We start from the raw sequence: 72089 nt of genomic DNA, 5'->3' as shown, positions 1-72089 counted from the left end.
TTTGCAGGTATCTTGATACGAAAGAGGAGGCAATTGCTGAGCCTTGCCTTGTTTGTTGTGGAAACTGCAATTGCAAAGCATGCTTACGTTTAGATGGATCTCTTAAAGTCAGTCAGCTTTCTTTGCTTCAGACATTTCACGATCTGTTCTATCAGTGCCTATTCTAGATCTCCTTCCTCCGAAGCACGGACACCTCTCCAGAGGTCATGTACTGATGTTGGACATGTGTTGGACACAAGCATGTGCTGGACATGCTCTGGATACATTTCAGACATGCTGGAGAGACTTGGACACACTGTGTCAGTTAGGACATGATGGGGACATGTTGTAGGCACGTGGGGACACACTGCAACCATTTTTTAATAATATATGTATATATTTCTAATACTGAAATAGCATATCCAAGGTCAATGAATTTAATGAAATTAAATATTTGATACAAGTAAATATATAATATTAAGAAATATGACATGATAAATATATAAAGTTTATATGTTTTGCATGTTACCAAAATGTTGGATTCTGCATTTTTTGAAAATTTACGAGTTGTCGTGTACGTGTCCGCGCTTCTTAGTGTCCTCAACTTATACAAAATATATATATTATATGCTCTTCGTGGCTCGCTGTAGGAACTGAACAATTTAAAATTGAAGATCAACGAAGATGAAAAGGTTCACCACTCCATGTATTTGCTACATGCACTTATTCCATTTCTGAAACATTTCAATCAAGAGCAATTGATGGAGAAGGAAATAGAGGTCAAGATTCAAGGTAGTAATTCTTTGGTTTTGTGTAACATAAAAACTCTATAATTATGTTTTCCTATTAAAGCGATGAAATGGAGGTCACTGCACTGAGTACAGAGATATTGAATAGAATAATAGACTTGTGATTTCGGCGATCAATGTTTAAAAGATGTTAGTAGTTTTGGTCCTGATGCGGTGGTGACCAAAACTTTTTTCTTATTTGAAACTAAGATAGTGATTTCATATGGATGTGAGAGTTGCACATGCACTTGCACTGTCTATAAGATGGATTTGCCATGCTATTTGATTGGCTTCACTGTAGAAGTGCTTTCTTTTTCATCCATTTCACTTCATTTAATTTGTTCATTTCAATGGTTGTAGATAGCTATCCTGATTTCACTGATAGTTACTTCAATTTGCCATGTTTATACTTCTTTTTTTTTCAATAAAAATTTCTGGGATTATATTCTAAAAGGCCTTTAGGAGAAAATGTTCAATTTACTAATGCTTCTTCATAGTTGCTTTAACACTTGTTCGTTCAATTAATATTCCAATCCAAAACCTATGAGATCAGGCAATTATTTGCTAGTTGTATGTTTGTTTGGCCAGGGTTATCATTAGCAGCATTAGAGCTACAAAAGGCAGCTTGTGAAAAGGATGAGCGTGTTTATTGGTAGGTTTCATGAAAATTTTCTTCTTTATGTTAAATATTTCTTAATTTTTGCGTAATGATATCACATATTTTGTGCAGCAACTACTGTAAAACTTCTGTTGTTGATTTCCACGTTTATGACCTTTGCCTTACTTGTTGCCGGGAGGTCCGTGATGGTCACTTGCAGGGAGGTGGGAAGGAAGTAATCTTATTATACAATATTTTCTTATTTGGTTAGTTAAACACATTTTCGATAGCTATACAAGAGCTGAAAAAGCATCAGCTGAGCACTGATACCTCAGGTGTGCTACTTGGTGCTTGTTTTTCTATTTTCTTATTTGGTTAGTTAAAGACATTTTCGATGACAAAAGATCTAAGTAGTGTTTGGAGCATATTAAACAAATTTTCAGATGTTTGCTTCACATATGTATGACAAAAGATCTAAGTAGTGTTTGACTTTATATTAAATTATGTTTGCTTCATACCCGTATGGCTCCAAGGGCATCAAATCTTATTATACAATGAGTTTAGTTAACCTAAAAATTTGTGGTCAATGGTTGTCTTTGGCATGTTGTCAATATGCCACAAAATTCGAACAAAAGTCAGTGTTCCTTTATGAAGTAGCTGCAAGTCATTTTTGTGATATCATTGGCTTTGTGTGAATTCTTGTTTTTTTTTTTTTTTTTTGAAAAGTGTTCCTTCCACAACCAGCTACATGGAATTCCATTGTCCACCCAACTATGATTTTTCCTGCATGCACGAGGGGAAATTTGACAATGTTAGAAGTTGTAGTTGTCTTCTTCTGAAACCTGCTTCTGCATTTTGCTCTTTCCTCTTGTTCATTAACATTGCAGTGTTCTCATTTCCTCTTAGAATTGAAGATATATTCTCATTAAGTGGGTATTGACTGCAGGAAGAGGCTTCTTCATTCTCTTGCACTGGTTTTTGGTTGTATAATTGCTTCATCTTTGGTATGTTTTACAATGAGCTATTTCCTCTTCTTTATTTTTATTTTTGTTAGTAATTATTATTATTTTTGGCCATGTTGGTGGATTCTGAACTGGTTTCCTCCTTGCCTTTATTTTGCTGCTTTGTCATCAGTTTGGATGGGTAGACTGTTTTAAAGAAATATTTGACTTCTAAAAAATGACTCAAACTTTTCATTATTTTTTTTGTTACTGTTTATTTATTTATGTTTTATATATAAAAAAAAAAAGATGAAACACAAAAACGACAAAATAAAATCAACATTTTCATTATTTTCCAACTTATTTTTTTATTTAACTACCATTAGAATCCGAAATACCAATGAGATATTATGTGTCCTAATGTTTTGCTTTTGTTTTATGTGGTGTGCCTTGGCAATACATCCTTGAATTTTTGTTTGTCAAAAGATAGATTTGAATCACATAGTCAAAAGTAGATATACATATTAGTGAAACTTCTTCAAGAATTTAGTTGTGTTTCTCCCTTAAGACCACATATAGAAAGTAACTAGATATTGGAATTTAAGGATAATGTCTTTGTGTACTACATAATAGGGATTTCGGGATGGATAGGAGTTGGATGCAACTTCATAATAGAAGGTTACATCAATACATTGATGGGGTAAAAGAATTTATTATGTTAGTATTGTTTCACACTTAAACATTTCAATTAGCTCTCTTGGTAGATAGTGTTACTTCTGTGAATCATTATCACTTGTTAGTAGATCTTGTGGGATTTGAAAATCTTGGTTTGTTCGTGTTAATTATTTGTAGTTTTTGCTGCTTTGAGGTGTATGAGGGATATTACCTATAGAATTAGCCAAATGAATCGACTAGATTTAGTGTTTCTTGGTTCTCTTTTATATACTTTTCTGCTATTGTAAACCTGCTATATAGAGAGATAAGTTTATAAAATATCAACTTTGAAAGGGTTGATTATGATAATATGCTTGGATTATGATAACCTTATTGTATTGATTCTAGGTGACTCATTTTCTTATTGTGTTGATTCTTATTATAGCTCACTACTACTACAAGTACACTGAGATAATTTGTTTTTTCATTATTTGTAATTTATTTGATTATGAATGACTATTGATTATTTAATGAGTTTATGTTGTGTTGATTCTTATTATTTGATTCTTCTTTTTGAATTTTGGGTTGCAGGGATGTCCAAAGGGTGTCACACCTAAGTACAACTTGAAGCCTCTTGTGCCAATGCTGTTTGATATAAAACATGACATTGATGTTGAGAAAATGCTTTTTTAGATATTCTCTTTGAAGAAACTGTTGCTATTTTTCATTTGAACGGTTACTACTTTGATTTGAATTTGGAAACTTTCAGTTTTAATTTTTGTAAAATTTTACTTTTTATATACTCATTGTGGTTTGGGAATAAAATGTTTTCGATGTGTGGATGTCAATTTTTTTTAATATGATTGGATGACATTTAATTTTGTACATTTTTAGCTATAAAATTAAATGATTACAACATTCTTAACTTTGATTTTTAGCGACGAAATATCATTGTCGTTAAAAATAGCATTATTTTGTTTTTCGCGACCAAATTGGGACATTTTACGACGAAGTATTAGCGACTAAATGTTTAGTCTTATAAAATTAAATATTTTGAGACAATATAAACTTGGTCGCTAATTGTCATTTTTAGTGACATTTTCAAAAATTCGTCGCTAAAGACTTTTCTAGACGCATTATTAGTGACTTTTTTGGTGACAAAATTAATTTTGTCAGGAAAATCATTTTAGAGACCAAAATAGTAGTTTTAGGGACCAAAATATTTGGTCGCCAAAAGGCTTATTTGTTGTAGTGAAAGCAATAGCCTTAAGACAGGATTCACCTCTACTCAGCGTGATCCACATGATATACAGCCTGCCAATGTCATCGGCGGTGCATACGATTCAGTCGAACTCCGACCCTCAAAACCAACTCACTCCGGCTAAACGGCCCCATGAAGCCGTGGGCATTACTTTTGATGATTCAGATTTGGCCGGAGTAACACCGCCCCATATTGATTCCTTGGTAATTGAGTTACGCGTAAACCGGTTCACAGTTGAGCGCGTACTCATTGATCCGGGGAGCACATTAGAGGTTATGTACTATAAGACATTTACCAAACTCGACTTCTCTGAATCGGATCTCTCTCCGTCCCTGTATCCACTATTCGACTTTAACGCCAATCCAGAGTACCTGTTGGGGAATATCACACTACCCGTTCGAGCAGGCTCCCGAACAGTGGATGTAGAATTCTTAGTCGTCAAGCTACCGTCGCCATATAATCTCATCATGGGGCGATCTTGGTTGCATACAATGCAGGCCGTGCCAAGTACCTATCATCAGCTGCTACACTTCCCGACAGAACGCGGTATTGAGCAAATCCGTGGCTCCCAGAAATCGGCACAAGCATGTTATCTCCTTGCTGAAAAAACATCGAAGGAGCTGTAGGTGAATTCTATTGAGGTGCCAGGTCGAGAGAGCCTCGACGATGTTGGGCGGCTCCCAAATGAAAAGGCCACGGAAGGCTTAGACCGAGTTGAAATCGATGGCAGCCCAGACAAATTCTTCATGGTCGGCGAATCCTTGAATCAGGCTGACAGACAGCAGCTAATCTCTTTCCTGCTCAGCAACCTCGATGCCTTTGCGTGGACTCCATATGAGATGCCGGGTATAGATCCGTCCATCTCACAGCACCGTTTGAATGTTGACCCTAAGTGCAAGCCGATCATTCAGAAAAGCCGGCGGTCAGCCGCAGAGCACACTGCCGTCGTCGTTAAAGAGGTTGACAGGCTGCTTGACGCCAGGGCAATCAGGGAAGTGACCTACCCGACATGGCTTACTAATACAGTGGTGGTGAAAAAGAAAAATGGGACTTGGCGAGTGTGCGTCGATTTCATGGACCTGAACGAAGCCTGCCCCAAGGATTGTTTTCCCCTACCCAGAATTGACCAACTAGTAGACACGACGGCACGCCATCAACATATGAGTTTCCTCGATGCTTACAGAGGCTACCATCAAATCGCCATACATCCAGAGGACCTGGTCAAAACTACATTCCTCATCCCAAGAGGAACCTACTGCTACAAGGTTATGCCTTTTGGGCTGAAGAATGCAAGGGCAACCTACCAAAGACTGGTCACCGCCATGTTCAATGAGCAACTCGGCCACACTATGGAAGTGTACATTGACGATATGGTGGTCAAGTCCAAGGAAGAGCAGAATCATATAGCCGATCTGAAAGAAACATTCGGCATTTTACGCAAATATGGAATGAAACTGAACGCTTCTAAATGTGCGTTTGAGATCGGCTCTGGCAAATTCTTAGGATACATTGTCAACCACCGAGGAATTGAAGCCAACCCAAGGCAAATCCCAGCAATCTTAGAACTAGGCTCCCCTCGATCGATCAAGGAAGTTCAAAAGTTAATAGGGATGGCCGTCGCACTCAACAGGTTCATCAGTCGGTCCACAGATCGCTGCCGGTAATTCTTTCACACACTACGGCAGGGCAAGGCTTTTGAATGGTCCGCCGAATGCGAAGCCGCTTTCAACGACCTCAAGACCTACCTCCGCTCAGTACCACTCTTGACAACACCTGCTGCTGGTGACCCGCTCATTTTGTATCTGGCAGTTTCCGATAGGGCCGTCAGCGCCGTACTAATAAAGGAAGAGCTCGGGGAGCAGCGGCCAGTGTATTATGTGAGCAAGGCAATGGTTGACACCGAAACACGCTACATTCCGCTGGGAAAACTCATCCTAGCCCTAGTCATGGAGGCAAGAAAACTGATGCATTACTTCCAGGGACACAGCATTGGGGTGCTAACAGATTATCCCCTCCGATTAGTACTACGAAGTGCAGAAGCATCAGGACGTGTTTCAAAGTGGGCTCTTGAACTCGACCAGTACGACATTCAGTTTTTACCTAGAACCCCAATCAAGGGACAGGTGCTTCCCGACTTTGTTGTCGAATTCATTGGGGGTCTAGTCTACTTCAAATCCGATGAGATTCGACCGGAGCTGAACTGGAGAATTTATGTTGGGGACATTTGGCAGTTGTACTGTGACGAATCATCCAATCAGCGGGGCAGTGGTGTCGGAGTTATAATTAAGGCCCCTGACGACGCAATAATTGAGCAGGCCGTTAAGCTCGACTTCGAAGCATCAAATAACGAAGCCAAATACGAAACCCTTCTAGCCAGTTTGCGGAATGCACATCTTCTGGGTGCTCGACGTTTGCTTGTGTTTTGCGATTCAAAACTGGTGATCAATCAGCTAAAGGGGGAGTACGCGGCAAGAAACGACCGTATGGCAGCTTACATGAAAACGACCAACTCCTTGCTGGCAAAATTTGACCATCATGAATTGAACCATATAACACGTGATCAGAACACACATGCAGATGCCCTTGCCTGCCTAGCCTCCGCCATTAACTCAGAGATTAAACGGACCATCGAAGTAGGTTTCATCCCAGAGCCGAGCATTGGCCCTTCAGAGGAAGTCCAGGTCAATGTTATAGAAGCTGGACCGAGTTGGATGGATCCCATTGCTGCATTCCTATCTTCTGAACAGCTCCTAGCGGACAAAAAAGAAATGCACAAGCTGCAAAACAAAGCCCTGCGATATTACTTGGATCCGCAATGAAAGCTTTATAAAAAATCCTTTTATAGTCCATACCTAGAATGTGTACACCTGGACAAAGTCGAAGAGCTTCTGACTGAAATACATGAGGGCAATTGTGGCGCCCATTCTGGCGGGCGCTCTCTGGCCCATCGAGCTATAACACAAGGGTATTACTGGTTGACAATGAGAGCTGATGCCGAATGCTATGTGAACAAGTGCGAACAGTGCCAAAAGTTCTCTCATTTGACCCACCTGCCTGCAGAAGAGCTAAGCTCCATAACTAGCCCTTGGCCGTTCGCCGAATGGGGGTTTGACATCGTCAGACCATTGCCTTGTGCCCCGAGTAACAAGCGATTTTTGATTCTCGCGACAGATTATTTTACAAAATGGGTAGAAGCGGAGGCACTAACGCACATCCAAGATTTCGACGTGAAGAGTTTTGTTTGGAGAAACAACATAACGCGATTCGGCATTCCAAGAGCATTTATCTCAGACAACGGCACCCAGTTCGATTGTGGCATCTACTGAGAATTGTGCAGCAAATATGGTATTCGGCCTTATTTCTCCACCCCGGCCTATCCTCAAAGCAACGGTAAAGCTGAAGCCTCTAACAAAACCATCTTACACGGCATCAAGAAAAGGCTGGAGAAAGCTAAAGGGAAATGGGTCGAAGAATTACCGAATGTGTTGTGGGCTCTTCGAACTATGCCCAGACGATCTAATAGGGAAATGCCATTTGCTCTATGCTTTGGAACGCAGGCAATCATACCCCTGGAGATCGGCCTCCGGACCTTAAAATCGAAAATTTTTGATATGGGCCAAAACGACATGATGCTGGCCCTGGATTTGATTTTGATTGAAGAACGCAAAGACCGTGCCCTTGCATCCATGGTGCGGTATCAGCAACAACTTGCTAATTCATATAATCAACGTGTTCAGTTGCGCCGTTACATACCAGGAGAGTTGGTCCTGAAGAAGGTACTCACAGCTGCTAAGAAACCGACGGATCAAAAATTGGGTCCAAATTGGGACAACCCCTATCAGATTGATTCGATCACAAGAGTGAGGGCATATCGGCTCAAAGACATGTTTGGAAGAAGTCTGCCACGGCCTTGGAATTCAACGTACTTACGCAAATTCAATCATTAGACCTGACCTGTGGGGAATGATATTGGTTCTGAATGGCTCACCATGTACATTTTTCACTTTTGTAATGCAAAGATCCCTGTTTACTCATTGTACAAACCAGTTCAAAAGTGTTCCGAATAAAGCCTTCGGATTCAGAGCGCCCTTCGTGGATATCACGATTGGCCAAAAAGTCTTCGGATTCGAAGTCCCATTGGCACATGACGTCTTTAGGCTGATAAAGCCTCCAGATTCGAAGTGCCCTTCGTGGATATCACGATTGGCCAAAAAGTCTTTGGATTCGGAGCCCCATCGGCGCATGACATCTTTGGGCCGATAAAGCTTCGGGATTCAGAGCGCCCTTCGTGGATATCACGATTGGCCAAAAAGTCTCTGGATTCGGAGCCCCATCGGTGCATGACGTCTTTGGGCCAATAAAGCCTCCGGATTCGGAGCGCTCTTCGTGGATATCATGATTGGCCAAAAAGTCTCCGGATTCAGAGCCCCATCAGCGCATGACGTCTTTGGGCCGATAAAGCCTCCGGATTTGGAGCGCCCTTCGTGGATACCACGATTGGCCAAAGTCTCCGGATTCGGAGCCCTATCGGCGCATGACGTCTTTTTGCCAATAAAGCCTCTGGATTCGGAGTGCCCTTCGTGGATACCATGATTGGCCAAAGTCTCCGAATTCGGAGCCCCATTGGCACATGACGTCTTTGCGCCGATAAAGCCTCTGGATTCGGAGCGCTTTCCGTGGATATCACGATTAGCCAAAAAGTCTCCGAATTCGGAGCCCCATCGGCGCATGACGTCTTTGGGCCAATAAAGCCTCCGGATTCAGAACGCCCTTTACGGATTCGGAACCTAGTCGGTGCATAACGCCTTTGGGCCAAATAAATATTTAAAGTCTATTCAAGTCTATCTAAGATTTAATATTTAATGTCTATTAAAGTCCCGGATTCGGAGTCAGGGCCGTGTGTAACACGTATGCTGAATAAAAATTTAATAAAGGGCGATCCGTTATGACGAGCCGGCAAAAATCATTTGCATTTAAGACATATATACATTTGAAATGAACTCCAGACGGCCAATGTCTGTCCAATCATCTAAAACACATTTATTCAAACATTCATGCAATAAAGCACAAAACATGCAAACATATGTATGCCGAACAAAAATTATTAAGAAAAGAACATTGAAAACAAAATATTTTATTCAATCAGCCAATGATTACATAGTTTGTAACGCAATCTGCATTTTCAGTAGCATAATGAGTGTTTTTATCCGACGCCTCCCTCATCGTCACCCTTTTCGACTTCAAAAACGGAAAAGGGAAAATGATCACGCTGGTACAGCGGCAACGCCGAATCAACACCTTTTGCATGAAGAGTCTCTGCAGCCTGAAGTGCATTGATCCAGCCGTGCCTAAATCCCCGGTTCTCGCATCGACAGACCTCTTCTGCAAGTTTCTCTTTGGTTTTGTCGATGCCGACCTTCCGGCCCGCATGGAAGCCTTGTTCGTAACCCATGGTCTTCGCATTCTCTACGGTGAACATGCTTGCCGTGTCTCGGTCGACGATGGCGTGACTCAACATCCTCCACGATCGGGTTGGACTGACCCATCGCACGCGGCTTAGTGGTTTGAGCCTTCCTTAGCTCCCTGAGCTGACGCTTGGCCTTCTCCACGCGAGCCTCCAAGCTACAGATTCTTTCCTCCTTCTTCTCTATTTCACGTCGCGCGGCGCGCACGCGCATGCCGACTTCATAGGCGGTATACAACCCTTTCACCACCCCGTGGATGTCCTCTCGAAATATGTCGAAATCCTGTCAACCGACCATCGACTGTTGGACCTCCGGTGGAAAAATCTGTCGAGGAAACTCGACCACCACACTTGGGTCCTTGATAATGGAGTCTGCCTCCGTCATCAGTTTATTCCCCACGAAAACTGCAAAACTCAATGGTCGCAGTGCCACGTCGGCCTCATTTCTAGGTTGTGGTCGCGGAGAACTTCCTCGTTGTTGTTTCTCCTTTCGAGGTGATCTGCTTCGACGACTTGGAGGCTGACGTTTTTCCCGTTCTTTGGACACCCTACCTCCCGTGCGAGTGGGTTCGCTGCTACGATTCATCGCAGTATCAAGCTTAGCCAAAGTTCGCGCTTCTCCTCTGCTGTTGAAGAACACTCTATTTGACATTCGCACTTATCTAACCCCATGCTACAAATTATTTTAAATCGAGTCTGAACACAGTAAGTGAAGTTACTGGCACGAAAAGTCCATCTCATTTATTTCTAATGCTTATAGCGACCCCGAGGCGATTTCATTAACGCTAAACTCCAAAAGACGGATGCCGATCGATATGTGCCACAGCCACTCCATGTACTAACTTTCGGCTTTTTGGAGTTAAAATGGCCTAATTATCTAAATGGAAATTATAGATGAATGCCTTGGAGTTCATGCACTGGCTGGGGCAAGGACAGATTTATTAATCTAACCGGCCAAGCATCCAGGCCCCATGTCGATCAATATGTGCCACAGCCACTCCATGTACTAATTTTTTGGCTTTTTGGAGTTAAAATGGCCTAATTATCTAAACGGCATTATAGATGAATGCCCTGGAGTTTATGCACTGGTTGGGGCAAGGCCCCATGCCGATCGACATGTGCCCCAACCATTTTTTGAAGTGGAAATTGCCTAGTCATCTAGTCGGCAAGTATACATGAACGTTTTATCCAAAATAGCAACAAAACAATACCATCCATTAATAACATAATTTAGCACAAATAATAGCAAAGTACAAAAGGAATTTTCATTAAGTAAATTGGGCACAAGTTGTAGCCATTTTACATATGAAAATTACTAAACAAAAAGCTGTAAATAGCTGAAAATTACCAAACAAAAAGCTGTAAAAATACATGAAAATCCTAAAACAAAAACAGGAGTCACCCAAATTATTCATCGGAGTCAGACTCCAGTGGCTCAACATCCACTTGCTCGTATGGAATTGGTGTAGCCAATGTCACATCAGCAGCAGCAAGGGCTTTGAGCCAACCATGTTTGAATTCCCGATTTTCTAATTTGGGGACTTCGTCTACGAATTCGGGGAAAACAACATTTTTCTCGGCATTGAATGCCCTGGAAACCTCCAGGTCGGCTACTTCCTTTGTCTTCTTTATTTCTTCCAACTCAGCCTCCAATTTAGAGATCGTTTCCTGGGCCAATTTAAGCGCGTCGTCACTCGCATCCGCCCTCTTCTCGGCGATCGATCTCAATTCTTCAGCGTTACGGGCTCTCTCCATCTCGGCCTCGGCCCGGGCGCCCTCCATCTTCGCTCTTAAAGCCTCGAACTCGGCCCTACTCCTTTGGCCCTCAACCTCCGTTTGTAAACAGCCAATCTGCTCGACAACATCATGATGGCGACGGCCCATCTCGACCATCCTTCCGACAGTCTGCAAAACAGAAAGTTAAGACCAAAACAATATTTGTGTAAAGTGAAAAGACAAAGTCAAGATATATACCAAAAGAGCCGATTGCACAGCCAACGCTATTACAACCAGATCTAGCTCCGTCCAAAAAGTCGCCTTGTCAGCAGGCAGTGAAATGGACGTAGCCATGCTGAGTGCGATCACTGGATCTTTGATTACCGAAGCATCAAAGGGGATCGGCGTGTTTTTTATCTTCAGTTGAATAACAAAAGGCACAATCACATCCGATTCCTCCAAACGAGGTCATTTGTCGACGCGGTCTTCTTCTGAGCCGGCCTCGATCTCTGCAGGGCGCTTCTCTACCCTTTGCTCAGCCTCCACACTAGCTTACCCAGTCGGCTCCGCCTCGGTACTTCGGTTTTTTGCCATTCCCTCCTCAATAGCAGGCAAGGAGGGCTGAGATCTGCTACAGTTAGGGAGGGCTGAGATTCGGCAACCCGAATGGCCTCCGTTCTTCGCCGCACGGCCAGCCTTTCCGCGTTCGCTTTCTTGGCATGTTTAGTGAGGCTTAACCCAACCATGTCTTCTGGGTACGCGCCGGGAAGGTCCTCCAAACCGTGAAAAATATCGTCAAGTGGAAGGTCCTCTCGGCCCGAAGTGGACGGAGGGTTGACTGAACTGAGGCCGGCTTCTTCAAATGCTAACTTCAAAGCCTCGTCAACTTCGGCTTCGGACTAGTCTAACTCGGCGGCTTCAGCTACTTCCGGTCGCTTTGAATCTGATCCCTCGAAACCGACTTGGCTCAAATTTTTGAAATCAGTCAAGATAAGGGCGATGAGAAACTCCTCACCCTTCAGAATTGGGATGTTTTCCACCGCCGAAAAGGTCGTATAAGCAGAACGTGGGCCATCCTCCCCTATTTCTGAAGACTCGGCCGGCCGAAATATTTGAGCGCAACCTTGATTTTCGAAAGAACAGCGTCGTCGGTTGAGGTCAGGACTTTCTTCAAATCGTTTCCTGCACAAGCAAAACCATGACGTCCCGAAAATGAAGCTTTTTAAACATAACAAAAAATAAATAAATAAAAGAAGCGATACAACCACCTGGTTCGCCCCTCCGTTTGGGAATAGGATCGAGGTGATCCTCGCCTTCGCCGAATTCCCAGTTTCCTTGAACGACGACCATAACATCATCAACTCGCTTCCCAGAGCTGGAAAGCATAGTCACTAGTTGATGGTCGGTATCTTTGGCCCTAAGGAAATAACGCTCGTGCCGACCAGAAGACTTGGCCAAGGCGTAACAATGTCAAATAGCGGGAATGCCGACGGTTTAGTGCGATAATCCCCATCACGATTCTAAAGAAGTTGACGTTGGGTTGGGAAGGGATTAAGCCCCAATGGCAGAGCACAGCCCTAAGAAGTGGGTGAAGGGGGAAACGGACTCCACCCTCTGCGACTGGTAGAAGAGGGAAAACGATCGTGGTTTCATCAACCCTCTCCATATCGAGGGTGCCATTTGTCACAAGCGACATACGGACGTCATCAAGAATGGAGAAATGGCGTCGGAAGCTAGAAATTTGATCCGACGAGAGGAGATCTTTTAAATGTTTTTCCATTTCCCCCAGCTAATAGGAATATGTTAAGCCAAAAACAAAGCAAGAAAAAAGATTCAAAGCAGAGAAGGAGAGAACTTACAAGAGGCGAAGAGGATAGAGAAGAAAAGGAAGTTGCAGAGGTAATTCGGAAGGCAGTCCACCAACGAGCGTCTAAAAGCGTGCGTATATTTGAAAAGATGTCAAAATTTTAAATCACAATAAATAGAAGTGTACGAAGAGGCGGGAAGTTGAAATGATAACCGAGAAGCGTGTGTTCAGACATTTGCATTGGAATACGGTCAGCCGCCGAATTTCGGCTCTAACTTTTCGAGTTCGAAGCCAAACACTCCAACCAACTGTCGTTAGTGGATGCTTGAGGGGCAATTGTGAAGGCCGAGTATTCGAAATCGTAGAGATTCCAGATAGTCGGACTTGGGAAAGTCGAAATATATGGCATTTGGCATCGGCTCGCATGCTCGAATCCAACCCTACTCGGCCAAATAGCCGGCTAAGCAAGGGGCCGAGTGAAGAGCGGTTTGCTACAAAATATGCCGAATAGCGAATCGAAAATGGACCTAATCCGAAGGCCCAAGACAGAAAAGATATAAATAGAAGAACATCAGCCAGAGAGAGGTATGTGAGAACCATTATATTTAACTTAGAATACAAGTAATCTTGAGTGTTGAGACTGACTAGCCTGTCAGAGTGCTAATTCTGGCACCCCCGGCTGGAGTGTTTTTTCATTTTCAGGTGACTAGCAGAGGATCACGAGCGTCCCCCAGGATCAGAAGAGTATTTCCAAACCACTTCTCCACAGAAGTTGATGTGTTGGGCAACAAGTTGGAATCTCTCTCTTATGATGTTAAGTTTAAACTTGAAGCTACTAGTGATAAATGAGGAAGCAAGGTGATAAGCAAAACCTACTACCATGTCATGGGTGACATTGAGCTCAATGAAGAGGAAATGATGGCAGGAAAGGACAAGGCTAGGGGGATGTTCAAGGTTGTCGAATAATACTTGATGGCAAACCCAAATGTCTATGGTTGAACCCAAATGCGACTTCTGGATTACTTCTATGTGTGTTTTTTTTGTATTTGAGTTACTTGAAAAGTCACTTTAACTTGAAAATAAGAATAGTCTACACTATATTTCTTTTAATTGTTTTTGGGGGAAAAATGGTTTCATTTGTCAATAAAACCCATGATGTTATCAAAGTGAATTATACATCAGCATTGTTGTTCTACTGTCATTGTTGATTGTTTGTGCTTTTGATATTTTTTCTATGGACTTTCTATAATCAATGGAAAAATTCTTTCAAAGTTGGTTAAAAGTTGATTTATATATATATATATATATATATATATATTTTAAAAGAAATGTATAAAAAAGTAAAGAGGTGATGTAACTCAAAATAGATTAAACGCTAAAATTTGGCTTTTAACCATCTTTTCGAAAGAGCCATTTATAACTGTCTAGTGTTTGTTAAAAACCCAGCAATATTAATTATAAGTACCATGTCATTTTGTTTGGAAACACCGAACTGACTAATATTACGTGAAGCAACCATGTTTTTATAAGAAATATTTTTTTTCCTTACACACTACTAGGAAAAGTGACTTTTTGTGACTGATTATTTGACTGTCGCAAAAACTAATATTTGCAATAACAACCTTGATAATTTTTTCTTCTATTTATTTTGTCATTTTCTTATACCTATGCCCTAATAGAGACTGATTTCCCCTAGACTCTCATTTCCCTCGAATCTGATTGCGCTCGATCTTATCTAAGTAAGTGAATTTGATTTTCCTCTCTCGATTTCGCTCTATAGATCACCACGGTCGTCTGAAGAAGAGACCTCCAACGATATGAACTCTCTCTCTCTCTCTCTCTCTCTCTCTCTCTCTCTCTCGTGTCTCAGTGAGTCTCTTCGAATCATTCATTTGTATTTCAACTTCTTCGTCTCTCTATAGATCACCTTTCGACGAAGATTTGGTTTGAATCAATCCTTCTTCATCTGCTACAGTTACAAGCTGAACCATTCAATTTTTAATTGTGTATTTTCTGTGCTGCGAAAATGATGAACTTGCTTTGAACTTGCTTGATTTAGTTCTGAATTCGAATTATTATTATTATTATTTTCTGTCATGTTAGATTGGAGCATGTGTGTGGATTTTAGCTTATAGTCGTATTTTGGTGAATTGCAAATGTGCTTTGTAGAAGACTATAGAATTTGATCTAAGCATTGGTTTTTTTGTGCTGCGAAAATGATGAATGTGTATTTTCTATGTCCAAATTTCTGTCATCTCTTAAGTAATTTGTGAAAGAACAATTTCTACTAATAGAAAACAAAGAAGCAGAGAAGAATAAGAAAGTTAGAAAAATGAAGAGCTAGATTTTATTATTAATTTCCTGAGATAGAAAACAATACAACTCAGGTTTTATATATTCTGACCTTATAGATTCGGACCTTATAGCCTTCGATAAATAACAAAATTGAATAGATTATATAGCTGTTCAAAACTTATCAACTTCGCCATTTAATTTCGATAGTCTTTCTCTAATCAAGAAAACCAAACCCTAGCTACTTCCATTATCCTAACCCCAATCTCTCTCTCTCTCTCTCTCATCCAAATTTTCAATCAACTCTGAAGTTGGGGATTTTGTAATTCAAGTTGCAATATATGGATTTTCAACTACTGAACAAGGGCTTGAATTTCTCTCGAAGAAAGAAGAAGTGACTTATTGCTTTTGCTTTGTTAAGTGTTTCGAGTTATGGTGGTTATAAGGTTTATCACTTGCCCTCTGTGGCAAGGAAGAGGAAGAGAATTTTCAAGCTCTTGGGAGCTTTGATTTCAGTTGCCGAAATGGTTTCCGATTCCGCGGATACTAGGTGTTGTCTCCAAGGACCTCAAGCATTTTTTGCAGTCTGATTCTGACCAAATTCCCAATAGTCTGAAACAATTGTCTAAAATTACAATGTCAGAGCAGCTTTCACAGTCACTGATTAGGGCTTCTGAGGCTATGACAGTTGGGATTTTGATAGGGTATCGTTCGGAGACCAGAAATGAGATTGAAGAAGGTTCGAATTCGAGTTTTTCCGACCGGGTTGTGGATAAACTCATGTCTACAGCTGGGACTGGATTTGTTTCTGTTGTTGTTGGTAGCTTTTCCCGAAACTTGGTTTTGGTTTTCTATTCGAATGGCCAATACGATGAATGTTCGAATGGCTGCATGCAATGGTTTTGGGTTGGACTCATCGGCTTTGCCTGAATGGTTAAATGTTGTGTCGAGTGATAAGTGTAAACTACTTATCAAGAAGAGGTCTTAAAGTGGAAATTGTTCAATGTGAAAGAGAATCAAGAAACAACTAGCCTCCCAGTGCTATCTTGGTGACATGTCCAAAATTTCTCCTAAGCCAACAGTGACTTATCTTTTTTCCCTTTTTTTTGGGGCGTGTGGGGGAGGATCGAGTTCTGTGTCTTAAATTGCAATAAGGGTTACAAGCAGGGCGATTTTGTCAATTACCTCTACTTAGATTAAGCTCATGAATGTTGCTTCTTCTTTTTTCAATGGTGTAAAAGTGCAACTGTATAAAACCATAATAGAATTTGAGATGTAGGTTTCATTTCTTTATTACAATATGCATGGGGATCACCTTGTGGCCTAAATAAAATAATATTCTGGAAGCTTTTGGTAAGTTGTTTTGATGTCTCAACTGTTAGAGCCTTATACCGCTTCACTTGGCTGGTTATTTTCTCCATTTATCTTGAATTTCTTGGATGTTTTTTTTTTTTAATAAAGGCTGCAAACTATAAAACTTTAAGTTTTTAAGATCTAACACATTCGTGCTGCATACAGCTCATTTAAGCAAGCCATGAAACTAAGACTGTTCACTTTTGGTCTTCTTTGAGGCTGTGGTTTCTATTGCTCTAGCTGACTGTAAAGTCTTTCTTTTATCCTCTTTATTCTTTTTTCTTATATGATTTCATGTGACTCAAATTTCTTTGTAACTGAAAGATTGCTAAGGAGAGAGAGAGAGAGAGAGAGAGAAAAGAGAGAGACTGGAATGAAAGATTGGTATATTCACTATCTGTTATTGTGTTTGTGTATTTACAAGAGAATAAGTTCTCTCTCTTTATAGAGAGGAGAAGGAGACAATGGGACAATGGAGCACCGAAAGCATTACGACAGTACATTAAACAATATAAAGGCTTCTATTAAAGCTGAAGGTTGAAGGTGTGTGGTAGTGGGTGAGCTCTCTTTACAACTACAAAGGTGAGCTCTCTTTACAGCTACGAATGTATAGTATATTATATGTTAACAGCCTCCCGCAAACTCAAGGAGGGTAGGCATCGACCAAGTTGAGTTTGAAAACAAGATCACGGAAGCGCCCAGGAGGATGAGCCTTGGTGAAAAGATCAGCAGGTTGATCGGCAGAAGCAATAGGGAGAAGATGAACAGTACCACGTGTAACATGCTGTCGAATGAAATGACAATCAATTTCAATATGCTTGGTGCGATCATGAAAAACATCATTGTGAGCAATCTGAATGGCACTCTGGTTGTCACAATAAAGAGAGGTAGCGCCAGAAGAGGAAACACCCATATCAGTGAGGAGCCAGCGAAGCCAGAGAAGTTCCTGAGTAGTATCAGCAAGAGCCCGGTATTCAGCTTCGATGCTAGAACGGGCAGTGAGGGATTGTTTCTTGCTACGCCAAGTAAGAAGAGAATCCCCTAAGAAGAAACAGAATCCCGTGGTAGAGCGTCGATCCGTAGGATCCCCAGCCCAATCAGCATAAGAAAAGGCACGCAGTTCAAGAGAGGAGGAAGCAGAGTAGTGAAGGCCATGGAACAGAGTACCTTTGAGGTATCGAAGGATGTGGAGTAGAGCAGTATAGTGGGGAGTGCGAGGAGCCGACATGTACTGACTAACAATGTGAACAGCATAGGCAATGTCAGGACGAGTCACTGTGAGATAGACAAGACTACCGACGAGCTGGCGATAAAGAGTAGCATCATGGAGGAGAGCCCCATCGAGAGGAGTGAGACAAATCTGAGGATCAACTGGAGTAGATGTAGTTTTGCAATCGGTAAGAACAGCACGAGCCAGAAGATCGGATGCATATTTGGCCTGAGATAAATAAGAGCCAGTAGAATCATGAGAGACTTCAAGGCCTAAAAAGTAGTTAAGAGTACCAAGGTCCTTCATCTCAAACTGACGGTGGAGAAAACGTTTAAGGCGGAGAATACCAGCTGCATCATTACCAGTGATAATCATATCATCCACATACAGAAGGAGAATAGTGGTACCATGAGGAGTAGTACGTATAAAAAGAGCAGAGTCATAGGAGCTAGAGGTGAACCCGAAGTCATGAATAGTAGAACTGAACTTAGCAAATCAAGCGCGGGGTGCTTGCTTGAGGCCATAGAGGGCACACTGTAGTTTGCAAACCTTATGAGGGGGAAAAGTAGACCCAGGTGGAGGTTGCATGTAGACCTCCTCAAGAAGATTACCATTGAGGAAAGCATTTTTGACATCCATTTGAAAGAGCTCCCAGTGGCGAGCAGTAGCAACAGCCAGTAAACTGCGAACAGAGGTAAGCCTAGCAACAGGGGAGAAGGTTTCCTCATAATCAATCCCATATTCCTGGTTAAAACCCTTGGCAATAAGACGAGCTTTGTAGCGTTCAATAGAGCCATCAGAATGAGTCTTGATTTTGTAAACCCATTTGTAGCCAATCGCAGTTTTGCTAGGAGGAAGATCAACAAGATCCCAAGTATGAGTTTTGTCCAAAGCTTGAAGTTCATCAGTCATAGCTTGCTGCCAAAGAGGATTAGTACAAGCCTCACGATAGGAGGTAGGTTCATAAGTAGAAAAGGCAGCAGACCCAACAATATAATCACGAAGGTGGATAGGAGGTTGAGTTACCCGGTGTGGTCGACCCGTAGGAGGATCGGTGGGAGGAAGAACCGGTGGAGAAGAAGGTAGTGCAGGGAGAGGTGGACCTTCAGGGAGAGCAGTCTGGTCGGGAGCAGGAGTGAGCAAGGGTGTCTCAATGAAGGAGGAACCTGTATCAAAATCATCAGAGAATAGATCTATGGAAGGATTAGTAAACAGTACATTAGTGGAAAGTGCAGGTAAGTGAAAGGAGGATAGGGAGGAAAACATTTGGTGCTTCCAAAAAACGACATGGCGGGAGATACAAAGACGTTTAGAGAGAGGGTCCCAACAGCGAAAACCTTTATGTTCAATTCCATACCCAAGAAAGCAACAAAGACGAGAACGAGGTTCAAGCATGGTGCGTTCATGAGATTGAAGGAGAACAAAGCACGCGGAGCCAAAAACCCGAAGATTAGTGTAGGGAGGGGGAGTGCCATGCAGACGTTCAAAGGGAGTTTGATTATGGATGACAGGGGTAGGAGCACAATTGATAGTGTAGACAGCAGTGAGGACACTTCCCCCCAAAAGCTTTCAGGGCAGGAAGAAGAGAGAAGGAGAGCGCGAGTAGTGTCAAGAATATGCCTATGTTTCCGTTCAGCACGGCCATTTTGCTGGGACGTGCCAGCACAGGAACGATGAGGCAGTGTACCATGACGCTGAAGAAAAGAAAGAAAATCGGAATCCCGATATTCCATAGCATTGTCAGAGCAAAAAAGTTTGATGGTTTTGGAAAATTGGGTGTGGATCATTTGGGCAAATCGATAATAAAGGGTTTTGAGTTCAGACCGAGTTTTCATGAGAAAAATCCAAGTAAACCGTGAAAAATCATCAATAAAAATAACAAAATAACGAGATCCCCCCATAGTAGTAGTAGGGGAAGGGCCCCAAATATCCGAATGTATAAGATCAAAAGGTGCACAGGAAACATAAGTACTTTTATTGAAGGATAAAGCAGGTTGTTTGGCAAGTTGACAGGGTATACAATCGAAAGTATCTAGAATTACATGACCCAATTGTCCACTAGAAACCAAAAACTTTAAGCGATTAATAGAAATATGCCCTAAGCGACAATGCCAAAGATGAAAAGGAGATAATGAGGAAGCAGATGCAGGAGCAGCGATCTGAGGAGAGTCAGGAACATGAAGGTGAATGAGCTCATAGAGACGTCCGTGCTTACGGCCGATCCCAATAGTCTGCCTCGTCTGAGGGTCCTGCACCAAACAATGAGTAACAGAAAAGGTGACAGTTAGACCAAGTTCACATAATTGACCAATGGAGATAAGGTTTAAAGTGAGAGCAGGGATATGATAAACTTGAGGTAAAGATAAAGAAGATGTGGAAACAGTACCAATATGACGGACAGTCATGAGAGAACCATCAGCAGTTTGAATTGAGGGAATATGAGGAGATGAAGAGATGGAAGAAAATATAGTTGAACTGGAGGTCATATGATTACAACAGGCAGAGTCAAAATACCAAGAAGAGTTACCTGGAATTACAGACAAAGCAGTATGAGGAGGTGTACCAGTTGGGGGGAGAAGGTGTTTGAACATGGCCTCGACATCCGTTGGAGAAAAGAGAGGGGTAGACGGAGTAGGAGACTTGGATAAACCCCCAGCGGCAGCAGCAGCAGTGTGATGAGACTGATTCCCAGAATGAGACTGATTCCGGGAACGATGAAAGCTCCCCCGAGGAGAACCACCGCGAGAAAAGTGGCTGTTGGAGGATGAGCGGGATGGATTGCGAAAACAATCCGGTTGCAGATGACCAGGACTAAGTTTGTTGCAGTATCGGCAGGTTCTGACGGGGCAATTGACCAAGAGATGTGTGGAAGGAAGGCTCCGATTCTGACAGTAGAGGCAGGTAGTGGTCCGCTGGGTGAATGATGACCGGTACGGAGGAGTGGCAAGAACAGAGTCCACATGATGAGTTTGGAGAGTACCAAGATGAGTCTCCTCTGATAGCAACTCGGAAATAGCTTGTTCCAGAGTGGGCAAGGGATGGCGATGAAGAAGAGAGGCACGTACGGGCTCAAAAGATGAAGTGAGAGCCATGAGAAAGTGCACCAACCTTTGCTGATTACGATAAGCAGTAAATAAAACAGCATCTTCTCAGTGAGGCCAAGTCGGTTCGGAAAGAGCAAGCTGGTCCCAAACGGAGTACATTTGAGAAAGGAAGTCATTGATGGACTGACTAGATTCTTGGCGCATCCGATGAAGTTGGCTCTGAAGTTGATATTGATGAGCAAGACCAGTGGTCTGGTATCGTTCTTTCAAAAAATCCCAGATGTCTTTTGCAGGAGTAGTGACAGAGTCAAGCTGAAAGCGACCAAACTGAAGACTGATAGACGTAACAGAAGTATTTCGAAACCAGGTAATGATTTGGTAATTCTTACTGTCCCATTCCTCAAGACGATCTTCATATGTAGGAGTAGCAGGAGAAACAGTGGTTTCAGAAGTGTCTTTCATCGGTTGGGTCATGTCCCCGGTGATAATTCGCCAGAGCTTCTTTCCTTTGAGGAAGGAAGACATGGCTTGGGCCCATAGAACATAGTTAGAACCATTCAAAATAATGGAAATGGGATGGGAGGCATCATGACGATCCATAATAATAGTTGAGTAGGGCTAAATTGATAGGAATAGACCTGTAGAAGCAAAATTAGGTAAAACAGAGTGTACCAGTGAGTCCGGAAGGCCGAAAATAGCTAGGAAAGGTGGGCTGTGTAGAGATGATGTCAGCAGGATGGAAAATGATGTCAGCGGCGCACGTTAGCAGAGAGGGCGTGCGGCGCACAGTAGCAGAGAGGGCGTGCGGCATACGGTAGCAAAACGGCGCACGCGGGTGCACAATAGCGGAACGGCACACGCGGGTGCACAATAGCGGAACGGCGCACGCGCGGCTCACGGTAGACGAATGGCGCACGCGGGTGTACGGTAGCAGGCGCGGCGCATGAAAGGGCAGAGTGGAAGATGCATGAAGGCGCGTGTGAGCGTGGCAACGGAAGCAGAGACGCGCCGAGCAAAGAGGCGGCGCGTGACAGCGTTTCTGGTGACAGGATTGGTGCCATTGGAATCGTAAAGAGATTCCGAGCTCTTTGGTGTAGTTTCACTGTGTACGGGACTAAACACCAAAATTGAAGAATGCCAGAATTGTATTACTGGGCTCTGATACCATGAAAGATTGCTAAGGAGAGAGAGAGAGAAAAGAGAGAGACTGGAATGAAAGATTGGTATATTCACTATCTGTTATTGTGTTTGTGTATTTACAAGAGAATAAGCTCTCTCTCTTTATAGAGAGGAGAAGGAGACAATGGGACAATGGAGCACCGAAAGCATTACGACAGTACATTAAACAATATAAAGGCTTCTGTTAAAGCTGAAGGTTGAAGGTGTGTGGTAGTGGGTGAGCTCTCTTTACAGCTACGAATGTATAGTATATTATATGTTAACAGTAACTTTGGATGATCACACTTCACATGTCTCTAGTGTCATCATCAAGAACTTGACTAAGCTGTGGAGTTTTAGTCCTGAAGATTTTGGATCAAAAGTATAGGGATATTTTTAGCACTGAGTTTGTGACTGGTTGCAAGGACGTAACGAGGTATGCTACATGGTTTTTGGCTCGTGCTCTTCGTTATACCATAGTTTGCTTTACAAATTTAATATCAATACCTCATTCATCATTGTATTTTAGTATCTTCAGTTGCATTTGGATTTTTTTGAACTACAATTTTTAAAAGCTTAAATACATTCCAAAGGGTAAGGAATACTTGGTTCTTTGTAGGAGGTTAGCAACTGAAAACAAAGGTTGGGTAGAGACTGTGTAAGAATATCCATAAAGTGGTCCATATGCCACATGTTTGTTTTGTTTTATTTATTTATTTATATTATATATATTTAATTAGTTTAATAGTTAATGGGTAGCTGACGTATGTCCGCTATTCCATATGGTGGTGTCATGGGAGTTACAACTTCTCTGATGGTGGGAAATTATAAGGAGTTACACTTGGATATGGATCCAAGCCTATCTATATATATGTCTGTGATAGCCATCAAACACAGACGTTGTTTTGTGAATAGAATAGGCTTAAAACTCTGTTCTTTTCACTTTTTCCATATGGTTCTGTAAAAGTATTCAGTGAGTGGGTTTTGTTTATACATTCAAGATTTGATCATTCAAGAATAAAGATTCAAAGGTTTGAACATCATGGAATGAGGTATTCTTCTTTCTGAATTAAAATTATTTTAATTCTCACAGACTATTGTCAATTACGTGAGAGGAGGATTTGGGAGACAGGAAATTTTACTAGATTGGAATGAAATTGCAGAATAATATGGTTAGTTTCTTTCTGACATTCTTATTTGCAAGAAGAATTATTTTTTATTTGTAGGTTTTGTATGTACATTGGCAATCTTGCTTCTTATGTATATTCTAGTATAGGAAGCTTAAATGTTATTTGCAAAAAGAATTATTTCTTGCTTGCAGGATGTAATAGCTTCAAGTTGTTTGCTTTGCATAACATTTAAGCTCGCTGGTGTAAATTGTTTGACAGTTTAAAATGAACCTCATAGGTGTTTATTGCTCAAGAAAAAATAATTTGAATGATGTCTAATATATTGATGTATATTTTTGCAGGTAGTGTTGAGGGAGTAGTTGATGTGATTGGGTGGGTGATATTGAGAGCTAAATTGAGATTTTTTTTTTTTTGAGTACTTGAATCTATTAGTATTTTGTATAAATATTTTGAAGGATGGTTGATGGATATTTGTTTTGCATGTATAGAAGTTTATATTTTGTATGCACATTTCTTTTTTTATTTTTTGAAGAAAGATAATTTTGTTGAGGAAAGTGATGGAAAATAATACATGAGTATCAAAATTTTTGCAAATATCACTTTACATTTATTGTATATAATATTTGAATATATATATATATATATATATATGAGAATAAAGATTGTTAAAACATTGTAGGGTTTTTTTAAAAAAAAAAGATTTTGCGACGGAAACAAGATGGTCGCTAATACATTGTAGGCATTTTTTAAATTTTTTTGCGACAGCAAAACATTGGTCGCCATAAGTAGATTAGGCAATTGTAAATAGTTTGCGACTGTTATTTTGCGGTCGCAAAAAGTATTTGTCACTTTCACATTTGCGACCCCCATTTGCCGTTGCATGGGCCATCGCAAAAGGTTTTTTGCGACTTTTTTTTTATTATTTGCGACGATTTGTAACGGTCGCAAAAAAATTTTTTTTTTAGTAGTGACATTTGACATAAACTCCATGAATACGAGTATATAAAAACAATTTAAACCAACAGTGTATAAGTTCTATTTATTCTTACGGCGCTGCTTGAGGGCCCGAATTTCGGGGCTCGAATGCCCCGAAATTTCCACTTTAGGTAAAAAAAAAAAAAAAAAAAAAGGAAAAAAGAAAGAAAAAAAGAAAACAGTTTCTAAAAATGGAAATTAGGGGCATTAGGGGCAAATTTTTTAGGGCCACCAATCATTTTCCTTATTCTTAATCAACGGGACTAGCTTGTTTAGACAGTAGGTCTATAATTCGAATTTTTCACTTGCATGTGAATTTTATTTTGTCATGTATTTGTTGGCATTTCTCTACACAATTGGCCTCTATCATAATTAAAATAATAATTTTAATAAATTATAATTAATATATCCATAAATCATAATAAAAAATCATTATTGAACATATGATATGCTCGTTATTTTTTGAGTATATATTATAAATTTTTTTTTAATTTAAATTTTAAGTATTTTAAATCTTTCGTCGTACACTACCCATTAATTTTACCGGGTATTATATAAAATGAGATAATTATTTAGTAATTTCAAAATATAAATACATGATATTTTATAATATTATCATTGGTGAAAAAAGTTAAGTGAAATATTGTATTAAATGATTAAGAAATATAAAAAATATATTAAATAATAATTAATTAAGAAATACATATACGTGATACCATAGAAATATTTAATAACTTTCCTATAAAATGGCAACAATTGACCATCATTTCTCGAAATTTTGTGAATGCTACCGATATTCCCGGCACCGACTTTTCCTAAGAAATATTATTAGATTTTACAAAGTAAAATATGTCATGTCTAATGTATTATAATAAAAGTTAGAAAAACTGTATGACGTCAGAAAAGTTATCAAAATTTTAATTAGAGTCTAGATTTGTGATACAGATTCAGTATTCTAAGACCCGTTTGTTTCACTGGATATAAAATGGAGGATATAATATAATGTGGGATTTAGTCAGGATATATAATGAATATGATATAAGTATTGGACAGTATATCCTCTAAGTTATGTTTATTGACTTGATATATAAGATTGGATATATGTTATGCATGTTTATTTTACAAAATATATTGTGGGATATAACAAGTAATTTTCAAGATTGCCTTCATAATATTATATTAAATTAAATTAAATTAAATAATATTATATTATATTAAATTCAAAATTTATATTAAATTATATTATATTAAATTAAATTCAATAATATTAAATTAAATTAAATTAAATTAAATAATATTATTCCTCTTTTCCTTTTCATTTTCTGTCTTTTTCTCGGGCCATCTTTTCTGCAATAATGCCTGTGAGTGAATCCCAAAAATCACCAAGATTGGGTTCTGTAGCTTCTTCGTCTGGATCCTGTGATTCACTTGCCAATGCATTGAATGTATTGGCGTCATCATAGGGGTCAGCATGACCTTCATCTTCTGGATCGCCATGACTGGTACTAGATTTCATACTGGTATCATCTCAAGAAAAGGACTGGATAAATTGCTCTTTCATAAAATCCATACTTTTGATAATTAATTCAGATTCTGAAAGGGCTGGATATTTCTGCCTTAATTCATTTTGAATTTGGACAAAAGGATTTTGAACTGGAGGGGCAGCTGGGATAGCTTTAGGAATAGCATCCCAACAGGCTTGAGTATGACCCTTAATCTTCTGGAGTAGATCTTGATGGGGTTTAGGGTCATCCATCTTATTCCACCATTTATAGAAAAATACTCTTTTCAAACGAGGAATTTTATTCTGGAAATCACATTGGAAATCCCATTTCCATATCCAAGGGATCCCAAAACGAATAACAAAATGGACTGTAGATTTGGACATAGAGATGTCATTGTATCCTGGAAGGTGACGGTATGTAACCTGCCATTCCTTGATAATATAATATTATTTAATTTAATACAAATTTTGAATTTAATATAATATAATATTATTTAATTTAAATTAAATTCAATAATATTTATATTAAATTAAATTCAATAATGATATTATATTAAATTAAATTAAATTAAATAATATTATATTATATTATATTATATTATATTCAATAATATTTATATTAAATTAAATTCAATAATATTTATATTAAATTAAATTCTATAATTATATTATATTAAATTCAAAATTTATATTAAATTATATTATATTAAATAAAATTAAATTAAATTAAATAATATTATATTATATTATATTATATTATATTATATTAAATTCAATAATATTAAATTCAATTCAATAATTATATTATATTAAATTCAAAAAAATATATTAAATTATATTATGTTAGATAGGCAAAAGGGTAAATTGGACTTTTTACATCATATCTCAACCAAGGGGATATGATATAATGGGGGGTGGTATTGTATATCCTCCACTTTTGGGGGATATACAATCCCATCGGATATTATATCCCCTTCAAAAAAAAATTGCAAACATGGGATATATAAACCCCACCGGATATAATATCCAATCCCAATTTTCATATCCCTCAATCAAACAGGGCCTAAATTTACATCACTAATACCAGCTTCGACAGTGCCAAAAAAAAAAAAAAAAAAAGTCAAACTATCACATCAGTGGTGGAGTCCATGTCCCACGTTATTAGTGGTCTATTAGTAATTTTCAATTATTGGTCAGAACCATTTTTGTTTATGATATAGATTGTGTGGTCACACTATATTGATTATTAATATTTTTATGATTTATTTATTTTTTATTTTTTTTGAGATTGTAGCATCGTTGTAAAAGTTAAATATTTTGTTGCTTTGGTGACAGTTTTATTTATATAACTAGCGTTTTCTACTCACACAAATACAAGAATTATATAAATATTTGTATATTATATAGAGGAATTGACTAGTAAATCTTATTTTGTCATTTTGTAGATCATGTGGTCCTAATTGTTTTCTTGTAAACCGTTTAGTCCTTAGGATTGTTTGTTTACTATTTTGCCATTGAGGTGTTAATTTGAGTTCATATGCCCGCGTGTATTTATGGGAAGGGGTGTGTGTGATTCACATCCCCAAAAAAAGGTGTATAGTACTATTTTTGGACAGTGTAAGTTATAGACGCGTGATGTGGGATGTGAAATAGATGGAGTGAGTGGGGTTATGTCACATTGGGGGGTGTGTTGTCATGTGACTCAACCCACCAACCTAGAAATCCAACTTGCCTTTTGTATTCATATTTACAGATGGGCAATCATCTCCCATTTGGAAAGATGAATCAGTGGTGAAGGGCGACATGAACCCTACGCTTTGTTACGATTATCCACTTTTGGTAACTTTGAACATCGAAGGTGAGTACTTCGATTTGTTTGGGAAGATGATCGGTAAGCTGCTGATTCCCATTGGGTTTCTTCCACTGGAAAAACCAAACAAAACCCGAATCGCCGCCACACACGACGGCCCGTGGTGTAAGATCTTCGAACGGCTGGATGAACAGAAACCCAAATCCTTGGTGTTCGTTGGATTCGAAAGTGAGTGTAAACTCAACAGAGACCAAACTTACGAGATAGCCTCCAAGATAGAGTCATCCGAATTGCCATTTTTATGGGCTTTGAGAAAACCTAGCTAGGCCTCCAACGATCTCGATGTTGTACTGCCAGAATTCAATCGCCGGACTTCTGGCAGAGGAAGAGTCTGCATCGGATGGGCACCGCAGATTGAGATTCTGGCTCACTCGTCAATCGGAGGCTCGTTGTTTCATGTTGTGTGGGGTTCGATGATTGAAACATTGCAATTTGGGCATTGTTCAAATTGAGGGAATATTTCACGATGTTGTTCATTGTTGGGGTCACTGTTGGGTTCACGATGTTGTTCATTGTTGGGCATTGTATAGATCGGAGGCTCGTTGTTTCATGTTGTGTGGGGTTCGACGATCTCGATATTGTTCATTGTTGGGTTCATGTTGTGCTTTCATTCAAATGTTATAATGTTTATGTTACAATCGACTGAAGCACTATTGAACTATTAGGTTCACGTTATGCTTTTATTCGAATATTGTAATGGTCATGTGAATATTGTGGTGTTCACGTTAACTGCAGCATTGTTGGATTGGGAAAACTTTATAAACGAATTTTCACCACTCCCACCCCACAAAACGTGGGATTATAAGTATCCAAAATAAAACAGAACATCTCCATAAATTATATGAGGGCATATTCGTCCAGCACACAATCATCTACATTCAAAAAAGGACTTATCAGTAAGCAATCCCGCCTCATATAGATTTGTCAATCAAACAAAAACTTAGTGGGATCAAACGGAACACAATTTAGCCATATAGGACTTTTTGATAAATTTCCCTATTATTATAAATAAATAAAAAAATATTTTTTTTGTAATATGTCAATAAATAAAAATTTAAAAGCGAAATAGCAATTATTAATAGATATTATTTTATGAATTAATTTCTATGTTGGTTATGAGATTATGAATGGAATTTTAAGAAATGGTGAAAGCTATCTTAGAAATACAAAATTTCACTAAGCATAAAGAAAAATAAAAATTTTAAGGCATCTGTTCCAATCTTTATTTTATATGATAGTATAGATGATTTGGAAAAAAATTATTTTACATAAAACAAAGAGAGATTCTTAGATTAAGAGTTCTACTGCTACTATGGTCTTCGTTTATAATAATAATATTTTTGTTAAAGATTTGGGGAACATGCTGACATACACAAACATTCTTAAATGGTATCCAAACTATAAAAACACTTCCAAAATAATCGAAACATACACTACAATATATTAGAATTTTAAAAATCAAATTATTTAATCTGTAAAAGTAGAAATTTTGTTATAAAAGACATTTACACTATGTTTGGATCGAGTAGGGCTAGGCATAGGGTTATTTGACCCGCACAACCCGTTCTACTCGACCCGACCCGTAAACGTATAGGCGGTTTCGCAAATACCATAGGGTAGAGTGCGGTTTGGAATATAGCAAATTTTTGGGTTACGGGAGTTGGACAATCTTCACTGTATTTAAGTAGATTAAATTTTGTTGTGTACTAAACAACAAATAGAATATAAAGAAATAAAGGAAAGCAGAAAAAAATGTTTGATTACAAAAATCAAACTAGAAATAGAATTAAATAAATAAAAACAGATTTTATTTTGTTACAAAAACAAAATTAAAATCTGATTTAAATAAATAATAAAAACAAAAAATAAATAAATAACTTACTTGATTAATATCTTGAATATTATTCTGATCAAGTCCAGTGTTCGACACTGTCTCCTTAAGACAGATTCGTTCTCTCCACGGTGCTTTCAGAATGTGGACGTCTATCTCCCAGGATGAAATGATCAACTACAAACAATAACAGTACTACAAATTGTTTGCCTAACGAACACACTAAATGTTTATACTCTTTCTCAAAAAAAATTAGATGCAGCAAAATGAAGAATAAATTTGCAGAGATGAAGTACGAAATTTTTTTAAATTAAACATCAAATGAGGGCTGTCCTATTTATAGATGAATTGGTGGCTGTAGGTTTTGAATTAAACAGGTGCAAACCTGCTTGAACAGGTATGAAACCTGTTTGGTTTTGAATTAAACAGATTTAAATCTGTTGGGTTCAAAATTCAAATAGATAAAAATGGGAAGGGACCTGTTTGGGTGTATAGAAAAAACCAAACCAGTTTATTTCCAGAATTAATTTGAATTCTGGATTTTATTGTTCAAAAAAAAAATTAATTCAAATGTTTTTGACCCAAAAAGATAAGTATTGGGCCGAACAAGCCCAACCCAACCTCACACCCGCGCCCAAGCCCAGTCGGACAGACGGTAGGGGCGGCGCGCGCGCGTGTGTGGTGATTTTTGTGTCCAATGGGGTTAACCTATTTTGCCCATAACCTCACTCTCTAAAACACTTGGGTACCCCATGGGGCACACCCCAAGTTCCAATCTCATGCCTTATAAACCCACTCAAAACTTCCCACAAAATCAATGTGGAACAAGCCTTATTCAAACCTTTAAAGATTTTTCACCAAAACTCCATTTCCATGGAGCATACTTTGGCTTCAATTTCCCATTCACTCGGTAATGGTTTTGAGCAACCAAATATACCACGTGAATCACAACGCGGCATAGAACGCGTTACCACTTTGACCCGCCAAATTTGACGCTCGGGTCCCACCTAAATAATAAACCAAAGTTAGGAAAAAAATTTGGTTTATCCAAAATTTTTCCAACCATTTCCAACAATCCTCCACATGAATGGAATTTGATTACAACGGAAATGTAACAATATGCAAACTTTATCGAAAGAGTATAAGTCGAAAATATCTTGCATCAGGATAGGTAGCTTTCGGCCTTGAACCTTCTTTAGTGATAACCTATCAGACTTACTGGCTAACCAATGGACGCGATGCCTTAAATTGTTCAGCCGTTTGTGTAAGCCAAGACAATAGATTTCACACAAAATATCTTCTAACACATCGTGGTTCTCACTGTTGTGTTCATTTTGGCCTTGAACGCTCCTGATTTTCACGAGTGTTACTAGAGAATTTAGCCTCTTCATTCTCATAAAACTGGCCCCAGTTCGACACTCATATAGGTGATGCTTATTGTAAGTATCTCCTTATACTCGTCTTGATTTTCATGCCTCAATCAAGATATAAATAATCATTAAAAGCAAAGTTTATCCTTATACCTCTGCATACAACATATGTTGCAGATATCACTCTCATCATAGGAATGGGTAGGGAATTTTAATCCATTGGTGATTTCTGGCGAGCCATACATAACTTAGTTGTCCCTTTGAACTTAGTTCTTGGGATCTCCAGTCATATAAGTAGGGTTACCATTATGATGACTCTTATGTAATAGGCTTGAATCCCATCTCCTTCGATGAACTATACACTAGCTCTTTTGTCAAACCTTTTGTTAACGGATCCGCAATATTCTCTTTAGATTTTATATAATCTATTGCGATTATTCCATTTGACAACAATTGCTCTACGGTATTATGTCGACGACGAATATGTCGTGACTTACCGTTATACATATGATTCTGTGCCCTGCTTATTGCAGATTGACTATCACAATGAATGCAAATAGCTGGCATAGGTTTTGACCACACTGGAATGTCTTTTAAGAAATGACGAAGCCATTCTGCTTCTTCTCCTGCTTTGTCTAAAGCAATGAACTCGGATTCCATTGTGAATCGTGCGATGCAAGTTTATTTTGTGAACTTCCAAGAAACAGCAGCGCCTCCCAGAGTAAAGACATATCCACTAGTGGATTTTGAATCTTTAGTATCCGATATCCAATTGGCATCACAATAACCTTCATGTAACGCCCTCAAAAAAAAAAACCCATAATATCATACATTCAAAGTACATAAAAGAGATATTATATTACAATCATCTGAGCATCCTTACAAAATGTATTGCACGTTAACAATAAAAGTAAATGCCCTATGGGCTTACAACTTTCCAAGTCAACACTTGGGTTACAAAAGAAGAGTACTAACTCAGACTACAAATTAAGCCCTTGGCTGGATATACATATAATACAACAAAGTTAACAAACAAGAAACTTCAACTCTCTCAACCTTCCAAACTAAGGTCTTGGAGACGGCATAACCCCTGAACCTGAAAATGATGTCCCAAATAGGGTGAGCCAACGCCGAGTAGAGATATGCTAAACATAGTATGAATGATAACTAAAATGTCAGCAATTGATAAATGTTTAATTTGTACACAACAACTTATAACACTATTCAATCCCATGTCTAATATATCCATGTTCTATTTCAGTTTCCATTTCCTATCAGATTCTCGATTTATAATTACGATTCAGAACTAGGCCAATCATTTTAAATGAGATCACATCTCATGGCTACTGTATTCCTATTTCAGGTGAGATAATAACTCATTTTAACATTTCATACTTCATAATAGATACACATTTTGGTGTTGTATCACAGTCAGACAAGACATTCTCATGCTTCTCAAATGATATTCATTTTAGTGCTATATCAAATAAAACATAGAAACACTTCTATACTTCACACCTGATACACATTGTAGTGATGTATCAATGTCAAACAATTTCCGGTTTAGAGGTCCATCCCCCATCTTCCAATAAACCGTGGAGTACATCCCCCATCCCCTCCCACACAAAGCAATGTATATAAGAAGTTATCATATACAAGTTCAATCAATCAATACAAATGATACACATTTTAGTGCTGTATCAATGCCAAGCAAAACACTTCTAGACTTCACAAATGATACACATTGTAGTGTTGTATCAATGTCAAACAACTTCCGGTTTAGAGGTCCATCCCCCATCTTCCAATAAACCGTGGAGTACATCCCCCATCTCCTTCCACACAAAGCAATATATATGAACAATTATCATATACAATTTCAATCAATACATAAATTAATGTATTCTTTCAACTGTCATATTCGATGATATATCCAATCGATTAGTTTTAGTTTGCCTAATCATCATGCATTGTCTATAACAATCAAAACTACCCTCTACCGGTAGTCCAAGGCAATTATTTCTAAACAGATAATAAAAGCACCAACAGATAAATTATCCGCATTTTCAAAAGTGAACGATTTATTAATCCGACTCCACTATTCCATCTCATAATGAACCACTATCATTATACTCAACTCAATTTCACAAATCCACAACTTTCCCAAATTAATTATACCAATTAATTTATACACAATTTAGGGCTTTCTCCCCATTTTCTCAATCCTGACACCCAAGGGTCCAAATATTACCAAAAACATCAACATACTCATTTTAAAACCCAAATACACAGTTAACGTTCAAAAGAAACAAAACCCTTTTTTTTTTCAAAATCACACATTTGAAACCCTAACTTCCAAAATCCAAAACCATTTATAGAAAAGCTCACAATCTAGGTCAAAGCCCATAAAGATGAGTAGGAATCCCTACCTCGAAGTTAGAACTCAAATGGAGAAGAAGACCAAAACCAAAATGCTCCAAACTCCAAGCCTTTTGGATCGAAACGAAGCCCTCGACAATCAACACACTTTTTACAAAGGCCGAAGAGTAGGAGAATGCTCTAACTAGATCAAACCCTAGAGAGAAGGGAGATTCTAGAGAAAGGAGCTCTCAAAATCAATTTTGGGAAAATAAGAGAGAGAGAGGAAGTGTAAAAAGTGATTCAAAAATGCCCAGTTGCCCTCTGATATTCGACAGGTCCGCTCGAGCGGAGAACATAGTGCTCGAGGGTCAAGAACAAAAAAAACTGGATCCGCTCGAGCGCGAGAAGGCCCGCTCGAGCGCCAAGACACAAAGAATAAAGTACATCCGCTCGAGCTCAAAAACCATTCCGCTCGAGCGTAGATTTTCCCCTCCTAGAACTTACACCAAAAATGTACTACCCGCTCGAACGCAAACAAGCCCGCTCGAGCGCGACCCGCTCGAGCGCAAAGAAGTCCGCTCGAGCGTGAATAACGCACCTGCAGAAGTTTTGCAGAGCACAAAATGCTAGAAGCATGAAATCTCCGCTCGAGCTCCCAAGGACCCGCTCGAGCGGGCCACTCAAAAACTGGGCAGCAACAATAACAAAAAAAAGAATCCAAAGCTCTACCAATCTGTAACAACCAAGCCCAATGCATCCTAAAACTCAAGCAAATGGAATTAAAGTACGACAACAAGATAAATACAACTATCAGCTCTACGGAACCGAGTCCGGAATACAATCGAACAGTAAAGGGACAACCGGGATCGCTATATTTCAAGTACTGCTGGATATCGAGTAAAATTCAAACCATGATCACGAGTAAATCTTAGATATCTAAGAACCCGAATGATCGCTTTTCAATGGTCTTCTCCGGGATTACTAGTGTACCTACTCAATTTACTGACTGCATAAGCTATGTTAGGACGAGTACAATTCATTAGGTATATTAGGCTTCCAATGATTTGGGAGTATTTTAACTGAGACACTGCATCACCTTTATTTTTTGATAAATAAAGATTGACGTCTACAGGTGTTCTAGCTAAATTCATATCATCCTTGATAAATTTACTAAGAATTTTCTCAATATAATGTGATTGAGATAATGTATATCCGTTAGATGTTTTAGTAATTTTCATTCCTAATATAACATCTGCGACCCCCATATCCTTCATATCAAATCTTTTGTTAAGAATTTGCTTAATTGATTTGATCATGTTTTGACTGGTTCCAATGATAAGCATGCCATCCACATAAAGACAAACTATGACATATCCTTGGTCAGTGTTTTTAATATAGAGGCATTTGTCACATTCGTTTATCTTAAACCCATTAGTAAGCATTGCATGATCAAATTTTTCATGCCATTGCTTAGGTGCTTGTTTTAATCCATGAAGAGATTTTACAAGCCGACAAACTTTCTTTTCTTGTCCCGACACTACAAACCCTTTGGGTTGATCCATACAGATCTCTTCATTTAGATCACCGTTTAAGAAAGCTGTCTTAACATCCATTTGATGTATTTCTAAATTAAACAACGTTACTATAGCAATAAGCATGCGAATGGATGTTATTCTTGTCACAGGGGAATATGTGTCAAAATAGTTCAGACCTTCCTTTTGTCTGTAATCTTTTACTACAAGTCTTACTTTATACTTGTCTATTGAACCATCTACTTTCATTTTTCTCTTGAATATCCACTTATATCCAAGAGGTTTAGAACTTGGTGGAAGATCCATCAATTCCCAAGTATGATTTTGCACAATGGATTCAATTTCATTATTAATAGCCTCTTTCCACAAAGGTACTTCAGGACCTGTCATTGCTGCCTTAAAGCTTTGAGGTTCATTTTCTAATAGGTATGTTAGGAAATCTTGACCAAAGGATTTTGATGTTCTCGCTCTCTTACTTCGTCTTGGTTCATAATCAGTTAAATCCTGTTGGTCGAAACCATTACTAGCCTCTTGTGTTTAATTGTCATTAGTCTCTTGACTTTGTGTACAATCATAATTTCTTTTCTGTGAACTTAACTCCTGTCATTTCTTGTAAGGAAAGTCATGTTCAAAAAACACAGCATTCCTTGACTCTATAATAGTGTTCACATTTATATCAGGTATTTCTGATTTATAAGTCAGAAACCGATATGCACTACTATTCTGAGCATAACCAATAAACACACAATCTACTATTTTTGGTCCAATCTTAGTTTTTTTAGGAACAGGAACTTCAACTTTTTCCAAACACTCCCCCACTTTTAAGTATTTGTAGGAAGGTGATCGACCTTTCCATAATTCATAAGGAGTGCTGTAGGTTTTCTTGTGGAGTATTCTGTTAAGAACATAATTAGAAGACAATATTGTTTCCCCCCACAAGTTCTGTGGTAAGCCTAAACTTAGTAACATGATATTCATCATTTCTTTAAAGATTCTATTCTTTCTTTCAGCTATTCCATTTTGCTGAGGAGAATAGGGTGTTGTAGCTTGGTGAATAATGCCATGTTGTGCACAAAATTCATTTAATGGTGCATCATATTCACCACTCCTATCATTTCTAACCATTTTAATGGTTTTACTAAGTTGATTTTCAACTTCTGTTTTGTAGAGTTTAAACATTTCTAAGGCTTCATCTTTACTTCTAAGTAAATAAACATAACAATATCTTGTACAATCATCAATAAATGTTATGAAATACTTTTTACCTCCTCTAGTTTGAACAAATTTAAGATCATATACATCAGTATGAATTAATTCTAGAGGTTCGATTTTCCTTTCAACCGATTTAAATGGAGCCTTAGTTAGTTTCGCTTCTACACAAATTTCGCATTTATGATTAGGATTAATTTCAAACTTTGGTACATAATCTAAACCAATTAATCTACACAAAGCATCAAAATTCACATGTCCTAATCTACCATGCCATAAATTCGACTCAAGAATATAAGCAAAGGATGTGGTATTCTTATTCATAACAACTTTCAGTACAACTATCATTACATTCAATTTAAAAAAACCATCACTCATGTATCCCTTACCAACATACATACTACTCTTTGTTAATACAAATTTATCAGACTCAAAAACAAGTCTAAAATCATTTTTACTTAACAAAGAACCAGAAACTAAATTCTTCCAGATGTCAGGCACATGCAGTATGTTGTTGAGGGTCAGTTCTTTCCCTAGTGTCATCTTCAAAATCACTTTCCTTTGTCCAGCCACAGTAAAAGTAGAAGAATTTCCCATGAAAAGTTGTTTACCATTTGCAACCTCATTGTAGGTAGTGAACATCTTCTTGTCCGCACAAATATGACGAGTTGCCCCAGTGTCAACCCACCACTCCTTGGGATTTCCAACCAGATTAGCCTAAGACACCACAGCAGAGAGGTTGATGCCATTCACCCCGTCAGAGATGTAATCTAATTCTGTCACATTGGCCTGATTGGTGGTCTTCTTGCTTGTACTTCCATGATCCTTCTTAGGGCGGTGACAGTCAAAAGCTTGATGTCCAGTCTTGCCACAATTATAGCATTTTCCTTTGAACTTCTTGTTGCTATCGCCTTGTTTAGGACCATCTCCAGTAAACTTCCTCTTTTTGTTATGTGGTTTATGAACTTGTTCAACCACATTAGCCTTGGACTCAATGGGATTTTTTTCATTCCTCTTTTTAGCCTTTCGGTTATCTTCCTCAATTCTCAGTCTTACAATAAGTTCATCCATGGTCATCTCTTTGCGTTTACGTTTTAAATAATTTTTGAAATCTTTCCAAGCCGGTGGTAACTTTTCTACTAAAGCAGCAACTTGGAAAGATTCGCTAAGAGACATACCTTCTGAATGAATATCATGTAAAATTAATTGAAAACTTTGAACTTGAGAAATTACCGCTTGGGAGTCTACCATAACAAAGTCCAGAAATTTACCAACAATAAATTTCTTCGTGCCGACATCCTCTGTCTTGTATTTCTTCTCTAAAGAATCCCATAATTCTTTTGCTGACTTCAAAGGACTGTAAACATTATACAGCATATTGTTAAGGCCATTGAGGATGTAGTTTCTGCACAGGACATCTGAATGTTTCCAAGCATCTACAGCAGCAACAACTTGCCGATCACTTTCACCCTCTTTAAGTGCTGGAGCCTCTTCATGGAGAAACCGGGCCAAATTAAGAGTTGTAAGATAGAACAGCATCTTCTGCTGCCATCTCTTAAACTCAGTACCGTTAAATTTTTCCAGTTTTTCTCCATGATTGATTGGTACTTGAACATGGTTCTGGATAGGGACCGGTGTTGGTGTAACAATTGGAGTACCACTTCCAGTTGCAGTAGCCATAATCTCTGATCACAAAAATCAAAAAAATTAAAACACAAATTTAATTTTTTAGTTACTAAAAGCAAAAAACAAATTATTACACAAAATAATTTTATTTTTCTTGTTACTAAAACTAGGAAAATAAAATACCACAATAATTTTCTGTAACACAAATTAATATTCCGTAATTGTTAATGACACCAGTATATTACTACCAGTTGTCAAAGAAAAGAGACAGTATATTACTATTATCTGTCAAATAGCATAAACCAATATTTGTTTTTCTAACCAGAATATGTCTTTAAGAAATTACAGAAAATTAAATACAATGAAGATCCCAAAAAATAAGCCTATCTTAAGATTATTGGACAATCTTCACTGTATTTAAATAGATTAAATTCTGTTGTGTACTAAACAACAACTAGAATATAAAGAAATAAAGGAAAGGAGAGAAAAATGTTGAATTACAAAAATCAAACTAGAAATAGAATTAAATAAATAAAAACATATTTTATTTTGTTACCAAAACAAAATTAAAATCTGATTTAAATAAATAATAAAAACAAAAAATAAATAAATAACTTATTTGATTAATAGCTTGAATATTATTCTGATCAAGTCCAGTGTTCGATATTGTCTCCTTAAGACAGATTCTTCCTCTCCACGGTGCTTTCAGAATGTGGACGTCTATCTTCCAGGATGAAATGATCAATTACAAACAATAGCAGCACTACAAATTGTTTGCCTAAAGAACACACTAAGTGTTTATACTTTTTCTCACACAAATTAAATGCAGCAAAATGAAGAATAAATTTGAAGAGGTGAAGTACGAAATTTTTCTGAATTAAACATCAAATGAGGGTTGTCCTATTTATAGATGGATTGGTGGCTGCAGGTTTTGAATTAAACGGGTGCAAACCTGTTTAAACAGGTATGAAACCTATTTGGTTTTGAATTAAACAGATTTAAATCTGTTGGGTTCAAAATTCAAATAGATAAAAACGGGAAGGGACCTGTTTGGGTGTACAGAAAAAACCGGACTTGTTTATTTCCAAAATTAATTTGAATTCTGGATTTTATTTTTCAAAAAATAAAATTTAACTCAAATATTTTTAACCCAAAAAGATAGGTATTGGGCCGAATAAGCCTAACCCAACCTCACACCACGCACTCGTGCCCAAGCCCAGCCGGACGGACGGACGGCGCGCGCGCATGTGGTGATTTTTGGGTCCAATGGGTCTAGTCCATTTTACCCATAACCTCCCTCTCTAAAATACTTGGGTATCCCTTGGGGCACACCCCAAGTTCCAATCCCATGCCTTATAAACCCCCTCAAAACTTCCCACCAAATCAATGTGGGACAAGCCTTATTCAAACCTTTAAGAATTTTTCACCAAAACTCCATTTCCATGGAGCATACTTTGGCTTCAATTTTCTATTCACTCGGTAATGGTTTTGAGCAACCAAATATACCACGTGAATCACAACGCGGCATAAAACGCGTTACCACTTTGACCCACTAAATTTGACTCTCGGGTCCCACCTAAATAATAAACTAAAGTTAGGAAAAAATTCTGGTTTATCCTGAATTTTTCCAACCATTTCCAACAACGGGTTTGAACCGCACCCGCCACAACCCGTCCGCACTTGGAATATATAATTTTTTTTTTTATAAAAAAAACCTAGACTATTCATTTAAGATCTATCCTAGATATTTTTGTTTTGACCAAACAAACCAAACCCTAATCCTAATCTGAGAAATCTACGCAACTCTCTTCTTCTCACTCATTTCATTTCCCATCTCTCTCGTTCTCTCTCTCTCTCTCTCTCTCTCTCTCTCTCTCTCTCTTTGTGGCGACCAGAACCAACAAAGTGAGCGACCGATCGACCTTTGCAAGATTCACTCTCTCTCTCCAGTAACTCTCAGATACATGTCTTTCTGTCTCTATCTCTGTCTCTGTCTCTTTCTCCCCGATCTTTGATGTTGTTTTTTAGGCAAACAGATATGTCTGTCTCTCTCTCTACGGTCTCTAAATTTTTTTGTTATGCAATCAGATCTGTAGCAACAAATCTTGAGTTTATTTGTTTATTTATTTTTTAAACTAGTTATTTTATTTCTTCATATAGTTGAATATGTTATTGAATCTGTTTAGATTCTGTTATTGAATTTTAGAAGTGGAAATTGAATCTATTTAGATTTTTTTAATTTTTTTTTTTTTAGAGTTTTCTATTATTGAATTTTATTTAGAGGGTGATGTGGTGGGTGAAATTGAATCTCTTAATTACTTACTCCGTTATTTAGTAATTTGTTATTTACTTACTCAAAAATAAATTTTTAAAGAAAAAAGTCCAAACCGCAAACTACCCGCACATCCGCAAACCCTACCTGCACAAACCGCAAACCGCATTGCGGGCAGTTGTTGGTTGACTTTTTCCCAAACTGTATAGATGCGGGCGGGTCAAAACCGAACCGCAAACCGCACAAATCCGATCCGCAACCACTCCTAGGATTGAGTGATTTGGTGAGAAAAGAAATGAAACGAAGAGATATGTATTTTTCTTACTTGTTTGGATAACCTAAGTGGAGAGAAACAGAGGGAAATCCATTTCTCTTATAACCCTCATTTTCAATCTTCCCAAATGTGGAGAGATTAGGAGAAAAAAGAAACCAAAAGATTCTTATATTTTCATAATACAAATTTTGTCACTGTAAAAATAAAAGAAATAAAATGATTGACATCCATGTCTTCAAGGGCTTTTCATATTATTTTGGTAATATAACATAAAACAGTTTCTTTTCTTTTTTCTTATGAAATCTAACCAAACAAGAATGAGAGAAATCACAATCATTTTTTTTTTCTTTTATTTCTTATTTATCTAAACAAGAATGAGAGAAATCACAATCAGTTCTTTTCTTTTCTTTTCTTTTCTTTTCTCTTATAACTTAAGTAATCATTTTTGTTTTCTTTTCTCTCCTAAGTTCCCAAATATAGTGTTAGGGACAAATTTCCATCAGCATGAGGATAGTCGCTAAAAGGTCGTCTCGAAAAGTCAAAACCAAGCCTTTTACCGACCAAAATTTGAAAATGTCACTAATAAATAGACTTTTAGTGACAAAATAATTTGATTTCAAAATGGTTTATTTTTTGAGACAAAAAATTTGGTCCCAAAAGGATAATAATTTATCACTAATGTTCAATTTTCATTGCTAAAAATAAAATGATGACATTTTTCACAACTAAAATATTTGATTCTTAAAAAATAATTTTATCTCTAAATTTTCACCACTAAAATCTTAGTTTTTTTTGCAGTGATATAAGGGACGGCTCATCCAGTCCTCCATAACTTGTTTCGTCAGAGGAATTGTTTGAGCCAGTCTACGGGGTAGATAAAAATATTGCCACCATTAAAGAAATCTAAATCGTTGGTCCAAATTTGAAAAGTTCAAACTCATTCTCTCCCTTTGGTTTTTCACAAGATTATGAGCCCACTTCCCCTATTTTTTATTGAATAAATTATATCGGCAGTCTCTATATTTTATTATTCTATCATTTTAATCCTTACAATTTTAATTGACTTAATTTTTACACATAATTTTAGATTTTGCATTAATTTAGCCTATTTGATAATGTCATTAGGATTTTTGAGGGAAAAAAAAAAAGTCATTAAATTGAATGAGATTATGCTTCATTTGGGATGTGTGTTGTTTTTTTTACCTATTTTAACCTAAGACTAAAATGTGTTATTTGGGATGAATTTTTTTATTTTTTTGACTTTTGTGAGAGAAAAAAATGAAATGATTAAAGTTTAGATGTGACATTTTATTTTATTAATGTTTTAGTTTGTTTTGTCTTTTTATGACTATTTTAGCTGCTAGCCCTCCAACTCACATGCCAAACAAGGGCTAAGTCGCTGAATTGATCAAATTTATCATTTTACTTCTAAAAATATGTCACACATCGCTCATATTCGTATTTGCTATAAAAATCAAACATTTGGAAGCAATTGGATTAATTTGAAACAAAATTAAAAAATTCAAAATCAAAATTGATCTAATTAAAATTATAAAGATCAAAATAATACAAGGGCCGAAGTAATTTGCCCTTTCTTATTCCTTGATGAATGTGGTTGAATTTTTTGAGTTTCACCTCCGAAACGGTTTTATGTCTGACCCAATGGTAGATCCAATTTGATAGCTTGCATCTTATGTTAAGAAAGTGACAGTAACGCCTAAAACTGATGATGATGACGAATAAGCTAATAGAACGGCAGGCCTTATTATCAGTATAAACTTGAGAAATTAAAAATAAGCACAAGAAGTAAACGGTCAATCATCTTAGAAGGCTACTTAATATATGAATAATGAAAAAGGCCACACCCCCCTCCCATAGAGACATCTAATATTATCATTCTACAATGGATGGCGTTCTTGAATATTATAATTAAAGGATTAGTAGAAGAATATTTGTATTATGCCCGACGATGCCTTAATCCTAGTCTATAAATACCCATTGTCTTAATGCACTTCTTCATCAGCCGCAACCAACTGATTATAGCTTTTGCTACAACAATTCCTTCCTTTCTTCAAATAGCCTAAAAGAGAAATGGGTGTCACCACTTATACCCAAGAGTTCACCACCTCAGTAGCACCCAATAGGATGTTCAAGGCATTGATTCTTGACTCCCACAATCTCATCCCTAAGCTTCTCCCCCAATCCATCAAGAGCATCGAGTACGTTCAAGGCAATGGCGGTCCTGGAAGCATCAAGCAAACCAACTTCCATGAAGGTAAATTCTCAATACTCTTTAAATTCTACACTTTTTCTATAAATCGGTCATTATAGTTGGGATGCTAAAAGAATTGTTTAGGCTTAAAAAACGAGTGCAATAACAATGCTTGTTTTTTTTGTTTGTGCTATGATAGGGAGCCACATGAAATGCTTGAAGCATAAGATTGATTCACTTGACATTGAGAACTATCAGTGCAAGTACACTATGATTGAAGGCGATGCGTTGGGTGGCAAGCTAGAATCTCTGTCTTATGAGGTTAAGTTTGAGGCTACTGCTGACGGAGGAAGCAAGGTGACAAGCACAACTTACTATCACGCCAAGGGTGACACTGAGCTCAAAGTAGAGGAACTGACTGCCGGAAAGGACAAGGCCATGGGGATGTTCAAGGTTATCGAAGAGTATCTGCTCGCAAACCCAAATGTCTACGCTTGAACCAAAATGTGTTCTTGTTTGAGTTAATTCTCTATTAGACTATTATGTATTTCTGTGTTGTGTTGAAGGTGTGAACACTAAGCTTCTTTTAAGTTGTTTGAAGAGTTATGTTCAGTTTGAGAATAAGAACCCCAAACTCTTGTAATATAATCATACATATTATCAAATATGTAATGCGTCTTTTGTTTCAATTTGCGTGTGTGCTTTTTAAAAGAAATAAAAAATAAAAAAAAAATCTTGTGGTACTATTTAGTTTTGAGTATTCTATTCAAGAACATTTTTTGAATTGTTAATTCATATATTTTTTTAATTTTTAGTTAATTTTTTTACTTTTTATTTTTTTAGATGCACTTAATCTAGATGTATTTTAAAAGTTTAAAAAAAGAAGAAAGTATTTGTGAAGACATGTATAAAAAAATTCATTAAATACAAAAAGTACTAGAATGCATCTTTTTTCAATTTTTTTACATTTAGTGAATTTTTAAAATATTTTTTTAATAATTTATATTTTTTTTAAGTGTATCTAAATTAATTGAATTTAAAAGTAAAAAAATTATTAAAATATTTAAAAAGTCACTAAAAAATTGAAAAATTAAAAATTCACAACAATATTTTTCAAAATTCCAAAATTAAATTCTTTTACTAAAATTGTTTTTTAATGACAAAAACAATAACATTATTTGGGAAGCCATCTCACCTAAATCATTTTTTAAGGAGGGACGCCTAAGATTTTCGAAAGTCCATAAATTCCTTGGAGATATATAAAAGTAACATTGACCATTCGTAGGATTTAAAAGTAACATTGACCTTCTTCTCAACCTCCTAGATAATTACTACTAGAGGAATTTTTTTCCACCAATAAATTATTCCAAAGAAAAATACATGGAAATTTTTTTTTTAAGATTCATGATATTAAGATTTAATAAGATAAAAGATATATAATATTTTCATAGTTGTTAAGGTCTTTTAACATTTCTACAGAGAAAATTTGACTCAGAAAAATTTTGTCCGACTCAGAAAAATTTTGTTCCAATTCAGAGAAATTTTAATTTTCACAAAAAAATTTCAAAAAATTTTAGTCAGCGCCGAAATTTCTCTGAATTGAGTGAAATTTCTCTGAATCGAATTTTTTCTATGAAAATGTCGAGGGTCCTTAGTTAATAAAAAAAAAAATTCTAGACCTCTCCTACTATACAAAGGTGGAGATAGATGTTTCACTAATTTTCTCAAAATACAAATGTTATGAACACAAATTTTTAGACAATTAAAAAAAAAACTCAACATTTTAGTTTAACAAAATAAGATTTTAATTTTAACAATTTAAAGTCTGATCTTATGATTTGTTTTCAATTTATACATTCACTTATTTTCTTTGAAATAATTTAAAATTTCAAACTTTATTTTATTATATGTGTCAAATCTTAGAGTTTTTTTTATAATTTTTTCCAATTTTTTTCAAATAAGTGCAAAACATTTATTTTAATAGCATTGATCTTAGATTGGATGGACTCACATTTTCAGCAAGGGGTTGGATACTTTCCGGTCTACAATCTGGATGGAAGGGAATTGTGAATGCTGCTGTGACAACAGCTTCTTGTGGTGTTCTAGTGGAAGTCTTTCCCGAGTGTTTTTTGATAATTCGAATCGTTCATTTTATAGGATTTCTTGCGTATATTATCTATGTAAAAAATTAAATTAATCAAAAATCTATAACCCATGATCAAATGCTAATTGTTTTTAAAAAATTATGAAGATAAAGTTAGCTGTTTATTTTTTAAAAATAAATGTACTCTCGTTATGGAGTTATAGATGTCCATCCAATTTAATTTTTTGCATAAATGATCTAATCAACAAATCCTATAATATGAACGGTCTCAATTATCAAAAAAGACTTGAGAAAGACCTCCACTAGAGCACTACAGGACGCTGCTGTGAGTTGCTCACAACACATCCCCAATTCTGAATTGAAGGGTGTTGTCGGATTCATGAGACCCGCCAAGAGTTTCGTTTCGATAATTTAAATAATTTATTTTGTAAAATCTTTCGTAAATATCAGCTACAAAAAATAATTTAGAATGATCCAATAATTGTATATTATTTAATTGATCTCAATTGTACCCAAAAAAATGAATGACAAATATTTTTAAAAATAGACAATCAATTCTTGGATGACATCCACAATAAATTAAATAGACTATAATTATTAGATTAATTTAATTTTTTTGTAGATAATATACACAAAAAATTCTACAAAATAAACTGTTTAAATATGAAATCAAGACTTATGGTAAATCTCACAAGCACAAACAACACCTTCCAATCAAAATTATAAATTAAAAAGAAGCCTACCTTTTTAGAAATTATTTAACAATTTGAAATCATCTAATCACCCTTAAAACCGGTAGAAGTCATATATATATAAAAAAAATTTAAAATCCAGGTGATAACATTAAAAAGAAAAATATTATCCTAATCTTGGAAGTTATCAAAATCGTCGACATTGCCACCTCAATCTTTGTTTAAAAATTGACTTATTAGAAAACGTTATCCTTTTTTAATTTTTATTTTCTCAAAGCTACAAAATTTTGTTAGAAAAATTAGTCCCAAACTATATGGAAAATATAATTTAAAATTATGCAAACGATTTTTGGGCAAACCCAAAACTGAAATAAATCGATACAATAACGTGATAAAACTAAATAGATAAAACCTGATCGAGTCGAGTGTGTGACACTCTCTCCTTAAGACAGATTCGTCCTCCCACCGGTGCTTAGGATTCAATGGACGTCTATCTCCCAGGATAAAACGATCAATGTCTTGCACTAGCAGCACTACTATTGCAAGCCTAGCGAACTTCGATGTGTATGTACTCTCTTTATAGAAAAATTAGACTCAGGAAATATGAACAATAAATTCAAAGTGAAGAAGAAAAATGACAATTCTCTTCTCAAAATGAAGTGAGGGAGATGGAATATAAAGACTTCTATGTGACTCTTCAGAACGGTTATGACCCTTCAAAAGGACACACATTTTCATCTCAAGAGATACAACTATTGGAGTAAATTTAAATTCAAATTTGTTAAATTCAAATTTTCCAACAAATTTCAGTAGGCCCCCATCTCTCTGATCAATTATCAATGTGTCAAGGGGCCATAAAGCTACTATACTACATTGGACGGCCATGACTATTCAAATGTGGAGTGCTAAAAGAATTATAATCTGCCAAAACGTGCCTCTAATCCCAGTCTGTGCAATACCCATGTCTTAAAAGTATTATATGATTTTTTTTTTTTAAAAAAAAAAATTGATAAAAGTTAAATCTAATTTTGTGTGTCAAATATTTATTAATTTAGAAAGCGAGTGAATGCTCTAATAATGTAGTTAAAGTGTATGTGAAGAAATTATAGAATTTACTTAAATATAAATGTGGAAAAGGAAAATTTACCTATAAATTTCATAGTGAGAAATGGTAATCTGTTTAGTCCTAAAGATTTTCTTATAAACCAATTAGTTCCATTGATTTTAGAAATGTAGATTTAATATATTATTTAGAAATTATATTTACGGTTATACCCTTATTTCTATTATGTTTCTTTCTTCATTTTTTCTTCTGTGTTAGAAATGTAAGATACATAACCTATGAGAATTAAATTTGAAATAAATTTTTATATGAGAATCTTTTTTTTAATTGGAATGGTTTGAAATATGAGATTCTTTAAACATTTCAAAAGAAGTACAAAAATGACTTGAAATATAGAATCCAACAAATATTTTAGGACATAGAATTCTTCAAACATTTCAAAAAAAGTACAAAAACTCCTTTGTAAGCTTTGGACAAATGTATAATTTGAAATTGTAACATTCCAATGTAATACTTCAAAACAACTCCTTAGTGTACTTTTTCTAAATGTAACACTTTAATATAACACTCCAAAAAAAACTTTTTAGTGTAATACTCTAAAAAAATTTCTTAGTATATTATTTTTTTCAAATGTAACATTTCAATATAACACTCTAAAAAAACTCTTTAGTGTAACGCTCCAATATAACACACGCAAAAACTTCTTAGTGCATTTTTTCCAAATGTAACACTCCAATATAATATTCTAAAAAAACTCCTTAACGTAACACTCAAATGTAATACACAAAAAAAATTCCTTAGGTAAAGTACACTAAAGAGTTTTTAGTGTTTTTGTGTGCGTTACATTGAAGTGTATTATATTTGAGTGTTACGTTTGGAAAAAGTATACTAAGGAATTTTTTTTTGTGTTACATTGGAGTGTTATGTTTAAAAAAAGTACGCTAAAAAGTTTTTTTATAGTTTTATGTTGTAACGTTTGAAAAAAGTACACTAATAAGTATTTTAGTGTGTTACATTAGAATGTTACGTTATTGTAGTGTTATATTGAAGTGTTATGTTATTCGAGTGTTATGTTGGATTGTAACATTATTGTTCGTAATATGGATTTTTAGTAATGTCATTAGGATTTTTGATAGAAAAAAATTCGTTAAATTGATTGAGTTTAGGTTTCATTTGGGATGTGAGTTATTTTTTTGACTTTTTGGCTAAAAATGTCTCATTTGGGATAAGTTTTTTGATTTTTTTTATTTTATTTTTTACTTTTGTGAGAGAAAAAGGTGAAATAATTATGATTTAAATGTGACATTTTGTCTTATTAGTTTTTAAGCCTATTTTGTCTTTTTGTAGCTATTTTAGCCTGGTAATCCCTCCAACTCACATGCCAAACGAGGGCTAAGTTATTGAATTGATCAAATTTATTATTTTACTTCTAAAAGTATGATACACGTTGCTCATATTCGTATTTGCCATAAAAATCTAACATTTAGAAACAATTGGATTAATTTAAAACAAAATTTAAAAATTCAGAATCAAAATTGATCCAATTAAAATTATAAAGACCAAAATAATATGATGGCCAAAGTAATTTGCCCTTTTTTATTCCTTGATGAATGGTTGAAATTTTTTGAATTTCACTTCTGAAACGGTTTTATGTCTGACCCAGTGTTAGATCCAATTTGATAGCTTCCATCTTATGTTAGGAAAGTGATAGTAAGGCTTAAACTGATGATGATGATGAATAAGCTAATTGAAAGGCAGGCCAGAATAAACTTGAGAAATTAAAAATAAGCACAAGTAAACGGTCAATCATCTTAGAAGGCTACTCAATATATGGATAATGAAATAATGCATCAAGGCCACACCCCCCTTCCATAGAAAGATCTAATATTATCATTCTACAATGGATGGCGTTGTTGAATATTATAACTAAAGGATTAGTAGAAGAATATTAAACGATGCCTTAATCCTAGTCTATAAATACCCATTATCTTAATGCACTTCTTCATCACCCGCAACCAACTGATTATAGCATTTGCTACAACAATTCCTTCATTTCTTCAAATAGTCTAAAAGAGAAATGGGTGTCACCACTTATACCCAAGAGTTCACCACCTCAGTAGCACCCAATAGGATGTTCAAGGCATTGATTCTTGACTCCCACAATCTCATCCCTAAGCTTCTCCCTCAATCCATCAAGAGCATCGAGTATGTTCAAGGCAATGGCGGTTCTGGAAGCATCAAGCAAACCAACTTCCATGAAGGTAGATTTCTCAATACTTTTCAAATTCTACATGATCATGCAATGTGGTCAATGGAAGATGGGTAGGACTAATCCAAGCGTTCCATGAGTCTATTGGCCTTCGTCTTCTTATTGCATGCCTACAAAAGGTCCGATGGGAAGACACCAAGATTTGAGTGGTTTCTCCCCGTAGACACTCCGACGACCAAGTTAGGTTGGGTGTGTAAGATGAAGTGGAAAGAGGGAGTTTGAGAAATAGTGAGTTACCTGTCCTTCTTCACAAGAATCAAGCGATACTTATTAGTTGTTATAATATGATGAAAATGTAAATGCATTTCTTACTGATTCAATAGTCCAAATACACACAGCTCAAGATATTGTATAGTGCAAGTGCTCTAACTAACTTAGTTAACAAACAGCTCTAACTACCTAACAAACTTTACAACTGTATCTATAACTGTTACAGGTATTATCTGGAGAACATCTATTGAAACATGACTGTGACAGATGAGATATCTGTTAGAAATTGGGCGCCCATGTGGCATGACCCATGACCCTTTTGAACCTTATCCATGTAAGTTTGAATTTGAATTCAAAACTCATTTGGATAACCCACTCATGATATCTATATCTATCATATCAACTGATATGGATAGATGATATACTTAGCCTATGTATTTGATACGTTATATGGGATATGAGATGAATCAAATAACGAATGATTTTTTCCATATTGACTCTCTTCCATTAAAATAACGATCAAGCTTTTTGCATTGTGACTTGTGTGGGTGATACTCATATTGTGGTATCACTCTACTGCTGGGTGTTCGTTGTTCGCACATTTTAAAGCACATGATTTACCCGCAAGACTCTTCGCTTCAGGTTCTATCACCTATGATATGATCTTAATAATTTTACCCACTGCGTTATACTTGCAATGTTGACTTCTCCTCTAGCTGTCGTGAGTTAGACTGCAGCTTTGGCTCTTGCTTTGACTGTGATTGTGGCAACTGAGTTTGAATCTTAGCAGCCCTTTTGCAAGCTGATGGGGCAAGGCTGCACAAGAAGCTTGTCTTTCAAATAATGAAAACAAGTGGTAGAAAGAGGTTTGGTGAAGATGTCTGCCACCGGGTCTGTGGTAGGAACATACTTCAAATCAATCAGTTTGGCAACAACTCTATCTCGAATAAAATGATAATCGATTTCAATGTGTTTAGAACGAGAGTGAAAAATAGGATTAGAAGCCATGGCCGTAGCAGAGAGGTTATCACACCAGAGCTCAGGAATGGAAGAGGAATTAATATGCATGTCTATCAGTAACTGCTGTAACCAAGTTAATTCAGTAGTGGCATTAGCCAAGGCCCTGTACTCAGCCTCTGTAGATGATGGAAAAACAATAGACTGTTTCTTAGCACTCTAAGAAATCAGATTAGGACCCAAATATACACAGTAACCTGAAGTGGATTTTCGATCAATACTATCTCCAACCTAGTTTGAATCAGAAAAAGTGTCACGACCCAAACCCGCCCTATGGGTTTAGTACTGTAACCGGCTAGTAATCCGAGATTACCGAAGGCCTGCTTAAAAGTAAAACAGTAATACAGAGTACAGGGGCTGGCGGAAGCCAAAACAGTAATTAAAAGATGTCTAATGAGCTATGACAGTCTGTATGCAAAAAGACTTTTCAGAATATATTCACATTCAAAACAAAAGCAGTATATACATACATCATTTACAGGCATTCAGGTTAGGGATCAAATCCCTGCCATAACAATACAGTAACAGTCTATGTAGTCTATACAAAACAGAGACAAAAAGGGGGAATCTAAAACACCCCGAAGCAGCCTTAGCTTGACAGCACTTGGAACCTCGCAGTGAGACACGTTGGTTGGCTTGACAAAAAAGGAGCTTAAACCCCACGCCCCTAGCTCCGATCCGGTGCCTGGACACCTACATATATATATATAAACAGTGAGCTAAAGCCCAGTAAATAACATATGCGTAAAGAGGTTAAGAATGAATGTCCTTTTAGTATTGAAAACAGTCATTTATCAGTATATCAGTCATTCAATTTGTGGCTCATAATGCATGCCATAACAGTCATTCAGAAACTATAATAGTCATATGTGGTAGATCCAATAGCAAAACAGTACAGTAGGTCTTAACAGACCGAACAGTCAGTTGATGGTCATCATATCAGTAAACAGTAGTAGTTCCAAACATGGGAACCGACAGAGATCTCTGTAACAGTAGCAGCAACAGTTCAGTAACAGTAAATTGCTATGGATGCCACGAATACAGTTCACAAATAGGACAAACATTCATTCAGTAAACAGTGTCATTTCATAAAGCAGTACAGTCATTTGTTCAGAAAATAATCTCAATTGAACATATCTTTACAACATTGTTACTCACAGAGCACTGGGCTATAAGTAGCTAGAGCGTCCTCGGATGCCAACCCTACAGTTACAAAATGAACACACACTAAGCTACACAGTTGGAAAATAATAACTTAATCCCTAATTTGCCTCGGTGTGGTTCTACATTAATATCCTCATTAAGATGCCTTAAACTAGGCCTAAGAATACCTAGGATGGAATGAGGATGCAAAGATGCACTTAAAAACACTTTTCAAAATTTTGCTGAAACAGGGTCCCGCTCGAGCGTGGGTTTCCCCGCTCGAGCGGACATGCAGACAAAAGGGCTCCGCTCGAGCGTGGATTCCCGCTCGAGCGGGCTGTAAAAGTACTGGATGCACGAAATTCACGCTCGACGGGCGCTCGACCCCCGCTCGAGTGTGAGACACAAGTCCTCGCTCGAGCGTGCATTCCCCCGCTTGAGCAGATTGTAAACACATGCAAAGTACTGGATACACGCATTTCCCGCTTGAGCGTCACTTTCCCCGCTCGAGCGGACTGCATGAACTCAGTGTGTATGCTCGAGCGTGGAGTTCCCCGCTCAAACGTGAGTCCAAAATTTGAAATTTTCAGATTTGAACCTCAAGCTCAAAACCAACTTTAAATGTACCAAATTCGATTCTCTTGGGCTAAATTTCTGGAAAACTCTTGTAAACTCATAATGTGACATGTTTCAAAGACCAATTTGAGAAATCAAAGCCCAAAGGTAGTTCAATTAAACACAATTTCAAAGAAGTTTTCATGAACATGAAGAACAATGCAAATTCAACACATGCATGGGTTCCTAGGAACACCAATGCTACAATACAAGATCAAATGCAATGTTTAACTTCAAAACATGGTGAGTTCATGGATCAAGACCAAAAATATGAACATACATGCAATAATTTCCATGAAAACAACTCTAAACTTCAAGATATGCACATGCATGCATAATTTAAGCCTCAATTCAACACATTAAGCCAATACTTGGCTGAACCAACCCAAAATATGAACAAGAAGGTAAATGTCCTACCTTAGGTCTCCAAGTTCAAATGTAGAAGCTCAATGATGCAAATTTTCTTCAATCTCCTAAGCCTCCAAGCCAAAACAAGATGAAAACAATTCTCTCCTAAGTCTCTCTCTCTCTAGTCGGTTTGGACTCAAATGGCTGAGGAAATGTGATAAAGCTAACATAAAGAAATCAAATAAATGACTCATGGAATAGTCCACTAAGTGGCATTCTTGTAAATAAGTCCAACTTTGATAATTTAGCTTATTTAATCTAATTAATCATACCAAATCAATTTTCAATTAAATATACCATAAAATCATATAAATTCTAATTAACATGAAACACTAATCAATTTCAGATTCGGCCGCCGATAAGGCTTTCAATTTGCAGTTTAAAACATAAAACATGAACAGATCATTTAGCAGTCAAACAGATAGACATGCATTTAAACTAATACACTCAATCAATCAGTTCAGAATTTCAGTCAATCAGTCAGTTAACATGCTTAATCATAGATTAGCACTAATTAGTAGTGAGGGTTGTCACAAAAAGCATGAAGAGAAAAGGGACCTAAAGTAAATTGCAGACCATGGTGAAGAGTGTCTTTCACATATCTCAACAATCTTTTTACAGCTTGAAAATCAATATTAGTAGGGAAATGCATATGCTAGCATGCCTGATTAACAGCTAAGGCTAAGGCAGGCCTGCCAATGGTGAGATACTACAAGCCACCAACAAGACTCCTATACAGAAAAGGGTTGGAAAATGGAAGACCATCTGAAGAAGAAGAATGAGAAGAAGCTTTGACAACTAAAGGGGTAGAGCAAGGTTTGCAATCAGTTAAACCAGCTTTGTGAAAAAGCTCAGTTACATATACTTAGCTTAAGATAAGAAGTAACCATGAGACAAGGTTTGAACTGAGATGCCCAAGAAATAGGACATAGTACCCAGTTCCTTCATAGAGAACACAATATGCATATGTTGAATAAACTGTGTAAGAAGAGGGATCACTGCCAGTGGCTAGGATATCATCAACATAGACTACACGAATGAAAAGACTTGTGGAAGTATGCTGAACAAAGAGAAAAGAATCTGAATGACTATTAGCAAAACCTTGAGAAAGAAGAAACTTAGAGAAAGTGGAATACCAAGCTCGAGGAGCTTGTTTAAGGCCATATAAGGCTTTCTTGTGCTTGCACACTTGGTGGGAAGATTGAACAAAACCTGGAGGTTGCTGCATATATACTTCCTCACCTAATGTGCCATGAAGAAAAGCATTAGAAATGTCTAACTGATGAATAGGCCAATGGAAATGTAGAGCCAAACAAAGAAAAATACGAATGGCAAGCTGCTTAGCCACAGGGCTAAAAGCTTCATGAAAGTCAACTCCTTCTTGTTGAAGATATCCTTTTGCCACCAATCTGGTTTTATACCTAGCCACAAAACCATCAGAATTACGCTTTATTTGGTACACCTATTTACAACCAATAGCAGTTTTATGATAAGGAATAGACACAAGGTCCTAAGTGCCCTGTTGTTGCAAGGCTTGAAATTTCTCCTGCATAGCAGTAAGCTACACAAGAGAAGCTAAGGCAGCCTGAACAGTAGGAGGTTCAGATTGAAGATAAGAAGAAAAGGAATAGGATGTGGCTGTAAGACACAAAGGAGGTTTGGTTTTAGACCAAGTGAGCATGGGATGAACATTAGAAGAAGGCATGGAAGGAACAGGAGAAGAAGGCAAACCAGCAGGTGAAGGAAGATCAATAGAAATAGAAGTAATATGAATAGCATGAGGAGGTGGAAAGAAACTTAGAAGAGAGGATGACGAAGATTGAATAATAGAGGAAGGAGGAGGAGAAGACGATGGGGAAGAAGAAGAAGAAATAGATAAACAAGAAACAATGGGAAACTCAGAGAAAAGAGAAGAAGGCCAGAGAAATTAATGAATATAAGGCAAAAAGAGGGGAGGAGATGAAGAGGAGAGATCAGAAGAAGCAAAAGGAAAGCATGATTCATTGAAGATGACACGTTGAAAGACAAATAACTTGCCATTGATATGATCTAAGCATCTATAGCCTTTTAACAGTAGGATGATAACCTAAAAAGACACAAGATAAGGACTTAGGTTAGAGTTTATGAGTAGTATAAGGTTTCAACCAAGGAAAACACTGGCAACCAAAGACCTTGAAGAAAGAAAAATCTGGAAGTGTTTTAAAAAGAACCTGAAATGGAGATTGATTGGAAAGAACAGAACTAGGCATTCTATTGATTAGGAAGACTGCTATAGCAATAGTATCAAACCAATATTTCAAGGGAAGAGAAGAATGATAAAGAAGAGTGATAGTAGTTTCAGTGATATGGCGATGCTTTCTCTCAGCAACACCTTTCTGAGCTTGTGTATAAGGACAACTGGTTTGGTGAATAATACCATGAGAAGAGAAAAGAGAAGCAACCTTCTTGTTAACAATTTAGTACCTCCATCAATTCTTAAAATTTTAAGAGAAGTATGAAACTGATTTTCGGCATAGACTTTAAACTCAAGCAATTTTTCATAGACCTCACTTTTAAAATACAAGGGATAGATCCAAGTGAATCTACTACAATCATCAACAAACAAAACATAACATTGAAATGGAGCATTATTAACAGTAAAAGGTCCCCATACATCAGCATGAACAAGAGAAAAGGGACTATCACTAGAAGAACAAGACAATTTGAAAAGAAGTCTATGACTCTTAGACACATAGCAGTCAGTGCAGTCTATGGTTTTATTAAAACTCTTTTGATTTGGAAGATGTGGTGCCAAATGTTGTAGCTTGAGAACAGAGGGATGACCCAATCTTTGATGCCACGACAAATCAGAGATTGGAGAGACTGAACCAGTGGAAACAGTGGAAGACTGAAAAGCCTGTGCTTGCTTGGAACATATAGAAGATGATGGAGACAACTGATAAAGGCCATTGATATTTGAGCCTTTATGCAGGACCTGTTTCGTATGTTTGTCTTGAATGACAAAAGAATCAGAATAAAAAATAACAAGACAGTTATGATCCTTGGTTAATTGATGAACAGATAAGAGATTGGACGATATAGAAGAAACATGCAAAATATTGGAAAAATGGAAAGAAAATTGAAGTGTTGGCAGGATATCATTCCCAATATGTTGAATAGGCAAAACTGAGCCATTTCCCACTGTAACTTGATCTGAACCTTGATAAGCTTGATATTGCTGAAAATTAGTCTAATCATGTGTGAGATAAGTTGTGGCTGCTGAATCGATGTACCAATGAGGAAAAGTGAAATCTGAAGAAGAAGAAGAAGAAGAAGAAGAAGATACAGCAGCAGCATAGGCCTTTGGAGGAGCAATGGAAGAACGCTGATAATGTGGATCAAGTCACTACCAACAATCCAAAGCAAGATGACCTGATTTGCCACAGATCTAACAAACAAATGGAGAAGTACTAGGATAAGCTGATCTAGATCGATTGTTAGAGAATCGATTATTAGATCTGTTGCCACGAAAATATCCACCACCTCTGCCTCCTTTGTGCTGGGATCTACCACTGAAATTACTACGATGATGTGATTCAAAGTTGGAGTGTTGTGTTTCAAATCCAGAACCAGAAACAGAACCTGAATCAAAACCAAAACCGGAAGTGGAACCTTTGGTTGTTGAATAAGCAACATGCATATCAGTTTTAAAAGAATGCTTGATCTTGTTTTCGATATGAATCTTTTCTGAGCCAAGTAAGGAACACAACTCTTCCATAGATACAACATTAGATCTAGTACGAATTAATGTTTTGAATGCATCATATTCATCTGGTAAGCCATTTAAGGTAAGAAGAATAAGATCTTCATCATCAACTTTTTCACCAAACAAAGCTAATTGATCTGAGACTTCTTTGATTTGTGAAAGATAACATTCAATTGAAGAAGATTGCTTTCGAATCATATGAAGTTTGTTCTTCAATTGATGAATGCGATACCTGGGGACAGAAGTAAATTTCCTTTCAAGTGTTTTCCAGACTTGCAAGCTACTTTGAAGATGAAGAACAGATGAATATACTAAAGAAGAAAGTGTTGCAGTGAAACAAATGAGAAGATTGGCATCAATTGCTTCCCATTGAATATATGCAGGATTGGAAACTGACTTTCTAGATGCATCAGTAATTTCGGATGGAGGACAAGGTATTGCACCAGTCACATATCCAAGAAGACTAGTGGCTCGAAGAATATTATGGAGTTGATTTCTCCGTATCAAAAAATTATTGGAATCAAGTTTGACAGTAATAAGAGAACCAAAATTTGACAGAAGAGATTGAAGACTTGAAGATAAAGAAGCATGATCTTCCATGGATGGATCTTGAATTATTCTCATGAGAGCTCAAACCTTTGATACCATGATGAAAATTGTAAATCTATTTCTTATTGATTCAATAGTCCAAATACACACAGCTCAAGATATTATATAGTGCAAGTGCTCCAACCCAGTTAACAAACAGCTCTAACTAACAAACGTTACAACTGTATATATAACTGTTACAGATATTATTTGGAGAGTATCGATTGAAACATGACTGTGACAGATAAGATATCAATGCTGACTTCTCCTCTAGCTGTCGTGAGTTAGACTGCAGCTTTGGCTCTTCCTTTGACTGTGATTGTGGCAACTGAGTTTGAATATTATGACACAAATCTTTTGTCCTTTACCTTCATTTTTTTTTATTCAATGAAAAAAAAATGCGAAGGGCCTCAGAAATTTATCAATTGATTATCAACTTTGAACCCCGGAAATCTTAGGGCCGGGCTATGAAGATGTTCAAGATTGTCGAATAATACCTGCTCACAAACCCAAATGTCTGTGCTTGAACCCAAATGGTACTTCTGGATTACTTCTACATGTGTTTTTCTGTATTTGAGTTACTTGAAAAGTCACTTTAACTTGAAAATAAGAATGGTCTACACTCAATTTCATTTAATTATTTTGGGGGAAAAAAATGCTTCCATTTGTCAATAAAATCCATGATGTTAAGGGTATATGATTTTGACAAGTTCAAAGTGAATTATACATCGGCATTGTTGTTCTATTGTCATTGTTGATTGTTTGTGCTTTTGATATTTTTTCTATGGACTTTCTATAATCAATGGAAAAATGTTTTTAAAGTTGGTAAAAAACTTATTTTTTGATTTTTTTTTTAGTTTTTTTTTTCAAAAAAAATGTGTAAAAATAAATAAATAAATAAGTGATATGACTCTAAATAAATTAAAATCCAAAATTTGACTTTTGGCCATCAATCCAAAATAGCTCTCTATAATTGTCTAGTGTTTATTAAAAAATGCAACAATATGAATTATAAGTACAATGTCGATTTATTTGAAAACACCATACTGACTATATTAAGCGAAACAGCGATGTTTTTATAAAAAAATATTTCCCCCCTACATTTGACATAAAAAATATTTCCCCCTACATTTGACATAAACTCCATGAATATGAGTATATAAAAACAATTTAAAACAACAGTGTATAAGCTCTATTTATTTTTAATCAACGGGATTACCTTGTTTAATAAGTAGGTCTATAGTAAATTAATTTTTTACTTGTAAACCCAAACTTCCACATTAATTTCTCTTAGCCTGCTACTTGAAAAATTCCTTGGTGCTGGGAGAGTACCCTACACAATTGGCCTCTATAATAATTAAAATAATAATCTTAATAAATTATAATTAATATATCCATAAATCATAATAAAAAATTATAAAAAAAATCAAAATTGAACATATGATATGCTCGTTATTTTTTGAGTATATATTATAATTTTTTTATTTTTTTATAAAATTTTAAGTACTTTCAGTCTTTCATCGTACACTACCCATCAATTTTATCGGATGGACTGTTTTGGCAACATGCCAAAAAAATTAAAAGTCAACTTTTAACCTATTTTAAATCATATCACCTCTCATATGAAACAGTGAAAAAGTTAAAAAAATTCAAAAATTCAATCTTTAATAATCTTCTCAAAACACCCCATTATATACCAATTGACCATCATTTTCTCGAAATTTTGTGCAAGCTACGATATTCCCGGCACCGACTTTTCATAAGAAATATTATTAGATTTTACAAAGTAAAATATGTCTATTATAATAAAAGTTAGAAAAACTGTATGATGTCAGAAAAGATATCAAAATTTTAATTAGAATTTTAGATTTATGATATAGATTAAAGTCTTTTTATGAGAAGTCACATTATATTGATTATTAATATTTTTATGGTTTATTTATTTATTTATTTGAGATTGTAGCATTGTTGTAAACGTTAAATATTTTATTGCTTTGGTGACAAAGTTCTATATTATATAACTAGCGTTTTCTACTCATGCAAATACGTGAAGGAATTTTTATTGATAAATCTTATTTAGAAGTTTTCTAATTTAAGAAATTTATGAAGAAATTTTTTAACCCACTTAATCTCATATATTTATATTTTTATTCGCTAAAGTTTTTTTTTTTTTTCTTGATTTACACTATTTTCTTAGACTCTTATACCCTTATATTTAATATTGATATTTTATGTTTGGGGGGGAGAGAAAAGGGAAAAGACCAAGGTATAGGAAATTTCATACACAAATTAAATAACATTGATGTCATTATTTTATATTATTATATAATGTGAATATATTTTTAACTGACAACACATTAAAAATAATGTGAATATTTTCTCTCATCTGATGTGAATATATTTTTAATTAACAACACATTAAAAATAATGTGAATATTCTCTCTCATCTGATGTGAATATATTTTTAATTAATAACACATTAAAAATAATGTGAATATTTTTCCTCATCTGATGTGAACGTTCACAACACCTTTCAGAAAAATTTTCTTTCATTTAATGCAGTGATATGAACGTTCACAATATGTGAACCTTCTTATTTTTAATTGACAACACATCAAAAATAACGTTCATTATATTTTTAATTGACAACATATTTTTATTCACGACATGTAATGATGTGAACGTTTACAACATGTGAACATTCTCTCCATCTAATATAGTGATGTGAACGTTCACATTCGTATGTTTTAATATGAATATTCACATCATGTAATTGACAACACAATGACAAAATTTTTTCCTTTTTTTTAACCCATAGAATTAATTAAGTGGTTTTTAAAATATCCATAGGATGGGTCCGGAATGGGTACCCGCCCATTTCCCCACAAGTTAGGGTTCTCTTTCTCAATCTCACTCTCACGGTTTCTCATTTCCATTCTCACATAGCAGTGAAGGCAACAATCTCCATAGGTTTTGCGAAGGCAACGATCTAGCGGCGGCGATCTCCGTCGGCGTTACCACGGTGGTTCTCCGGCGTGGTGAGTTTCTCTCTCTCGTTCTCTCATTCTCTCTTTCTCTCTTGTTCTGTGTGTGTTTACAAATTCATCTATTCGTCACTTTCTCAACTTCCAAACAGAGTTGTTGCTTCACAGAGTTTTTGGCACTCTTTTGCAATTGGTGAAACCTGTCTAAGAGACCTACGCATCAATCAGCAGAAAATACGGTTAGCTTCACAGAGTTATTGCTTTGATTCATGGAAATTTTAACTCAGTGTTGTTTAAAGCTATGGATTTAAATCAGTTGTGAATTCTGATGCATTTGGAAATTGTTAGGTTTGATTTCTCATGTGGAAGATGAAATTGATTTACTGTCTATTTATTTTCTTGGGACTTTGCAATGTTATGTTATGTTATGTTATGTTAAAAGGGTTTAGGGTCAAAATAGATTGCATAAAAGCTTGTTACAAAAATGGCAATTGCCTCTGCAAATGATCAAGATCAATATAGCTACTCCTTAAGTTTTTAGGCAAATAGGTTATCTCTGTTTTGATGATTGGTTGCCTTATATAGTCAAAATAAAATGAGTGTTTTAACATTTCCATTGAATAAGAAGAGAAAGAGAAGAGAATGTTGAGTGGAAAGTTGATCCCTTTTAGCTTGTAGAGACAGAAATAGGGGTTTTTAGAGAGAGAGAGAGAGAGAGAGAGAGAGAGAGAGAGAGAGAGAGAGAGTCTTGGGATTTTAGGGATTGTTTCAGGTACTAATCCAATCTTTCAATTTTACTTTCATCAATTATTGATCAATACTGTTGAATTTTCACTTTGTTGTGTTGATCAGCTATTGAATTGGCTAATGCTCCTCTGTTCATGTAAAACTAATAAAAGAATGGATCCATTCTCCTAAGATCTGAAAAAATAAAATAAAATAATGAAAGAAAAGAAATAATAAGCCCCATATTTTTAGTGTAATTACACCGACATCTCTTTTAGTAAGGTAAAGTAATTGGAATTAATGGACATAATGGTGTGAAGACACAAATAAACAAAGTAAAGAGGGAATTTGACATCACTACCTCAGAGAACATAGCTCATAATTGTAGAGTTAATGGAATTTCTCCCGTCCTTCCTCACATTAAGCGTGAGTTCTTTTTCTCTTTCATACGATAAGGAAGATAGATCCAAGAAAATATTGGTGAGGACTATCAATAAGATTTGATGCTTTTGACCTTCATTCTCATGATTGGTGGAATTTTTTTATTTATTTTTTTTCATTGTAAAATTAGACTTAGGGAATGAACAATATGACATGATAGGTATAGTAGATCCCTCGTTTGTATGTCTTTTAACTTTGCTCAATTGTTTGATGGATTGGGATCTGGTTATTGCTAGCGATATTTTATTGTGTAAGTTCTTAATCTGAAATTGGCTTCTAAACATTTGGAAATGTACTTTACTATGAATAGGCAATCTGACTTTGACTCAATACACCAGTATGTCAGACATATTTTCATCACTCTATTGTTAATGGAAAGACATTAAAGAATATAGGAAGTCTGGAGAAATGAGCTATAACTTTAGAAACAACATCGTGTATATATTTTTCTCTCAATCTTGCTGTCATTAGGAAGGTGGATTCTCCATCTCCATCTGAAATTGGCTTCTTAACATTTGTATATATTTTTCTCTCAATCCGTTCTTTTCTCTCAGGTACAGTGGTCCCAAAGAGTGCCAATTCTCAAGCCAAAGGAAGGTGGATTCTCCATTGCCAATTACTTTCTTAATTAGGGGTATAGCTTCTCTTCTTAAACTGAAAAGTTTCCTCACTGTCAAAGACACATTAGAAGGGACTTGCATAGTCCTGAAGCATCTAGATTTGATAATATATGTGTGAATCCACTTTACCCATAGGATATTTGACTTTTTGCATATAACCCAAAGAAGTTTCATAGTTGTAGCTTGATTCTAATGAATGATTGATTTAATTCACAGAACTCCTCCATTTTTTGGACAGAAAACTTGTTCCCAACTTACTTTAGCATATGTCAAGTGGTTTTCAACCCCTAACCAAAGGAAGTCTCTCATAATGGCTTCTATTTCTTTCAAGATTTGCTAAGGAAGGATAAAAACGAAGGACCAATAAACTTATATGCTGCTGAAAAGAACAGATTGATCAAGTTGGAGCCTACCACCATAAGACAGAAATTTAGTTGTCCAACTGTTGATTCTATTCATCATTCTTTTATTAAGTTGCTCATACTCTGCAGCTTTTAGTTTATAGGAAATCAGAGGAAACAGTAAATAATTAACCGTCAATTTCCCTTCTGGTATTGGCAAAATGGATAAAAGATCAGACTTAGTTAGATTCATTACTAACTCCACAGAGGAAGGGAAAAAGAAAACTTATGTTTCTGAAGATTAGGTTGTAGGCCAGATAGAAGATGGAACTGAGATAACATACTCTTAATGATTTGGAAAGAGCCCCTGTTAGCTTCACATAGAATGAACAGATCATCAACAAATGCCAATTGAACCTAACATTTCCAATGGAAAGTAAAACCACCTTCTCTCACTCTTTGCTGCAGCATTCTATAGAAACACTCCATCACAATTGAGAAACAAGTAGGGGGACATAGGATCACCTTGCCTTGGACCCCCTTTTTGCCGGAAAATAATCAACTAATTCTCCATTTATTACTACTGAGCACATAACAGTGGAAATGCACACCTTAATCCAGCCAACAAACTGAGCAGGGAATCCCATGTGTCATAGATACCAATAACAAATTCCAATCTATAGAGCCATAGGCCTTGATTAAATCAATTTTGAACACACACCTTGTTGGTCCTTCATTTCTGTGATAAACTCTAACAACCTCTTGCATCAATAAAATGTTATCAAGTGAGTAGAAAGCTTATCCAGAACATAACTTTGGATGCTGCTCTAATCTTACACCTCATCCAGGGTGGAATGGAAAAAAACACATATATAGACATGGGAGATTTTGTTTTTTGTTTTTCCTCAAAGTTATTTCTCCCCTTTTCCACAAACCTTGTCCCAGTTATTTATTTTGGTTGAGTCACAAAGTTGATTGTCTTTTAGCCAAACTAGAAATTAGACAAATTTGGGATGCAAGGAAGTGATACGTATGGCTGCATTTCTTTAAAATTATTGATATATTTTTAGCTCTTCTCCTTTCTGTCTAAATTGGAGAGGGGTTGTTGAAAATTGGATTGGCAACAAAATTGCAAGAGCCTCTATAGCTTGTAAATACCAATGTAATTCTTTTTCTAGTTTTCTTCTTTTTCTAAAAGTCAAAGTCAAGTCTCTAAAAGTATAGTTTTCATTTTGCATTTCAAGAAGGTGATTCTATTTCTTTCAGGTTTCTGTCTGGTGGGTTTTGTGCTTTTTTTTTCTTCTTCTTTTTGTTTATTTTTTTTTTTTTAAGTTACTACAGAAATCTATCTATAGATTCTGTAAGTGTTTGATGCCATGTCTTTATGTCTGTTTTATTTTATTTTATTTTTGTTTCTTTCAATATTATTTATTTTGTGGAGTACCAAAGACTCATGTGTGCTGATTTGGATGACTACTGAGCTTGTAGATCTGTGATTATTCTCCTGATCAACATAGAAGCTTTGATGGAACTAGTAACTCTTTGGTAAGTTACTATAAATATTTTCTTTCATATCAGTAATTTCAGTTAAAAAAAATAAATATAAATATATATTTGTAGTGCTGGTCATGGGTAGAGGATATTCTTGAGAGAGAGAGAGAGAGAGAGAGAGAGAGTAGCTGATGATGATGCATAAATTACTACATAAAGGTATTTTCTCTTACCCTTAATGTATGCACTTATTGCTATTGTGTGGTGAAAGATCCACCAATGAACTCTCACCTATCTTTATTTTTAAGAGCCAAAAAAATCATGAACATGTTTATAAATAAAAAATAAAAAAATTCCTTATCAAAGAGGATTTGATCAAGGTTTTTGTTGGGTACAAATTCATAAACAAGGCGGTCTGGACCTTCAATGGTACAACCCAAAAGTCTTACAAGGTTCTTGTGTTGAATTCTACTTATCAAATTTACTTCATTGAAGAAGTCATCGACCCATTGTCATGAATCAAATGTATCTCAATGCTATATTGTATTTTCAAGCTATTAAATATATTCTGGCATTAGTGATAGTGATATATGATATTCTTGCAATCTTTTGGCATCTTCTGTTATCCGTGTTGCTTTATCATCAAGGATCACATCAACACTTTAAAGTTTTGGATTGTTATATGCATTTCTACTAAATTGGTTTATAAAATAAAATTATTTATATGTGAGTTTAGATGTAATTCATAATATATTAATGTTTTCCTTGTTTAATTTTTTTGCAGATTGGTTTCTGATGACGTTTATTAGAAGCATACTTGCAAATCAAGATCAAGTGTTGAATTTTTTTTCTTGAACTGATTCTTAGTTCTAGTTTTAAACCTAGTTGACTGATATTTTTTTTGTTGGACTTCGCGTTAGTTCATTTTGGAATTTGTTATGATGGTTTTTTTTATTATACTTAATGGATTATTATTAAATTTGTTTGATGGATATATTTTCATTTATGATATAAATTGTTTAGTGAATTATTTTGTGGAGTGGTGTATAATAGTTAGTGGATTTTTTAGTACATTTAAAAGGCTATTGGGATATGAGTAGGGATATTTGTGAAATAATAATTTAAATTGAAATATAAAATATGAAACAAGTTCAGTGATGAATTTTTTTGTCATTTATACTTGTTATTATGACAAAGTGATTATTCGTCGCTAATAAACATTTTTTGTGACAAAATTTATTGTAGTTTATATATGAAATATTTCATTGATTTTGTTGTTTGGTGACTAAAAATTTCGTCACGTATATATATATTTGTGGCGAAATATATTTCGTCACCCATGTATGACTTTTGAAGACAAAAAATTTCGTCACCTTTACATCTTACTGTGGCGAAATTATTTCCTCATCAATGATCAACATGTGTGACAAATTTATTCGTCAACTAAAGTTAAAAATATGGTACTGAATAACTATTTAGTGACGAAAATGAGAATTTTATATGACAAAATGTTGTTTTATTGGTGATAAAAAATTTCGTCACTGAAGTAATTTCATTGGTGACGAAATTATTTTTTGTCACGGTGGTTTTTAGTGACAAACATTCAATGACGAAACCGGTGACGAAAATATTTCCTCACAAATATCTATAGTGACGAAATTAGCTCTTTGGAGACAAAAAAATTTCGTCATTTAAGACCCAACTTGTTGTAGTGTTGATTGATATTAGGCTTCATTTGGGATGTGAGTCGTCTTTTTAATTATTTTAGCCTTAGACTAAAATGTCTCGTTTGGAATAGACTTTTTGATTTTTTTTATTTTTGTAAAAGAAAATAGTGAAATGATTAAGGTTTGAATGTGACATTTTGTCTTATTAACTTTTTAGTTTATTTTGTCTTTTTGTAACTATTTTAGTCTAGTAACCCTTCAACTCACATGCCAAATGAGGACTAAGTCGCTAAATTAATCAAGTTTATCATTTTTACTTCTAAAAGTATGACACATATCGCTCATATTCGTATTTGCCATAAAAATCTAACATTTGGAAAAAATTAGATTAATTTGAAACAAAATAAAAAAAATTCAAAATCAAAATTGATCCAATTAAAATTAAAAGGACCAAAATAATAGAAATGGCCAAAGTAATTTGCCCTTTTTTATTCCTTGATGAATGGATGAAATTTTTTGAGTTTCACCACCGAAACGGTTTTATGTCTGATCCAATGTTAGATCCAATTTGATAGCTCCCATCTTATGTTAAGAAAGTGGCAGTAAGGCTTAAACTGATGATGATGATGAATAAGCTAATAGAAAGGCAGACCTTATTATCAATAAACTTGAGAAATTAAAAATAAGCACAAGAAGTAAACGGTCAATCATCTTAGAAGGCTACTCAATATATGGATAATGAAATAATGCATCAAGGCCACACCCCCCTCCCATAGAGAGCTGTAATATTATCATTCTACAATGGATGGCGTTGTTGAATATTATAATTAAAGGATTAGTATAAGAATATTTGTATTATGCCAAACGATGCCTTGATTCTAGTCTATAAATACCCATTCTCTCAATGCATTTATTCATCAGCCGCAACCAACTGATTATAGCATTTGCTACAACAATTCCTTCCTTCCTTCATTCCTTTCTTCAAATAGCCTAAAAGAGAAATGGGTGTCACCACTTATACCCAAGAGTTCACCACCTCAGTAGCACCCAATAGGATGTTCAAGGCATTGATTCTTGACTCCCACAATCTCATCCCTAAGCTTCTCCCTCAATCCATCAAGAGCATCGAGTACGTTCAAGGCAATGGCGGTCCTGGAAGCATCAAGCAAACCAACTTCCATGAAGGTAGATTTCTCAATACTTTTCAAATTTTACACTTTTTCTATAAATTGGTCATTATAGTTGGGATGCTAAAAGAAGTGTTTAGGCTTAAAAACGAGTGCAATAACAATGATTGTTTTTTTGTCTGTGCCATGATAGGGAGCCACATGAAATGCTTGAAGCATAAGATTGATTCACTTGACATCGAGAACTATCAGTGCAAGTACACAATGATTGAAGGCGATGTGTGTTGGGTTGGATTTCCATCCTATGTGGAGGAAGGCCCAAAACATTTAGTAAGCCCATGTGAATTTCAAAGCCCACATGGAGAGGTTATGCTTTTTGAAAAGATCTGCCCATAAGTTTAGGATTACAAACCCTTTCTCTGCACACAAAAAGAGACATAGATGCTGCCACCAAAATAGAGAGGAGAGGAAAAATTCTGTCCAGCAGTGATCAAGCTATCCGATCAACACGAATCTGTGGTCCGATTGAGCTGAAATTTGGTAGGCGAGTTCACAACTCAAGACTCTAAATTCTGGACGGTGGAGATCAGATTTGGAGTTTTCTACTGCTGGTTTTGGCCCATGAACAGTACCGTTTTTGGTGAGTTTTTCCTAAACTTTGTAGTTTGATCTTTGGTTGCCAAGGAAGCTTATTTGTAAGTTGTTCTTGATTGTTTGCCTCTAGTTCTATCTAGAGAGAACTCTTGTATACCCATTATTTGTTTATAGTGGAGATATTTGGTGGACTACGGTCCCGTGGTTTTTCCTTTCCACATCGGGAAGGTTTTCCACATTAAAAATTTGTTGTCGTCTTGTTGTGTGATTGTTGGATCATCGCTTTCAGATTATTTTCAGAATAAATTGTGCTCTATTAAATTACTTCCTAATAGGTTCACACAAAGAGGGAGAATAAACTACTTCCGCTATTTTTGTGCCGGATTCGGATATTTCGAATTGGTTTTTTGTTTTGTTTTCTCCCAACATAGTGGTATCAGAGCTTGGTTCATATTTTTGTGCATCTTGTGTTGAATAATGGAAGCAAATTTGAGTAGAATGGTTACCTTGAATGGTTCTAATTATCACACATGGAAAGGAAAAATGGAAGACCTCCTTTATGTGAAACAATTTCATCTACTGGTGTTTGCTACTGAAAAACCAGAAAATAAATCTGATGAAGAATGGACATTACTACATCGACAAGTGTGTGGGTACATTAGGCAATGGGTGGATGATAATGTTTTGAATCATATTAGTGGAGAGACACATGCCCGTACACTCTGGAACAAACTTGAACAATTGTATGCTCGGAAGACTGGAAACAATAAAATGTTTCTAATAAAGCAATTGATGACCTTGAGATACCAAGATGGAACCCCATTGACAGATCACTTGAACACTTTTCAAGAAGTAATTAATCAGTTGGCTGGAATGGGTATCAAGTTCGACAATGAGGTACAGGGGTTGTGCTTGCTTGGTACATTGCCGAACTCTTGGGAGACATTTAGAATGTCATTGTCTAACTCGGCTCCAGATGGTGTAATCAATATGGATCTAGCTAAGAGCAGTATTTTAAATGAAGAGATGAGGAGGAAATCACAGGGATCTTCTTCACAGTTAGAGGTTTTGGTTACAAAAAGGAGGGGGAGAAGCAAGAGCAGAGGTCCGAAGAACAGAGATAGAGGTAGAAGCAAGTCCAACAAGTTTGCTAATGTTGAGTATTATCATTGTGGCATGAAAGGGCACATCAAGAAACAGTGCAGAAAATTGAAGAAAGAGAACAAGGAGAAAGGGATTGAGCATGATGGAAAGGATAATGATCAAGTTGCCACCGCTACTTCCGAAGACTTTCTCATTGTTTATGATGAAGATGTTATTAACATAGCATGCCATGAGACCAACTGGGTGATTGATAGTGGTGCCTCTATTCATGCTACATCTCGAAAAGATTTCTTCACATCCTACATACCTGGTGACTTTGGTTCAGTAAAGATGGGTAATGATGGCTTGGCCAAAATTATTGGTGTTGGAGACGTGCACTTGGAGACGAATAATGGCACGAGGTTGGTTCTTAGAGATGTAAAGCATATTCCTGATATCCGTATGAATTTGATTTCTGCAGGTAAACTTGATGATGAAGGGTGTTGCAACACTTTCAGTAATGGTCAGTGGAAGCTCACTAGGGATGCTATGGTTGTGGCTCAAGGCAAGAAGCATTCTACTTTGTACGTAATGCAAGCAAGGCTCCCCAAAGAAGCTATTAATGCAATGGATGATGAGTCTACAGTGGAATTGTGGCATAAAAGGCTTGCTCACATGAGTGAGAAAGGCCTGGCAACATTGGCTAAAAAGAATCTTCTGTCTGGAATGAAGAATGCACTTTTGAAAAGGTGTACTCACTGTTTGGCAGGAAAGCAAAATAGAGTTTCCTTCAAGAGTTCCCCTCCTTCAAGAAAGCCAAATATACTTGATTTGGTATATTCAGATGTCTGTGGTCCTATGAAGACAAGAACACTTGGTGGCTCCCGTTACTTTGTGACCTTCATAGATGATTATTCAAGAAAGTTGTGGGTCTACACTTTAAAAAGCAAAGATCAAGTGTTGGAGACTTTTAAACAGTTCCAAGCCTCAGTTGAGAGACAGACTGGGAAGAAGCTCAGGTGCATCAGAACAGATAATGGGGGAGAGTATTGCGGTCCTTTTGATGATTATTGCAGACAACAGGGTATTCGACATCAAAAGACACCCCCGAAGACTCCTCAGTTGAATGGTTTAGCTGAAAGGATGAACAGGACACTAGTTAAAAGAGTTAGATGCTTACTTTCACAGACACGGTTGCCAAGATCCTTTTGGGGTGAGGCTTTGAGTACAGTTGTACATGTTCTTAATCTCACACCATGTGTTCCTCTTCAGTTCGATGTACCAGACAGAGTTTGGACTGGCAAGGATGTTTCCTATGATCACCTGCGTGTCTTTGGATGTAAAGCATTTGTTCATATTCCCAAAGATGAGAGGTCTAAGCTTGATATGAAGACCCGACAGTGTATTTTTCTAGGCTATGGCCTAGATGAGTTTGGCTACAGGTTATATGATCCAGTTGACAAGAAACTAGTGAGAAACCGATATGTTATATTTATTGAAGATCAAACTATACAAGATATTGAAAAAGCAGATAACACAATGTCCTGGCATAGTGATGGTTTAGTTGACTTGGATTCTGTTCCTCTGACAGATTTGCCTGCACAGGTTGAACATGATGTTCAGAATGACCAACAAGGTCTAGGTGATGCTGATGACCCCTTACAGATCGAGACAGGTGATGAGACTCTTAAGCAGTTGGCAACACCAGAGATACCACCAGATGTTCCAACCAGGAGGTCAGCTAGAGACCGACATCCTTCCACTTGGTATTCTACAGATGACTATATGTTAATGACTGATGGGGGAGAGCCCAAGGGTTATGCAGAAGCCATGGAAGATGATCATAAGCTGGAATGGGCTGATGCGATGCAAGATGAGATGCAATCATTGTATGACAATCACACTTTTGAGTTGGTGAAACTGCCTAAGGGCAAGAGAGCTTTAAAGAACAAGTGGGTGTACAGGGTGAAACATGATGAGCTCACTTCACAACTACGATACAAAGCTAGACTAGTTGTTAAAGGGTTCAGTCAGAGAAAAGGCATTGATTTTGATGAGATCTTCTCACCAGTTGTAAAAATGTCTTCTATTTGTGTGGTTCTTGGCTTAGCCGCTAGTCTAGACTTAGAGATTGAGCAAATGGATGTGAAAACTGCCTTCCTTCATGGTGACTTGGAGGAAGAGATTTATATGGAACAACCAGAGGGTTTCAGGGTGAAAGGAAAAGAGGATTATGTGTGTCAGCTAAAGAAAAGTCTTTATGGTCTGAAGCAAGCACCCAGGCAGTGGTATAAGAAGTTATGAAAACTACTTCTGACCATTGTGTATTTGTGCAGAAATTCTCTGATGATGATTTTATTATTTTACTGCTCTATGTTGATGACATGTTGATTGTTGGCAGGAATCCTTCGAGAATTGACAAATTGAAGAAGCAACTAAGCAAGTTCTTTGCCATGAAAGACTTGGGGCCAACAAAGCAAATTCTTGGTATTCGAATCTATCGAAACAGAAAAGAGAAGAAATTGTACATGTCACAAGAGCAATACATTGAAAAAGTGCTTGAATGATTCAATATGAACAATGCTAAAGTGGTTAGCTCACCTCTTGCTACTCATTTTAAGTTAAGCACTAATCAAAGCCCTTCTACAAATAAACAGAAGGAAGATATGGAAAGAGTTCCATATGCCTCAGCTGTGGGAAGCTTAATGTATGCAATGGTCTGCACAAGGCCAGATATAGCTCATTCAGTTGGTGTGGTTAGCCGATTTCTTTCAAATCTAGGAAGAGAACATTGGAATGTAGTAAAGTGGATAATGAGATATCTTAGAGGCACTTCCAGGTTGATACTCAGTTTTGGAAATGGACAACAAATTTTAGTTGGCTACACTGATGCAGATATGGCAAGAGATGTGGATACCCGTAAGTCTACTTCGGGTTATTTGATCACTTTCTCAGGTGGAGCTGTTTCTTGGCAGGCAAGGTTGCAAAAATGTGTTGCACTCTCTACAACAGAGGCAGAGTTTATTGCGGCAACAGAAGCTTGTAAAGAGTTGCTATGGATGAAAAAGTTCTTGACGGAGCTTGGTTTCAAACAACAACAATATGTGTTGTTTTGTGATAACCAAAGTGCTATTCACTTGGCTAAGAACTCTACATTCCATTCGAGGTCGAAGCACATCGACGTGAGGTACCATTGGATAAGAGAAATTCTTAATCATAAGTTGGTAGAACTTGGAAAAATTCATACTGATGATAATGGTGCTGATATGTTGACAAAAGCTTTGGTAAGGGAGAAGCTTGAGACATGTTGCTCAATTGCCGGGATGGAGAATCACTCCACCTAGCCGGAAAGGGGGAGATTTGTTGGGTTGGGTTTCCATCCTATGTGGAGGAAGGCCCAAAACATTTAGTAAGCCCATGTGAATTCCAAAGCCCACATGGAGAGGTTATGTTTTTTGAAAAGATCTGGCCCATAAGTTTAGGATTACAAACCCTTTCTCTGCACACAAAAAGAGACATAGAAGCTGCCACCAAAACAGAGAGGAGAGGAGAAATTCTGTCCAGCAGTGATCAAGCTATCCGATCAACAAGAATCTGTGGTCCGATTGAGCTGAAATTTGGTAGGCGAGTTCACAACTCAAGACTCTAAATTCCGGACGGTGGAGATCAGATTTGGAGTTTTCTACTGCTGGTTTTTGGCCCGTTAACAGTATCGTTTTTGGTGAGATTTTTCCTAAACTTTGTAGTTTGATCTTTGGTTGCCAAGGAAGCTTATTTGTAAGTTGTTCTTGATTGTTTGTCTCTAGTTCTATCTAAAGAGAACTTTTGTATACCCATTATTTGTTTATAGTGGAGATATTTGGTGGACTACGGTCCCGTGGTTTTTCCTTTCCACATCGGGAAGGTTTTCCACGTTAAAAATTTGCTGTCGTCTTGTTGTGTGATTGTTGGATCATCGCTTTCAGATTATTTTCAGAATATATTGTGCTTTATTAAATTACTTCCTAATAGGTTCACACAAAGAGGGAGAATAAACTACTTCCGCTATTTTTGTGCCGGATTCGGATATTTCGAATTGATTTTTTGTTTTGTTTTCTCCCAACAATGCGTTGGGTGGCAAGCTAGAATCTCTGTCTTATGAGGTTAAGTTTGAGGCTACTGCTGATGGCGGGAGCAAGGTAACAAGCACAACTTACTATCATGCTAAGGGTGACATTGAGCTCAAAGTAGAGGAACTGACCGCCGGAAAGGACAAGGCCATGGCCATGGGAATGTTCAAGGTTATCGAAGAATATCTGCTCGCAAACCCAAATGTCTATGCTTGAACCAAAATGTGTTCTTGTTTGAGTTAATTCTCTATTATGTGTTTCTGTGTCGTGTTGAAGGTGTGAACAAAGCTTCTTTTAAGTTGTTTGAAGAGTTATGTTCAGTTAGAGAATAAGAACCCAAACTCTTGTAATATAATGATACATATTATACATATGTAATGCGTCTTTTGTTTGCGTGTGTGCTTTTTAAAAGAAATAAAAAAATTTAAAAAAATATTGTGGTACTATTTAGGTTTGAGTATTCTATTCAAGAACATTTTTTGAATTGTTAATGCATATTTTCTTAAAATTTTTAGTTAATTTTTATACTTTTTATTTTTTTAGATGCACTTAAGCTACATGTACTTTAAAAGCAAAAAAAAAAAAAAAGGTATATGTGAAGAAATCTTTAAAACATTCATTAAA

At 36.4% G+C, this 72089-nt stretch overlaps 3 protein-coding genes, 1 long non-coding RNA gene and 1 pseudogene across 11 annotated transcripts in view; all 5 read left to right on the top strand.

Annotated features, from left to right (window-relative positions):
• Window positions 1–3808, top strand: part of LOC114306832 (lysine-specific demethylase JMJ25-like) — a 5351-nt gene extending 1543 nt beyond the window's left edge. Inside the window, exons 2-7 of one of the 7 annotated variants that reach the window (XR_014350900.1) lie at window positions 8–371; window positions 630–771; window positions 1356–1419; window positions 1498–1700; window positions 2312–2369; window positions 3552–3808. Coding sequence is in view for 5 of the 7 variants with exons in the window: in XM_082906178.1 (XP_082762304.1) it covers window positions 312–371; window positions 630–771; window positions 1356–1419; window positions 2312–2369; window positions 3552–3653 (426 nt within the window). In the remaining 2 variants the exon portion in view is untranslated. Of the gene's footprint in view, window positions 1–7; window positions 372–629; window positions 772–1355; window positions 1421–1497; window positions 2187–2311; window positions 2370–3551 lie in introns of all 7 variants that reach the window. The other 6 variants (XR_014350901.1, XM_082906179.1, XM_082906180.1 and 3 more) reach the window with 6 other exon arrangements.
• Window positions 3809–15655: 11847 nt separating this feature from the next.
• Window positions 15656–16855, top strand: LOC114269357 (protein PHLOEM PROTEIN 2-LIKE A10 pseudogene; annotated as a pseudogene).
• Window positions 16856–42021: 25166 nt separating this feature from the next.
• Window positions 42022–43174, top strand: LOC114271910 (major strawberry allergen Fra a 1.06-like). Its single transcript, XM_028213574.2, has 2 exons — window positions 42022–42491; window positions 42628–43174. The coding sequence occupies exons 1-2, from the start codon at window positions 42308–42310 to the stop codon at window positions 42924–42926; spliced, it is 483 nt and encodes a 160-aa protein (XP_028069375.2). The 5' UTR covers window positions 42022–42307; the 3' UTR covers window positions 42927–43174.
• A 15956-nt stretch (window positions 43175–59130) lies between these two features.
• Window positions 59131–63915, top strand: LOC114271832 (uncharacterized). 2 transcript variants are annotated; one of them, XR_003632463.2, is made up of 6 exons: window positions 59131–59320; window positions 59419–59505; window positions 60988–61067; window positions 62883–62939; window positions 63015–63104; window positions 63670–63915. It is a non-coding gene; the product is annotated as an uncharacterized LOC114271832 (long non-coding RNA). The 2 variants fall into 2 exon arrangements; XR_014350899.1 differs by lacking the exon at window positions 63015–63104.
• A 1563-nt stretch (window positions 63916–65478) lies between these two features.
• On the top strand, window positions 65479–71835 carry LOC114271833 (major strawberry allergen Fra a 1.06-like). Its single transcript, XM_082906177.1, has 3 exons — window positions 65479–65737; window positions 65873–65960; window positions 71465–71835. The coding sequence occupies exons 1-3, from the start codon at window positions 65554–65556 to the stop codon at window positions 71679–71681; spliced, it is 489 nt and encodes a 162-aa protein (XP_082762303.1). The 5' UTR covers window positions 65479–65553; the 3' UTR covers window positions 71682–71835.
• Window positions 71836–72089: the final 254 nt, after the last annotated feature.

This window comes from Camellia sinensis, chromosome 14, assembly GCF_055761805.1.
Source record: "Camellia sinensis isolate YWXY chromosome 14, ASM5576180v1, whole genome shotgun sequence".
Taxonomy (NCBI): Eukaryota; Viridiplantae; Streptophyta; class Magnoliopsida; order Ericales; family Theaceae; genus Camellia; species Camellia sinensis.
The sequence above is the reverse complement of the archived record's forward strand: the minus strand, read 5'-3'. Positions and strand labels throughout refer to the sequence as shown.

What these genes read in the sequence shown, in the direction of transcription:
- LOC114271910 (XM_028213574.2), top strand. Translation starts at nt 42,308, where the DNA reads ATGGGTGTCACCACTTATACCCAAGAGTTCACCACCTCAGTAGCACCC. An exon ending in GCAAACCAACTTCCATGAAG is followed by an intron (nt 42,492 to 42,627) that starts GTAAATTCTCAA and finishes GTGCTATGATAG; the next exon opens with GGAGCCACATGAAATGCTTG.
- LOC114271833 (XM_082906177.1), top strand. Translation starts at nt 65,554, where the DNA reads ATGGGTGTCACCACTTATACCCAAGAGTTCACCACCTCAGTAGCACCC. An exon ending in GCAAACCAACTTCCATGAAG is followed by an intron (nt 65,738 to 65,872) that starts GTAGATTTCTCA and finishes GTGCCATGATAG; the next exon opens with GGAGCCACATGAAATGCTTG. An exon ending in ACAATGATTGAAGGCGATGT is followed by an intron (nt 65,961 to 71,464) that starts GTGTTGGGTTGG and finishes TCCCAACAATGC; the next exon opens with GTTGGGTGGCAAGCTAGAAT.